At 42.8% G+C, this 72,089-nt stretch overlaps 3 protein-coding genes and 1 long non-coding RNA gene across 5 annotated transcripts; all 4 read left to right on the plus strand.

The window, feature by feature from the left end:
- Positions 1 to 5,363: 5,363 nt before the first annotated feature.
- On the plus strand, positions 5,364 to 9,284 carry LOC115319802. The gene is made up of 2 exons (XM_029979809.4): positions 5,364 to 5,471; positions 8,344 to 9,284. The coding sequence occupies exons 1-2, from the start codon at positions 5,375 to 5,377 to the stop codon at positions 8,898 to 8,900; spliced, it is 654 nt and encodes a 217-aa protein (XP_029835669.2). The 5' UTR covers positions 5,364 to 5,374; the 3' UTR covers positions 8,901 to 9,284.
- An 11,163-nt stretch (positions 9,285 to 20,447) lies between these two features.
- LOC8025762 lies at positions 20,448 to 25,500 on the plus strand. The gene is made up of 3 exons (XM_029979812.4): positions 20,448 to 20,528; positions 21,908 to 22,009; positions 24,667 to 25,500. The coding sequence occupies exons 2-3, from the start codon at positions 21,928 to 21,930 to the stop codon at positions 25,212 to 25,214; spliced, it is 630 nt and encodes a 209-aa protein (XP_029835672.2). The 5' UTR covers positions 20,448 to 20,528; positions 21,908 to 21,927; the 3' UTR covers positions 25,215 to 25,500.
- An 11,800-nt stretch (positions 25,501 to 37,300) lies between these two features.
- On the plus strand, positions 37,301 to 52,093 carry LOC121046468. Of its 2 annotated transcripts, XR_005798179.2 has the most exons (4): positions 37,301 to 37,767; positions 40,943 to 43,788; positions 49,534 to 49,668; positions 51,987 to 52,093. It is a non-coding gene; the product is annotated as an uncharacterized LOC121046468 (long non-coding RNA). The 2 variants fall into 2 exon arrangements; XR_005798178.2 differs by lacking the exon at positions 51,987 to 52,093 and having other exon boundaries at positions 37,302 to 37,767; positions 49,534 to 49,926.
- Positions 52,094 to 54,618: 2,525 nt separating this feature from the next.
- LOC115331892 lies at positions 54,619 to 55,284 on the plus strand. Its single transcript, XM_029994156.2, has one exon. The coding sequence runs from the start codon at positions 54,619 to 54,621 to the stop codon at positions 55,282 to 55,284; it is 666 nt and encodes a 221-aa protein (XP_029850016.2).
- Positions 55,285 to 72,089: the final 16,805 nt, after the last annotated feature.

Raw genomic sequence — 72,089 nt, forward strand, 5'->3', positions numbered from 1 at the left:
AGTTCAGGGTTTCTTGTTTATCTTCTGCATTGCCGGTGCTTCGTCAGGTGAACGCTCAACACCACGTGGGTATTACTATGTTACCGCAACGTCAGGTTGGGTTAGTTATAATTAATATTTTTTGGTTTTGGTTTAAAGTAAACCGCTGAATTCATCGGAATTTCAGATTTATCTAAACAAGTCAAATGCCAAACAATATTGTGACCAAAAACCTTAAACCGGTGAATTCATCGGAATTTCAGATTTATCTAAACAAGTCAAATGCCAAACAATATTGTGACCGAAAAAGAGAAAGAAAAAAAAGGAACATTATGTGGATCTTCTTTATAGACCATAGGCCTAGGCCTCGGTTAATTTCTACGTCTATGCAAGGTAAATAACAGGCCACTCAGAAAAAAAAAAAGTTCCTTTTACACCGGCCCTGCAACCGTCACTACGATCAGGTGGAGCCGATCTAGCCACGCCAAAAGTGCAATGTCAAGGCGCTCTTTGCCTTTGAGCGCTTGGCGCCACCGACAAATTGAATAGCGAAAAGCGATTCAATTTGTTGTGATCCGTGATTAGTCTAGCCGCTGACAGCAAATCACCGACGACAGAGAGCACGCTGACGATGGACGTTTGGCACCACTTGATTAGCTCCATTGCATTGCGTTGTCGGCTACGGTGGGATTTAAAGTAAAACCGAGTATACCCTGCTTTTTTACCTTAGTGTTTTACAAAGGCTGGCTCAAAATTAGCGTCCGTTTATAGCTGGTCACCATTGATTCATTTCAAATTCCGGGTCAGGATAAAAGCCAATTAACCGTGGAACCCGGAGTGGGCTTAGTGACGACAGTGTCCAGGTCTGGCGGATGCTGCTGGTCATTTCATAAAATCATAGTGAGGGCGCAGGCGAGCTGGTGTAAGTTTAACATTTTTTCAAAGCACTTGAAACTGGATGAGGAAATTTTGAAACAATCAAAAGTAGACGATACAAAAAAGAAGTCAGTCAGACGACGTCTCAAGAGACGTCGCCTGATTTCTTTCCCTGTCTTTTCCACTTTTGGTTGTTTCAAGATTTACTCACCTGTCTCAGATGTTTTAATGAAATGGTCATTTCACCATCTTCACATTCTCTCAAACTTGAAGCTACTCATACGGGCATTACCCGAGGGGTGAAAAATATTAAGGCTTAATATGTAAAAAAAAAAAAAAAAAAAAAAAAACATACGAAGACGGGGGAGTAAAATAAAGCTTCTTACTCACAAGGATCTTCGTGAATGCAATACAACAAATTACATCTTACGGGGGACGTGGAATAGAAGCACTTGATGTTGGTACGAATTATAATGACGCGCATTCTTGCCCATTAATGATAATTTTGTAACTCTTTACGAGGCGTCAAAATCAAAACATCGCAAATATTGACATGTTTGTAAGAAAACCTGCACACATTTCGCAAGCACACTTCTTTTTATGGCTAGTTTTAGACGTTTACGAACACAAACCTCTGTTCCCACGTTACCTACAACTTAATTATAAATCTGTAAGCTTGACCCATCAATACTTTTTTTTCAGTTCGTTGAAATTAGTAAGTTTTTGAGTATTGAGGATGGTCGTCCTGGAAGGTCGTCTTTTATACACTCATATCACCGTCCTGACAAGGTGACACAAGCGTAACCAGTATTGTCGCTCTTGAAGAACGATCGGTACGTGGGAGGGAGTATATCATAAATAGGAAAAATATTGTGAATTTAGAGGAAACAATGGAAAACGGGTCATCGTTACGATTCGGCAAATGATTGCTTACTTCGAATAATATCTAGACCTAACATGACAAAAAAAACAAAGAGCAAAAAAACAAAAACAAAAAAAAAAACATAAAAAAGTGAGTAAAATAAATCACAATCTAAAAGTGCAACATTCAGAAGACAGCGAGCAAAAAAAAAGAGCGGACGACGTGTGTTTATCCGGTTGGCATAAAGTGGTTACAGTCTGTGATTTGTACTAAATGAAATAATCACTTCCTGATTTACTTGTGTCGCTCTTAGAAAATTGGGATTCGGCTGACAAGCAACTTAATGAACATATACTGAAGAAATGACTGAACCGTCTACCCGAGGAATACATGTCGACTGAAAGTGAAGACACGCCACCGATTCCGCGAGGCCTATTCCTGGGAAAGACGACGGTCGAACCTGCAAACCAGCTTCGTCTCGATAGGCCGTACAACACTTACTGCCAGGGCCGAGACAAGACCATTACCCTCTTCACTCTTCACCCGGAATAACCCATGCAAATGTCCATTCCGTGGAACCTTGTGTTCGGGACAGAGTGGGACCTTGTTTAGCTTCGGAATGCTTCTTAGATGCGAAGAAAAACTGGTCACACTCTCAGAAAAAAAGGTGTACTATTACACCCCTTGTCCCATATAATACACCCCAAAACTTCAATTCGACGTACAGCGCCCCATAATCGAACAGGCGGCCCCAAAGTTTACGAGGGGCTTGATAGCCGTGTGGTACAACTTATTATGATAGCTGATGTACGTATTATTGACTACAAAAAACATTATCGGAGTTTTCTTGGCCGTACTGCAAAAGCTCAGTGTTTTCTTTCTTTAGTCTTTGATAGGTACTACATAAATTTAATAAGTTATATGGCACCGTTATCAAGCCCCTGGTAAAATTTGGTGCCGTCTGTTCGACTATAGGGCGTTGTATGTCGAAATGAAGTTTTGGGGTGTATTATATGGGACAAAAGGGTGTAAGGTGATACCCTTTTTTTTTTAGAGTGCACAATAAAGTCTGAGAATAGGTAAGTTTCGTAAATTGCGAGTCTTACGTCGAAGTTGTTAAAAGATTTACATATTGGGATGAAGGGCGGCAATGATATAGTCGACGGGATTATGAATGTTCTTGGATATATCTTTTCTGTGCCGATCAGGCGCTTCTTGCGGTAGTAATGACGGGGGACATCAGGAACGGGATAAACATCTAGGCTTTTTGTACTGTGGAAATAAATAGCTTTGCAGGATTTTATGGTTGCGTGTTCTGTCTTTTCTAGAGTCTGGACGGGTAAGGGCCTCAGAGAAACCCCCCTGTTTTTTTCTTTATTTTGACGAAGCATCTTGCAGTGGCATGTTCTGCACGTGTTTGGATGAGCAAAAGAGGGCGACCAGGGGTAGTATAGACTGACAATTTTTAAACTCGCAAAAGCTCTTGTTTAGTGTAAAGAACTACAATTTACAAATGGAGCGAAGAAGACATCTAGACCAAACGAGCAATTTGCACCTAAGCAATATGAAGTGCTGATTGTAGAGATATGAACGTAAAAAAAAATATTTCGCATTTTGGAAGGGTCTATGTATTTCTGGGGGAGTAATACATCCTGATAATGAGATGGGAATATAGTTACATATTTTCTAAAAGGAATCAGGTATGAGAAGTAGCGCCAAGCAAGCGACCAAACCGTCTTCTTAATTCACTTTAAATTATGCGTGCCGGAAGGACAATATTTAATCAAATTCAGTTGATCAGGCCTTTCTCGCCCCCTGGCTTCCCTCTGAATAATACCTATTTTCGGGTTAAACCCAAAGCTAACCGGATAAAACAAAACAGATACAAAAATTAAAACACTTTACTTTAAAGGTCTTTGTTTTATGTTAAATTATTGCAAGCGAATTAATTTTCGTAATTCTTAGAATGCATTATAATATTTTGAGCTCAGGACTACAATGAGACTAAAAGTAGACAAAAAAGTTATAATACCATACAATAAAGCCGAAATGAAGATATTGTAAAGTGATTTCTGATACAATTTGGGAACATCTATAGGATTCATTCTTAAGATTACTTTGAAAGAAAGGGTTAATGATGCCTTATAATTTTCAACCCACTACATTTCCAGTTAAAACCTGAAACCCGTTCAATAAATTATTCGAAACACTGACAGCCAGAGATATCAATGAGAATATTTGATAATCGACTGATGATGCCTGAGCGGCTTAATTCGCAAGAAACTCAACTTACCATGCGGATTGCATCTTTAAGATGTCACTCGATAATATTTGAGAAAGTGGTGGGGAGATCAAGAATGGTTATTTCCATTTTCCATTTTATGTCACTTACGAAAGTTGTCACCACCTGATAACTAAATTCATCAAGCGAAGCAAGAATGTTCATTAAACACCAAATTAAATTTGTTATATTCATTCAACAGTGTGGGTATTAATTTTCGTGCAACCCATAAACGTTATCTAAAAAACTGCAAGCAGGTAAAACTGCTCATTTAAAATTATAGTTGAGTCACCAGAGTAAGCTAGGGGTAATGAAAATTTTGTTGTGACAAGGTGGTGAAGCGAGAATGAACGGATGGGCATCGATTGTAAACGGGTGTCGGGAAGCAGTGTCAAGGAAGGAAACCGTTCTGAAATAAAGATGTAAAGACTTCCGACACGTGGGGCTTTTTATACCTTGCCAAGTTATCATAGAATACACGGCAAACATCCTCCCAAAGCTCACAACGACTACAGAATCGGGCGCACAAAGAACCGCTCTCATAGTGGTAAGAATGATTTCATACGTATATGCTCACATGTCTACGGACAGGATGCTTTATGTGAGAACAAAGTTAGACGCTATTTTTTTACAGTTGTTTCCAAGATCAAAGTATGGGTTTCCGAAGGAAAAGATTTGCTGGTTACCCTTATATATTATTGCTTTTCTAACTTCTAGTCGGCGTACTTATCTTTTTGTTTAGTCTCGATTACCTGGCACTCACTGAACGAATCAAGTTAAGGTTATGTTTGTTGTTTTTCCGAGGGTCTGACCCACCACATCACGGCAACTAATGATTACTCAATGATAACGCCAGATCACTGCAATAAATACACACCCGAACATTTGTAAAATATTTTGAAGTTATGAAAGCATCATATTAGCTGCGTTTTAGCGTAAATGAGTATTTATTTGATCAGAACGATTACCTGCTTCCACAAGCCACACCAGGTGGTGTTGACATTGACTTGCCTAATTATGTGAAATAATTGGGCAGTGTGAATAACGAGCTGTATAAAACAACCAATAAATTGTTTAAATAGCATTTTGGAAATTAGGATATTTCCTAATCTTTCAAGATGTCAAAGCGCCTGTGGGTAAAGTATTTTGCATGCTGCACTCAATTCTTGAGCATACTTGTCAGTCAAATTGTGCGAGTACTAATACACCGACGCTAGTTCAGCAGAACAAAAATATTGAGTGAAAAACTCGGAGCAACAATAGGGAAATCAATATTTGACCAAAGAGTATAAAGTGTTTTGTAGTGTGAGGACCGAAGGATATGTAATAATTGTTGTTTAAATGATATATAATTTTGCAGGGTGCTAGCTTGCACTATGGTTCTCCTTCACGCTCTCGTGGGCGCGCTCTGGGTTTCCATTGTTTCAACACAAGACAACTCGATACCTGGTACAGAAGACAACTCAATACCTGGTGAGTTTGATATACGTTCTTTGTAACCACAGGGTGTGGTATGCAGTTGAACCTGTGCGACAATTTTCACAAAGGAAGACCGATTTATGATTATAAAAGCACAACAAAACATTAGACCACAAAATAATGTGAATTGGGAAAATGCAGAATCCCTTTGAAGCATGCAAGTAGTGAATTTTAATCTTACATGGCATGAGATTCCAGAAAACAAGCTTGGAAAATAAAGCGTATAAAAAAAAGATAAGTTCGAAGTTCATCTTTACAAGACAGTCAAAGCGCATTAAGCTCCTCCCAGAAAATTTAAAGAAAAACGTTACCCAGGGTTAAGATATCGTGCCTTGAGTCCAAACGTTAATCTGGGGTATACCACACAGATAAGTTATTAATAATATTAATAGAAATGAAAAATAAGCTCATTAGGCTACACACATGAACACGTATGATTAGCTTAGATAAAACGCTGTATATAATTCTGCATATACGAGTCTGTTTCTTTTATAAAGCATAAAACAAAAACTTATAAAACCGATTCAAATAATTTAAAGTATCTGCTAAAATTTTATTTTAGTGGCAGGTTGCGCTTTTTGGCCGCTAGATGTGGTCATGTAAAACTAGAATTTCGTGCTTTCTAGGTTTATTTTATGACAAAAATTTGGGAAATTTTCGGAGTTTATCCTTGTTAAATTCACAATTCTTCAAAATTCGGTGCTTAATTATGAAGTGTTTTACATATTTCATACTAAAAATAAATATTTTCCGTGTGTAAACGTGTGCTATATCCAAATGAACGCGATGTATACATTTATGCTTATTCAACTTGATTTCGTGTTTGCGCCATTTCCACTGGAAATAATAATTTGTTCCACAAAAAAGATGGAAACAAGTGTTGGTTCGATAAACTTCAGTACCTTAAAACCATTAAACTCCTGGAGGCAGTCGCTGGGAAGCTCGTTTTCATCCCGTCCCATTCCGTCAAGTTTAATTCAGCCTACCGCACGGCTGTGCTGGGTGTATTGATCAATGATTAATATAAAAGCTTCAACTGCCCCCCTTTCCCCCTTCTATAAAACCCATATGGTCCATAGCTTTCACTGTTCCAGAAGTACAACCCCTCCTTCCTCTAAGACGCACAAATAATATGACCCAAACGAAACCGGAAGGGAGTCTTTTGTCGTGACTCGAAGGTAGAATAATCTGTTATCCTGAATGAACCTTGAGGGGCGAATCGGTGATTCCCCTTGTGTGAATTTTCTTAGGGTTGAAATAAAACTGGAGGGGCATTTCCTCAGTGACATTGATCGTGTGCTATGACCGAAATTGTACAATATCGCCCTGTTTAAATTATTTTTGCTTGCATTTTTACATTGAAATTCAAAGGTTATCGGATAAATACGAATTGAGAAAAAATTTACCGGACGGTGTTTTTCGTAGATTTGCGCTGTTCAATTACATAATAAGATTCCAGCCGTGCCACGGAAACTACGTGTTTGCCCTGATTCGAGAAGGTCTCGCGTTCCCAGTTTTTCTCGATATAAATTTGTTGATTAGCTACTGTAGTATTAAAAAGGTTATGCCTAAGAAAATCGCATATGTACCCAATTTTAGCGTGGCCCTTGCTCGGCAGCAGAATATTGCAAAGGATACCGTAGTTTCTCGCAACAGTAAAGAACGGGAGATACCTCATTTTGAGGCCAAGACTGCTCCAGTCTAGAAGGAAGATAACTCAAAGCAGCAGGACCCTTGATCGTCTCCAATGGAGAAAATCAAGCAGCTTCGAAAACAGATAGCCACGGCAATGATCGTTTTCCTTGTGGTTTCGCTATGTCCGGCTAAGACAATACCTCCTCTAAAAAAAAAAAAAAGAAAGCAGGATCCTGGTGCCTTTAGTGTGTGTAGTTGGTGTATTCAATGATAGCAAACGTACAAAGACAAAGTACACACTGACGACGCACTTTCACTGCTGCCTGATTGCCTCAATAAGAACGTACATCGGCTGTTGTCGAAGCTTATGTGAAGCTATGTATAGCTCTTATAGGCTCTGGTAAAACGATGACCACGGTAGGCATCTTTCAGGTGCGTCATGGTAAAAACACTTTTAAGCCTTAACCACGTATGAAGTGTTTTTTCATGCGTTTCAACCGGGTAGGCCTCTCCCTGCATTGGTGCGCATCGCTGGAGATCACCCAGAACAATGCGGCGAGCGCGAAGCGCCGATGCCTGTCTGGACCAGGGGCCCATGGTCAGGACACTTGGCGAAAAAGTCGGAGAGAAATCTGGCGGCCGTGATTGTCAACGCCGCACATGATCTTGGCGCCGGCGAATCATTTTCGCCGGATTTTTCGACAACTTTTTCGCCTAGTGTACAGATTAGGGCCCTAGATCTCGGCGTCGATGCCTGGCCTGAAGTGGCCAATGGCCAAGCAGATGCTAATGAGAGTCGAGTGGGGTGGAAGTGAGGCCGGCCGCACCCTCTGGAACATCCGAGTCTGTGTCCCTGCAGCAGATACAGGAATGTATACAAGTATTGCACGATTAACAGTTAATTTTCTTGAAAGTAAGATTAAAAGAAGATGAATATAAGCTCTAAGAAAAAAGAAAAACGGCTTGGCGCAGTACTAATACAGTGTAAACAGGTGGTTAATGCCGCTTGTGCGCTGTTTTAGGGATCGCGGATTCGGCGACACTGCTCAGCGCCAGACCGGCGCGGTCTGGCGCTCGTCCGGAGTGGGTTGTCGACCTTTCTCTCTTCAGTAGCGTGCTGACGCGGCGAGACGCGCACGCCGATGAAACGCGCAAAGAACGCCCATGTGGTTGGACTTTTCATCATAACCACAGACATCGGCTGTATCGTCTCGATTTGTCTTCATTGCAGGGAATTGCGACGCCGCAGAGAATGTGGTACTCGAAGACAGGCTCCAAAGGGCCTTGGACCAACTACCTCGAAATTTCGTGGCTACCAACACCGGCCAAATCCAGCTGATACCGAAAATCTTCTTTCTGGGGAACACCATAGTCGAGGGCCTCATGCACTTGAGACCGGACCGGCCGTACAGGACATTTTGTCGGGGCCAGGACCGAGTGACTCTGTTCAGTATCCGATCCACGCGTCCCATCAGAATCGCCATCCCGTGGCGATTGTGTTCCGGACTCAACGGAACCATACACGGTCACGCGGTCCACCTGAGATACAAGGGAGAGATGATCACGAGAAATGCCGGCGGTGGGACGTCCACATCAAGAATCGAAGCTCTCACGCCTGTCTTAACAGAGAATTTTTTTGTCGGAATGAGCGGCGCTGGAGGCGGCGTTGACCTGCTAGTCAGTGTACTGGCTCATATTTTGTACGGACCTGTCAGGCTGTACTGGGTGGAAGTTATGACGGCTAACGTTCTTGATGCTTTGGGTGAAGCCTTGGGGAAGTTGGCTTGAAGCCAGAAATAGCAGAAGACAAACTCAACAAGCGCCGTGACGATGCACTTTTATCGCGGCTCCATCCATCTTGTCGTAGCCTCAGCTGTGGTCAGACTTGAAATGGAGTATGGTGTTAAATGTGGAGATCGTCAGGCCATGTCTACGCCTCTCGTCTATTGGAACGATTGATTATGAATATATAGGAGTTCATTATTTTGTTTTTGTTTCCAAGTCTATTTATTTGACCTGAAATTTTTAATTTCTATTACATGATATTTCCAAGAAATACTTTATTTTCTACAACCTAAATCGGGTTCATGTCTTCGGCGATCGACTGGCAGTTTTATGCAAGTAGGCACTGATTATTTCACATGAAATTATTAAAGTGGCTTGATTTGCGAATTGGAAAGTTTATTTAAACCTTTGTTTTGCGAGCCAAATCACCGAACTTTGTTAGCTTGGTGTTCGCTTTCAAACCGCGTTTTTTTTTTCTTATGTATGCGTGAACTTTGTTTGCGAGAGTATACAGGGTGATTCAAGGAGAGGCCAGGCTTTTTAAATCGACCGCAAAATTCGGTTTCTTAACCTATCGCGCTACGACTTTGCGCAGCGTTGCCCACAGATGGTGCATATATATATATATTTTTGTAAAATTTGCAAAGAGCGAATTTACCTGAGGAAAAAGTAAAGAAAGGAAAAGGCTTAGCTTCTATGGAAACGCAGCGAGGCCACCGGTCTTCAAACCACACGGCGCCGTTTCGCACGGGAGACAAGGGGTGGCGCAACGAACGCCGCCAACCAACGAGCATACAGCGCCGAGAGCCGGCGTCTTTAGCAGACAATCTTTTCGACTCAAAAGCGGCGCGCGTTCCGCAGGCGGCGACAGTCGCAGAAACAAAAACAGGCCCGGTAACAACAAGGAACTGCAGTTCCTTGCCTGGAAAAGACGACGGCTCTCGGCGTCATATGCTCGTTCGTTGGCGGCGGTTGGCGTCCCGACCGCTTGCGCCATCTCTAGTCTCCCGTGCTAAACGGCGCCATATTGTTTGAAGACCGGTGGCTTCGCTGCGTTTCCATAGGAGCTAAGCCTTTTTCTTTCTTTACATTTTCCTCAGGTAAGTTCGCTCTTTGCAAGTATTACAAAAAAAGTGCACCATCTGTGGGCGACGCTGCACAAAGTCGTAGCGCGATAGGTTAAGAAACCGAATTTTGCGTTCGATTTAAAGAGCCTGGCCCTCCTTGAGTCACCCTGTAGTTTTCGAGGAATAATAAAACACATTTTTTTTGGCCGTACAAGATGTAGTGGCCTTTATTTGTCGATCGATTTGTAGAGCAAGATTAATAGTGATGTTGTTAACGTAGACTGTTTACGTCAAATGGCGGTCGGAACTTTTTGTTTACATTTGAATCCAACATACGTGTTTTTTTAATCGGTTTAGCATGTTCTTTATTGTAAACCTTCCGCCGGTTGCGACAAAAGTTTTGTCATCTGGTACAGCAAACTTATAACTTTAGGTTTTAACTTATTTTACCACAGACTCCATAAAGAAATCATCATAGACAAGGAGGATTATATAAATGAAGGAACTTTTTTATGATAGAATATTAGGGAATGTTTATTAGCATGTTTTACTAGTACAGCAGTTAAAAAAATCTAACGACGTGTCTTGTAATGTTAGTTTTTGCTAATAAAAATATGAATTGTTAAGCTAGATCTTGACTTCGGCATCCTAGAAAACATTTTGTGCCTTTTATCTTAGCGATATTTTATTAGGTGGACAAAAACTGCACGATTTCCTCACATGTAATACGTTTTTCTAAACTGTATTGAGACAATGCAGGTATTGAAGGTAAAGAATTTATCCTTGAAAACCTAATTAAAATTGTTCTAAGTGACAGAATTTGGATGAAATTTGAGGTGTCAAAGAGAAACATGGTGCCACCTGGGTAGCAATTTGCTTCCAGCACGTATGGTGATGGGTCATATAAAACTTATTTTTCCATTCCAATCAACTGCTGCAGTGATATTAGTTAACGTATTTCAAGGAGCTAAATTCGAGCTAGTCAAGCTCTTGAATAATACCTTCGCTGGAAACTAAAAAAATAATACGAGCAAACAACAAACTGAGATGCAATGTGCACGAATTTAAAATCTTTAAACAAACATTTATCCTAAAAAAAGAAAAGCTCATCTTGGCCACTCGGCATCAGTGGATTAGCTAGAATCACTGTCCACATTAACGAAAAAAAAAATAAAAAAAATGTCGTACCTTATTATATTTACACTCCTTGCTGCGTGTTCTGATTCGATCTTTGTAGTTCTTATGAACTGCTGCCACAATTTATTGGGCGCTAATAAGGTGATCAGGACTGGCAACGGCCTGCGTTCTTTTAGGTGTCATTTACCACAATCAAATCAAGCGCCCGACTTACGTATACAAGCTAGCGTCTACGTATGTTAATTGAGCATATGCCTGGAAGAAAAAGGCGTCTGCAAGCCAAACTCGGTTACACATTGCAACCTTCGAGTGAAACTCAAGCCACCTGCCAGGGCCTCACCAAAACACATTTTCAAGGTGATTGCGATCCACAGCCCGCATCTTGTATTGCTCTCGAGATCAATTACGTGCCGAGAATGGATGCAACATTCGCACGAAAAACAATAATAAAAAAAAAAAGTTTGTTGCGTGCAGCATCTGTGTCGGCAGATACGCCTCAGGAAAGGATGGGACCCGTGGGCTGTCACGAAGAATACCTCTGTAGGGTGTTGATAAAGACACCAGTGTATGAAGGATATCCTTCGGTGTGTCGTCCGTTATATAGAAAGCTCGAAGTGGCGCGTATTTGTTTCTTGTTGCTCGCGTATCTGGGATAGCAGGGATCAAAGATTAAGCTTGTCTTTGATTGGTCAGGTGAGGAGGATTGCTACTCGGGACTCCAAATCGGGTTTAACAAAAATAATCACTGGGAAAGGAATGAGTTTCCATTCTCAAATGTTATTTTCGTAGTTCTTGTCCAGCTCGCTTGCGCATTCGTATTGATTCCATTATCATCAAATCGGATTTGTTTAAGAGAATCATTTTATTAAAAGCTGCTTTTCTTTGCCGATAGTGTTTATTAAGATTACAGCTCTAGTTTCCGTTGAAGTTATAATTGAAGAGTTGTTTTGTATTATAATTTCGTTCCTGGTTAAAAAAAGAAAGAAACTCTTGCGGTTGCTTTGTTTAGAATTATCCGGAATGAGCCAACTATCTGCGCACTAAAATTGTTTTTGTTGATCAACTTTATTTAATTGTAAGAGACGTTGCATGGAGTCCTCGGTTATAACTAATACAATTCAGCATGTCGTAGATTAACATGACACGTAAAATTTCTAAACACATGAATTTTTTTCTTATGCACAATTTATATGCAAAAAAGTGCTACGAGCTAATCGAACGATTATAATCACGTATGACACTCAAAGAAACCGTTCTCTAGATAATGTTTGTAATTAAAGAGGTTTGATTATTAATTTTCACTACAGGTTTGCCTTTCGTAATTTTCTTTTAGTTCATCACATCTGCGACATTATGTCCTCTGTTGCTGTCCTATGCACAGCATTGGTATCGCTTCCGTATGTGCTGTCATCCACCGTGCCTAGCTATAGAGGTATGTAAAGAACGTTGACGTGACTGATGCTTCTATTTTTGAAGTTTACTCTGTTTAATGCTACTAGCTCTGGTTGAAAAATGGAGCCGACATGAATATGGAACCAAGATATTTACAACTGAGGAAGAGCGCATTTACCAAAAATTAAAAAAAAATATATTTAGCCTTACGCGTTCTAAGACTTCTGCTCGAAGAAATAGGGGGGGTATCGAGTGTCCTTTATAACCAGTAGAAAATTTACGATACAGCGTAGCAGCGGGTGACGCTTGATGTGCGTGAAAGCTAGCTAATCCGAAACAATTCATTGACGCATATTTCGACCAAGAACGTGTATTAAGTAAATCCAAATATTAAGAGAGTCAGCCGATCTTGTCGTGCCTCAGGAAAGTAGAACGAAGTAGCATTGAACTTAATAATAAATCCTGAGCCTGCGAGTATTTAGTGCACCACAGGGGAAACTGAAAAGGTGTTAGTGTTCACAAAATATAAAGAATTATTATTAATATTATTATTATTATTGTAGTATTATTTTAAGGGGGGCGTAACTTATTGAAGAGACTTGAAATATGAACAGTGAGTGACATTAAACAGGCTTCAAATGTGCAATAAAAATGCTTCAAAGATTACTCAATGTGATGCTGACTTCACATGTCTTCATTTAATGTTGTTGTTTGTCTTGCCCATGCTCCATCACAAACTAAATGTTCGTGTATAACGTAGTTGGAGATCGCAAATTCCAGTGGTTGTTAGTTTAGGTTAACTGAAACATATTTTATGATTTTATAAGTCGTCTTCCAGCATATACCATTAAGGTACAAAAACAATATTCCCATAAATGCCACATTCAAACATGTCAGCCCTCCGCATCCGTTATATTTGGCTATGAAACAGTAGCAGAATACCAAGAGACGCCAGTCTAAGTGGTCGGGTTAATATATACATTGTCTAAACTGGGTACCTACATTACTCAGCCCTTGTTTCACTGCCGTCGTCTTGTCTTGGGTGCAATTTGTTTTTCAAAGTACAACACATATCTGTCATTCTGACAGAAATGTGTTGTACCTTGACTCCTCAGCGTTCTAGAACAGCGTGTAAACTAACGCTAATAACACAATTAAGATGGCCCGCAAAAGTCGGTTTCTAAACCTATCGCGCTGCGATTTACTACAAAGTTGCGTCTAAGTGGAAGAAGCATAGAGTGAAAACATAAACGAATTGGTGTAACTTCTTAAAAAAAAAAAACTTGCTTTGGGCTATTGACCGCGGCATTCGCAGACGACGTCATGATCGGCCTCGCCCAGTTGTGTACTAACAAAAGATGGCGCAACCTCAGACAGGAGATTAATGCAACTCCTTGACCGATAATCTCTGTACCAAGAATAGGTAGCCATGAGAGATTTAAATCGTGTTTATTTTAAATTTATTTTCTAAATGAATAAATTATCGCACAACTATAATTTAACATTAAAGAGACGCGCGCCGGCAGAGCATATACGGTCAGCGGCAGAGTGGAATGTCCAAAGATCGTCTGCTGAGCTCGGCTTTGGCGCTAGAGAACCTCTAGCCGGCACGCTCGACGCTTCTGACATCTACAGCCGGCACATTTTATCAGGCGAACCCGGTCATGATGTCGCGAGCGAATGCCGAGCGGCAAGCACAAAACAGGATAACAGGCTTTTATTTTTTATTGCCTTGAAAAAAGTAAGCTCATCCGATGATATTTGCCTCCCCTGGTTCCACTTCCTGGTTACACCTCTGTAGTAAATCGCAGCGCGATACGTCGAGAAACCAATTTTTGTGGGACTTCTAAAGTGTACCTTAGAAGCGTTAGTTTCCAAGCTGTAAAGATATCTTCCTATATATGAAAAAATACGGTTTTATCTGGATGACTTTTTTCAGCAACTGATGGGTGTTGAATTCTAGAAACCTTTAGCACATAACTCGAATAATGTGGATGCATTTTTGGGTTGACACTTTTGTCTTCCTATGCTTGTGGAGAATTGTCTCATTATGGGAGACACATTTGTCTCCCATAATGAGATTTGTTTGATTTGTTTCTCTCTATTATAGTCCCTTAGTCCCTTTTATATTTTAAAGGAATGTGACAATAGGAAACCTAAATTATGTAAAGTATTTAGAAAGTTGATGACTTCATTTTTCTAAACATTGGTAGATACATAAATTCTTTTTATAGGTAGGCCTACAATGAAAGTAACTCAATTTAAGATAGAATCTTGGCAAACGGGACGTAAAACGGAACGGAATTTACACTGACACTAAACTTCGTTTCAAAATAACTTAAAATCTGCGGCCTTCGCGAGCCATCTAGGACGTCGGAGTGGACCAGGTGACAGCATGCCGTCGGTGGGCCCTTCTCCGGTGGAAAGCTGCCACTTTCCGCGCCCCGTGGCTTCAATTGGCCGAGGAAGATTGTAGTTCTCGTTATATATATATATATATATATAGGCTGAAACGGAACATAGAAAAAAGCACGATGAAAAACGAAAGGAAAAAATGTCATAATAATATATCCCAAGATTCGAGTAAATGCTGTCTCGGCACGGCTGAATGATGCCTGTATGTTTTTGGCAACCAGCGTTACTTGTTAATTGCGTAGAAATAGTATCGCGAGTTGTTCCTGCATTGAAGCGGGTAAAGAAGGAGGAAATCGAATGACAACGATTAACACTATCTTTTTTTTTTAGCTGCAATAAGGCGGAAAAGTTTTCTGATGTACGTACAGCTCCGATTGCTTCTCCTCTTTCCTCTGCACCCCCTACATTCGCTCTTGGAGCGCTAGCCTTATATTTTAACGCAACATGAACACAACTATACTAGCTAGCAGGGTATATGTGTAAGGGAAGATAAGAGAGCGAAAGTTTGCCGGTGATCACGGTCGGTGCCATTGATAAAGTAAATACTTAATATTAGATTTGCATCTGATCTATGCACGAAATACATGGATCATGTAGTAACACCTCAGTTACTGAACGTTCCTCACATATCTGCAATATAATATAGTGAACAACCAGCTTTTTTCCTGCTTGTAAGAAAACCAACTTCCTATCTTAGTAACACAAAATGTGCACTCATTTGTATGTTTCATCAGGAGTGATGGAGTTGCCTTAATACTGCTTGCTACAGCTGTATCGTTTTTTTCATTAATTAAGCTTATTATTTTTCTAACGGCCCCCCTCCCCCCCCCCCCATTTTTTTCCAAACAATTAAATATTGGCAGTAGGCTACCGAAACAATATTCTGCTACAGCATCATGTATATTTTCAGTAAAGTAAAAACAAATTTTAAAAAAAACGCATCCGCCAGAAACCGGAACTGAAACTGGACTGGGGAGGAAAACTATGTGTAGAGAAGGAGAGGGTTGCTGAAAGTCACGTGTCAACACCAATCCGTGTTTAATTTATTGTTTCTTCATTTTTACGGCCGTCCGAAGCAGACGGAAACCTCGCCCGTCGCACAGAAAACGCAAAAGTCAAGCACTTGGTGCTTGATTTTTGATTGTTTTTCAAACTCTTGTCAATTCGTGTTCAGAAGGCGAGTGATGTCTTCAACCAGGAGAAACGGCGACGATTCAGCGACGTCTTCGTGCGAATCAGCATGGTTATCGGGCGCGCTGTACGAAATAAATCATAATTGTTTCTATCGGTAAAATATTTTTCTTTCGAAGCTACACAGATTCGCCAGTACCGCGAATAATGGTTCTGAAGTAGAGGTCCCACGCCAGTCGGCATCAGGTAGACCGCTTTGTTCAGCCGTCCAGCCCACGACTCGCGGATAGTAGTTTTCGGAGGCGCTATAGGGGACAGCAGGGCTTGGGTGGCTGGCAGGGAGCCGCGAAGCGGCGTGTACGGGTGGGCAAAGTGGGTTAGCATTTTAAAGTTATAGCTTTACGAGTGATACTTTGCAGAGATTTTGAGTTCGTGGACTGTCGTCGGCCGCTATAGACCGAAACGCCGTTTACAACCGAGCCCAAGGTTGCCCACACCAGGTGTGGGCACTGCCGTGCGCAGAAACCGAATTCGCGTGAATCGAAACGTCTGCGCATGGGTCATGACCATTGACAGAACCACCGCAGCTGCGTGACGTCCGGGCCGCGTGTTGGTCTATAGAAAGACCCTTCTCTCGCTTCCTGGCACGAGGAGAGGGAAGTCGGGACCTTCCGTTGGCCGTGCAGCGCGAAGAGAGCGAGGAGGACAGCCCTGGCGTCCGGCCAAGAACAGCCTGACAAGGGGAGAACCTTCGTTTAGTCCGCTTCAAACAGTTGTTTTCCAACATTCTTCTAGTTATGCGAAATCCCGATTCGGCTGTATCCAGTTGCTATGCGTAATGTTGGAGGATTTTAGAGACTTCCACGGCGTTTACCCACTTAACGGATCACCGAGCACTGGTGGCGGTCGTCCCTGGCATCCACCGCGGTGTCCTAGTGATGCACCCGGCGTCCGCCATTGCGCATCCAAAAAGTGCAACCCGCGACTCCCGCGATACGACGCCATGTTGAGAATGACGCAGATAATATGCAAAGTGCTTCCGGTTCTCGTGCAATTTCTTTCTTTTCAATCAACGTATTTGCGGCTTTTTAGAAGCCACGAAAAATGGGTATCATATTTTTGTTCTATTTTTTTAATATTAGGTGTGTGCCTTTGATGACCAACGAACTTGATTATATTTGCTGTGTGTCTCTAAACCACATAAAACGGCACGTGACCGCGGAGAAAGGAGTGAACGCGACATAAACCGGCGGGTTCTCGATCGACGGTTTTCGAGCGAAAAAAGAAAACGAATTTCAAGAAGCAAATTGCAGTTATGGGTAGTTGGGATCTCATATCTGAGTGTCCTGCTAAATGCTCACTCGAGGTAATTTCAAAGAAAGCAAAACACGATTTTTGTACTTCCTAGCTATATGTCAAGTGTAATTATTGCTGTCAATTGTTATAAACACAAACGCAAATCTTCATAGAAAAATCTTATAGATAAACACAATTGCTTTTTCTGGCGATAGTTCATTTTGCACATTTTGTTTTAAACAGAAACACCAGACCATCCTAATTTTCACGGGAAGGGTGCTTAAGGAAGATCTATGGACCTTTTCATCCTCCGTCACATGGGCGGTGCCATCTTGAAATCAAGTGACGCGGGCGCCATAAGGTGTCATCAACTCGTCGCAGCGCTCTCCTCTTCGAACCTGGCGAAGTCGTTGTATTCGTGCTTCTCAGCACGTTTCATCGGGTTTTTATGCCTTCCATTGTAAATCGACGTCTCACGCTTATGTTTCCCACCTAACTGCATTCCATTATTATGTGCGTAACCTCTGCAGTTAATATATTGACATGTTTTGCCTATTTTCAGCGCCTGCGGCCCGGACACGTGTGAAAAAATTAGGGGCACATGAATCAGTACTGACGCAGATTTAGTATCTAGGCGACTCTAGGACAGCAGAAGGGTTCAAATGCCAAATTACTTATGACAACCTAGGTTTTTTCAGGAATAATCATCGAATGAAGCCTTTATGTGCGCTTCCTGAAAGCATCGTGTTCTTCCTTCATAAGAAATCGGAAACAGTGGCTTTTGTTTATGTATAGGATATATTAGAGTGCCTTCATGTGCGCTTCGCATAGAGTGATGCCAACTGCCTGTTTCCCTTTCCCACACCCTCTTCCACCGCCATTTTGTTTCTCTCATTGTTTCCCCGTGCGCCGGAAAATGGCCTTTGTGTCCATCGGTAATCCCATCCGAGGGAGAAAATGCTAATCCTCCCTCCGTGGGTTCCACAACGCTGCTCTGAACTTCTGAGATAAGGTGCTTGTTTCCGGGAGGGTTATAAGCCCCGCGGTTTATCGCCGAGGAACAAAATGGCTGCTGGTTTGTCGGCGAGTGATATTACAAAGGGTGGCATCACCCTAGCAAAGCGCACATGAAGGCTCCCTAGGATATATAAGGTAGGCGACGAATGGTTTAACTCGTATTTTATCTGATTCTCGGAATAACAGTAACTTGAACATGAGGTGATTTTTTGTTTTGTTTCTAATATTACACCCAAATGCGTTATATTTCCATCGCTTTTATATATATGAACACAAAAACTACACCTTTGCTGGGTTGCACGTCTAGAATCATTTAGGTTCTTTTATTACTTTCTTGGGGTATCGAAAAGTGATAAATAGTAAATTTGATCACAAAAGTCGCAACTTCCCGAGAAAAAAGACTTTCGCAGACAAATTGAACGTGCCTAGTAACAAAAAAAGTACAACGCAAAAGAGAAAAGGAAAAAAAAAAAAGCTCTTTGTAAGGAAGTCACCTGTGTGCAGCTCAGTTTTCCATGCCGGGTAGAGATTTACTTTTAGCGGCTGGTGATGCTGAATCGTACAAAGCGTATCAGTCAAAATAAATACAAATTCGTCTACATTGGTCTATAAAGTAGTGCCCGGCAGTTGCTAGTGGTGACTTCTTCGGCACCATACAATTGGTAGTTTTCATAAAAGATAAATATCAGACTTCACTTGACGAACCTGACACTTATATCCTGAACACGCCGTAGGCGAAGGTGCGTGGAACAAATTATTTCTTTCCTACTTGGGGCTCATTTTGAAATGCAGTCAATAATTTACAAGGGCCAGTATAAGGGCCGATTACCTCCTCGGCCTATAATGGGCTATTGTTTTAGATGAAAACAAAAACAAAATCTGTAAAAACTGCAAAAACGCGTTCTGTAAATTATAAGGCCAGACGTTTAATATGGACAGGAGAGAACGAGACTCAAAGATGACTAATTATCGAAAATTTACTATCTACTCTCTTAATTAGACATATTTAGGCAATTTGCATATTGCAGAAATGAAGGCAATCAATGTTGAAGGCCAGCCGAGTTTTTAAAAATGTTGAATTGAGCACGCAGTTGGAGTTATTTATTGTCAAAATTCGTTCTGGAAAGATGTCGATACCAAAATTAAACGCGCGATGTCCGCCAGAAGGATAACCCCTCGTTTAACCCCGGAAGGACAATTCTCGTTCTACCTAGCTGCTTCATAAACGAAAGCGGAAATAAAAATGTAATATGCATAGTGTAAGGCTGCAAAACAACTAAAAATTTTCTCATAAAAAATAAAATAAAACGTTCTAGACTATACTTGCGAAGCCTCATTGAAGACATTAGACAGGCGGACTCAATTACGAAAGTAGACTCCAACAAAACAAGGGTAATGACGGAGTCTAGCTGATGCATGGGCATCAGCTAACTTCAAGGCAAGGGTAAACAACTACAAAGAAATAGAAAAAGGGACAACACAGTGACGTTTCAAAACATGGCTGCTTCCAACACTCGGAAGGGTCTGAATATCAGCCTCTGTGACTCAATATCATCTCCCTTTGATGCGACCTTCAAGTAAAACTCGCAAAAGCAGGCTCAGATATAGAGTTTTGGGCTAGAAACATTGTAGTACACCAAGCAAGAGTATTGACGCAAACACGAAATCGTCGTTGATTTTATACTTTACTTAGATGCAGCTTTGAAGGTCGTCAAACTTCACTACTCAAGTAGAAGTCACTAATGAGCCATGCCCACTGCACCACCCGTTTGAGGATGTATTGATACTTACAAAAATAAAACAATAAATATCGTCGACTGCTTCTAGGTGCTACCAGCATCGCGCTATGTACGACCTTCATTTCTCAGTGCGCCTGGTTACAATTACGTCGTGAGAACGGATGTTAACTTCCGGCAGTAGAATAACATCAAAACAATTACTTTCCAGCAGTACATGGTATGGCAGATATGCCGCCGCATGGAATAGGATGCGGGGGCTGTAATGTGCGATTAGGCAAAGGGGCCTAAGGATGTTGATAAAAAACTACAACACTATGTCGGATATTATTTCCCTTTGCGGCGTTCACTATAAGATCTCGAGGTGGAGGTTCTTCTGGAAGTTGCTCACGTTGCTGCGATTAGCTACGTTCAAGAGCAACTTGTTCCAGCTTAATCAGGTGAGAATGTTCGTATATTAGTGGCTCAAAATAGTATTTTGTTTCTAAGTGCCGGTACGTAAATAACTTGTTCTAATCAAGGTTACCGAATTTTATCTTATTTTGTGTTTGCTTCCTCTTTTAGATAGGGAGATTCCGAATTATGTTTTTGGGCAAATATGAAGAACGTCTTACGATTGTTGCGGCCAATTTTGTTTGAGAGTCCCAAATAAGTTGTATGTGTTCGTATATATAATACAAAAGTTTAAGTTCATATAATGGCTGTTTCAGCGAAAACTTGGAAGTATTTCTTAAATAAGTGTATTGGCGATAAAATGATAATTTCCTCAGGACCGCATTACTCGTGGTGGAGGACGTCAGAACATTCACGATATGTATTATTTTTTTCGCTAATATTAGAATGACTAATTAACTTTTTAAGGAGTGAAAATAGACATATGAATTCGATTAAAAACTTGCAGAGCGTCATCGAAAGTCACTAAATAAGTAATTTTCAGAAAGAATTTGAGCGCATGAGAAGAGTTGTAGTGTGCTAAAGTTATCACTAATGGAGCAGGTACAAGGCTAGCGGTTGCTGCGATAAGGGGTCCGCAAAATTTTGTTCGTCTCTTCTCAAAGCTCCAGCCTGTAGCTGCTCGACAAGTGGTAACTTTAGCGCACTGATACGCTTTCCATGTGCTCAGATTCTATTAGGATATTACTGATTTAGTGGTTTTCGATGACGCACAGCAAGTTTCTTGTCGAAACCATATGTAAATTGTATATAATAAAAAGTTTGTTGTCTTACTTAATTAGAGAAGTAATTGGTAAATATCGCGCATTTTTAGACGTCCACCGCCACGAATAACGCATACTCGAAACAAATATATTTTACCCAGAATAGACACATTTTAGTAATTTTTGTCAGTCTTCGCTGAAACATCCTATATATTGTTTGTTTGATAAGAAGATGAGAAAAATATACAAGCGCCGGCCACCGCTTTGTAGCTTTGAAGAAGTTCTGTTTCTGTTTCTTCTAACTAGCTTACTTTTACAATAGTTTCTTTGTCCGAACTCTTTATTTTTATACTGGTTAAAAAAACGAGAAAAAAACGAAGCAACCTTTATATATTCCCGATGGATCTTGCATTGGTTCCCCTCTGATGATAAAAACGTTTCACTTTTCAGAAATTAACAGGGAAAACTGAATATTTTTTAAATGTTGGGAAAATATGATTTATTATATCCCTTTCTTATGTGAACTAAAATATACCCTTGCAATTCAACCAGTTTTGAACATCATATATCAGACAGAATGAAACCGTAACCGTGTACTCATGTTTCCAGCTTATAAAAGCATGAACATTACACTAAATTCGAGCTCTTATATTATCTTACAGGTTGAAATATCTCCAGCAACATGTATCGTATTGCTGCCTCATGTGCGGTTCTCTTAGTGCTTCCGTATGTGATCCATGCAAACATCATTGACAGTTCCAGAGGTGCGTACAAACTATTCCATGTCTAGCGTTTTAATTTTTTTTGTGTTTATTGCATTGAACACCAGAATCGTTGCTTGAGAAATGACGAGTATGTAAAACAATTAAAAGAAACGGCTTGTACTTTGAGTAGCACCCTGGAGGAAAACTTCCAAGAACTACGTATAGTCTTCAATTATTTACCGTTTTTGCTTGGAGAAAAGTAAGAGCTCAATGGCATAATAATGAGCGGACTAAATCTTGAAGCCGACCAGCGTACTTAATCAATTTTAGCATCAGAACTGCAGACGCCAAGGATAATTTATGGAACACATATTCTCTAAAAGAGTATTAGAGCAACTTACAGCAGAACCCTGGATGTTAAGGTTCACCTGTTCGGACCACAGCAAGGCAGATCGAAGCGAAATATGTTCGCCTTTAGCAACGTGCGCTGTAGATATTGTAGCGGACTGAAAAGGTTCGATGAACGTAGATTGAAAAGGAAACGTTTAATCCACGAACTTGTGCCAGAAGGAAAACAAAAAGAAGTCAAATTTGGGGGTTTTATGTGCCAAACCTACGACGGGCATCTGGCACGCCCCAGCGGAGGACTGAGGATTAATTTCGACCACCTGGGGATCTTTTGACGTGCAACCGAAAGCTCGGTTACACGGCGCCTTCTCCGCAATAAGCCTCCGTCATATTGCGGGCACCTCGGTCGGGATTCGAACCCGCCACCTGGGGATCCGTAGGCTGGCGCTCTTGCCTCGGAGCCACCGAGGCGGCTAACAAAAAGAAGGAGTGTCGAGAAAGCAGCAGCGAGCCTCGGCGAGAGATGTGGCAGCGCAAGAATGCGTCGTCGTTGGGATAGTCAGAATGAGTCGGCAAGATCGCTCTCGTCTCCCTATCTACGGCAGTTGGTACCTCGAATACTCGATCTAAGGCTCTAATCTGGGACCTTAATCTGAACACTTGGCGATAAAGTCGGCAAGAAATCCAGCGGCAGTGATTGGCTAACGCAGCTCTTGACCCTGGCGTCGGTCAAACATGGCTTCGAGATTTCTCATCGACGACACTTGACGAGAAAGTCGGTCAGAAATCTGGCGACCGTAATTGGGACTCCGCGCTTGACCTTGACGCCGGCGAATAATAGCCGCCGGACTTCTCGCCGAATTGTTTGCCAAATGTCCAGATTAGGGCCCTTAGAATATTCGGTAGTGAATTAGGGCGAAACTTACTCGGCAATGTAATTTTGACCTAGTTATCATTTACATTCGAGGTCAAAGTATAACCCGAATCTTCTAGAGGTAAGGAGAAGTGTTCCAACTCGGTCATGCAGGCGACAATATGTTGCACGCAAATCTAAAATTTTCGAAGTAAATTATGTTTCACTGGTGGATTCAACGTAGTGGATTCAACGTAGAGATTGAGTGAAAGACTGCATGAAGTGCTGAAATACCCCCGATGTCTACAATAACGCCTATATATATATATATATTTTTTTTTTTTAAAGTCTCATATCTAGTTCTGTCAGTTTTTCCTCAATGCCCAGGGTATTCATATGTTCCTACAATGGAGGTGGTCAACGTTCAATCCAGGTCTACATTGTTAAAGCTGTCGTGGCAAAATTACTTGAATACCTTTTTAGTGAAGGAAGTGCGGTTCTTACAAAGACAATTGATATAGAAGTACTGTAATTATATGCATTTACAAAACAAAAAAAAGACATAAATGAATTTGAAGGCACTTTGAACGGTAGGTAATCATTTGATGTTAGATATTGACTGCGATAAATTTTGAAGCACAAAACAGGTCACAATTTTGCTTTTAAAATAATCATTGACGCGTGTTATTTTTGTACAATATTTATTTAAATATATAACTAGCTTTATTTAGATTTTGCAGCTGAAGAAATAAAACCGAAAAAAAAACATGATCGCGAAATAGTAGAGTGTGTCAAATCATAAAAGCTGCCAGACTAAATTGTTTTATTTAAAACGTGCCTTGGAGTATTAGTTTCAAGTAACGCAGATTCCTGTAACGCAGGTAAATGTGACGCAGGAGTGTCATAGAAAATTAACGAGTATTAAAAAGTACTGCAGAATGCGTGGAAGTGTTCGGTTTTGATCCCGAGTGCTTGCGGTTGTGAATCCAGACGTGAACGAACTGCGCTGGCAGCACAAGTGGGAAAAGCGAGCTCGAAATGTCTTCTCAAGGCAACGAGCGCACCCGAACATATGACGAGCGAGTGAGCGGTAGGCAAGCAGTAAAAAACAAGTGTTTAAAAAAAAGTTAGACCGAAATAGCATGGTCAAAACTGGGGCATGCGACCATAAGTGACGTAAAGTTTGCGCCCCACTCACGGTCGGTCACGCGCTAATTTTGGCAGAGCTTTTCTTCTTTTTTACACACGTTACGCACGATGGTGTTCGCGGTTCCGAGGCACAGAATGCGAACCACGTTCATCTCTTCAACATCGTTGTAGGGTAACGAACAATATATACTGTGTCACCGCTGCCCTTGTCACGACAGTGCAGGAACGAACAAATTGTTTCTACTTCTTTTATCTTGAATTTTTAAAGTTTTTACTTTCGATATTTACTTAATCTGCTAAACTCAGAAATACCTCTAACACCTCTGAACCATAGAAAGCAGACTTCATTCTTATATTTGATTTGCAGGTGGATGCGACACCTTGGACCGAGACTTGGAGTTCAAGCTAAACCAGCTTTTAAGTCGTCTTCCGAGAACTTACACCGATACTCACTTTGGCGGTACCAAAATTGGGAACGATCTGCTTATCCTGGGCAACGCTACCATCACCCACCTGAATCGACTCGAACCGTCCAACAAATACCAAGTCTTCTGTACAAAGAACGAGAAGCGAATTATTGCAAACCTTCGTTCCGATTTCCTTGAGATTTCCTATCCCTGGAGGTTTTGCTCTGGAGACAAAGGTCTTATTTCCACGGAGAGCCCCCTGGTGGGCCTAGAAGTTGTATTTCTTGTCAGGGAGGCGGACCAAGGTAAAACATTGATGGTATCGAGGGTTACGCCTTTAATACTGGAAGGGATCTTAGTGCATTTCATTGGTGCAGGCATGATACCGGCCACAATCTTTAGTATGGCTGGTCATTTATTCCCGGGACCTTTCAGGTACTACTGGGCGATGGTCATGCCAGAGTTCGTAAAGAGAGCTCCTATGGATACCCTCGCTCAGATGCAGTAGGTTCTCATTGTAAGCCACCGAGAGCAGGAATATATATACTGCTGCATATTCAAAGTAAGAATAGTGCAAGTCTGAAAAAGTGTGCGAGCTCTCGCGAGGCAGTAATTTCTATGTTGTATTCAAGGCCGTTCTTCTCATCAGGGGGTGTTTTTTTGTACTTTTTTGCGTGTGCATAATGGCGTCATATATTAGAAGTTTTATACCCGGCTATGCAGCACGTGTCAAAGTATGTCTATTAAAACACATGTTTTTTTGTCGAAATAAAATAACTTTTTTTCGCTAAACATTTTTTGTGGCACTGAGTTAATATACAATACAAAATGCCTGGTACAGGACGACGAGGAATATGTGGATTTTTTAGAGGGCATTAATATGAGAAATACTTCACAAAAGTTAACACAACCTTTCTCCATTAGTGAAGCAAGATACTTTGTCTGAGTAAAAGAAAGACCTGTCTAATTGGTACCACGGTCATCAAATAGACAAAATGTAGTAACTGAGAGCTTAAAGGGGCACTGACACCCCTGTTGAAAAACTAACAATGAACACCATTGACATGAGACATTTAGTCTTGAGCTAAAAGAAGACGAGGGGGTTGGGGAATCGCGAGCGGCGAGCGAACGAGCAGTCGGATAGACCGTTTAACGCAAGCCGGTTGTGCTGTTATTCTTTCTCGACCTCAATGTCCTCAACGAGTACCTAGCGAAAGAGCGCCTCAAAGCGCAACAACTATTTGGTGCCGAAACCCGGGACTTGGACTTGAGGAATCAACCTGAAAATGGATCGGCTCAAGACCAAGCGTAAAGTCCGACGCAGTCAGAATACGAAGATAATCAACGAGATAACGACCATGCTCCAGTCCGTCGCCCGTTGATGCCTCTTCTCTCGAGAACCTGAGAGACAGACTGGTAACCAGCAACGAGGAACTCCCTAAAGTCAACGAGGAGATCGAACCACACATCAGCGATATTGACCTGGAGACAGACTACATCACTGTCGCAGAATATGGAGACGAAGTGTCTAGGACCCTCAGCCAGACTTGTACACGTTACTGAAAAATAGTAAGGAATTCCATTTACAATTACTCAAGCCTAAATTGTAATTTATTACAATTACAATTACCCTCCCATGAAAGTAACTGACCGTTACCCCAAAAAGTAATCCGTTACTTTCGTGGCGTTACTTTTAACATCATTGTCCTCAAGTAAAAAACAAAGGGAAGAGGGTTATTCAAGTTCTTATTGTTGCAACCTGTCCCATTTAATGACCTTGAGTATTTTGAGCAACAGCTGGCTCTCGAAAGTCTCGTCAGACATTTTGCGCTATTTCTTACTCAATATGTCGACTGCTACGCTGAACACCATTTGAGCTGAGGCACTGGATGGGAGTGCCATATTGTTCCTCACGAATGCTTCATGCTCGGTATTGAGCTTTTTCAGCGAAGCAAGGGAAATACTATTTACCTCGAATGTAGAGCAAAGCTTCGTTGTTGCAGCCGTTGCCTGCTATTCGAAAGATTTAGTAGATCCTTCCGATACCTCCGATACCCGCGATGACGGTACCCGATAACGATATGATGCATGGGCAAAGACGGCGGGGAAGTATCGGATATCGTTATCGGAGTCATCGGACCGATCTACTAAAATTCTCCATTGTCTAAATCGCGAAGCTGTGGAACTCATCAATAGCAAAACATAGTTGTAACAGTAAGGTGATAATTGAAAAAATAAATAAGGTTTGGCTCGATATTCTTCTTCCTTTGGTTCTGAACAGTTCGAGCCTCACTTGAGACGTTGGTGAATAACAAAAAAAGTTTCCAGTATATAAATTAAAGTAATAAAAGAAAAAAGGACACTCCTAAATACACTTAATTAGAACGTCGGTTAAAACAAGGAAATGTAAATGCACGTTTGCCGTGTGTACAGAGCGCGACGCTGCTAGCGCGAACAAGCGATCGCTGGTTTTTTCAGTTTTTTTCTTTGAAAGCAAAGGATTTCATCCAAGCTGTTATTCGTACGGAAAGAGCTCATTTAGTTCTATAACGTAAGCGCTAAAAGTTCGTGCTCGCTAATACTATTTAGAAGTAAAATGCGGAAATGCGCCAATGTCCTGTTCGTGCTAACAGTGTCGCGATGTGTACCTTTCCTGGTGCCGTTCAAAAACGCACGGAGCACGAACCGACTTCAGTTTACTCCGGTGTTCTCCAGATAGACGTCCGCTGATGCCAGAGACAGCGAAGGGCAGAGTACTAAGTAAGCCGCAGTATGGCCCCACTCATGAATTTCCCTCTTTCCTCAAGCCCAGAATATCAAGTTTACGTCAGCCACCCTACCAAAAAAAAAAACGGTTTAAAAATAAACCGGAATGAATCCGGAATTTTAATCCGTCATATGGGCCCCTAAGCAAACCGGATTTCTAGAAACCGTAAATGAACCGGAAATACCCAGTCCGGAAACCCAACCGTAATTGGTCGAAGCGGAAGCTGAACCGTATCTGGCCAATCCGTAGAGCTTCACCGGAGTGGGTCTAACCGTATATTAAACCGTATCAGGCAACACCTGAATATAATAGAAGTAGTTTAATAGAGTGACACACCAACTGTTTCACCTTCCGATGTATGGCAGCTGATGCTACAAGCCATCCCTTACAAAAATGTCATATCTAGACTTATAATGAAAATACAGATATGGATATATAAGGAATGGGGCAGATATGACCACATATGCATAATCAGGCCGTATATGGCTAGATATAGCCATATCTGCCCAATTCCTTATATACCATAAATAGACTGCTTTATATGATCCCGTGTTTGGGCCTGGCAAATAGGGTACCCACCTCATATAACGCAATTTTCATGTGATGCTCCTTCTAGCATCACATTAAAATTATTGCCATGGGGCAGGTACCATACTTTCAGGTCCAGTCATGGGATCATATGCATTTCTATGAATATCCACAAAATATAATTGTACTTCTATCCCACACTGCCAAACGTGTGTTTACGTAGATACATCGGCAGAATAGGCCACTGACCAATCTTTAGTGGCCTAGTTCGAAATTTGTAATTCCGACAAATATGTATGCTACAAAAATCAAATGCAGGCGATCGCTAGTTAGCAAACATTGCAACATATCATTCGAGGTCTGAAAGTCACAGCCCTTTGGCGGGATTGGTTGTCGAGGGAGCAGACAGATATGGTTTGCAAAAAACGTTTTATACATAAAAGCGCCAAAATTCCAAACAAGCACTTCCGCCGTTCAAGAAAAAATAATAGTAATATCACACAAACAACCATTAAAATAAACTAAATATGTAATAGCACACAGACTCCTATTAAAATAAAACAAAAGGAAGGCGACAATTAAGCTGTAAACTATACGAAAGTTCCAAAGTCGTTGATCCTTACTCACAGGGTAAAGTTCTGATTGAGCACTCCGGTCGAGCACAGCAGTTTTGACATGGGCTTGCTTGCTAGCCTCGTCGTTGAAGTCCTTCCTTGCACCGTGCGATGTTTAAAGTCCCCCGTCGCTCCTCGCTGGCCTTGTTTTTCCGTTCAGTCCCGAAACCATTTCTTGTGACCAACACGTCGCACACACACACACGCACAGACACCATTGTTCGCCGGAACCAATACAAGATGAAAAGTTCATTACTGCTCCTTGAACACGACGAGGTCACCACCGCTTCCCGGACTGGAAAATGACGAGGGCATCACATTTTTAACTAAAACTTAATAAAAGAAAAAAATAAATAAATAATGAACACATAAGTAACAGAAACCCGGACTAAATCATAAGAAAAAAATGAAATAACGAACACACAAATAAAAAAAGAGTAAAAACACAAAGGACTTGCACAGAAAGCCACATTTGTTCAATTAAAAATGACGTTTAAGCCTGATAAAAAATATTCCTGCTGCGCTAACGATAACCACTATGGTGTGTAAACTATGCGACTTTGAGCAATGCAGGAATATTTGTGATCATAATCAAATGTCATTGCGAACTCAAAACGTGTGGCTGCCTGCCTAGGGTCCTTCATATTATTATTTTTCTGAATCCCGTGTTCAGTATTGTGGCTGCCCAGGACCAGGCGGAACTTGGTGGTGCTTTTTCCATTCCGACTTTATTTTGGACAGCTTTGTACCCATAGGGAGAAGCACTAGCTTCTCTACATAATCCCACCCCTTCTCCTTGGAGGTACCCTCCGTGTATGCTGCAATTGGAAGAAAACAAACAATAATCAGCAGATATACACATTATTAGCTACATTGTTTTGTAATAATTTTTCTAAATAGGCCCCTGGCCTAGGGCAACACAAGACCTTTTTTGGGCGATGTAAAGTTTTGACCCAAACAATTTGTTCCGCATTTTGCAGAACATACCCTGTAAAACCTTAAAGTGCACCATTACGATTTCGGCATACTTTACATCACCATTGTGCTTCCTATGTGCATGACATTTAAAAGCCAAATCCGCAAACACTTCACAATAATTGATGCGTATTAAGCAGTGTGCTTTATGTGGGGCCTTTAAGTGCAAAGCATCCAAAGTGCGCGTCCGTCTGCATTTGCACAGTATACAGAAGAGGGGAGAATGCGGGCGGACTGCTGTTTTCACTCCTTGCAGCATATAGCTCAAGGATTCTCTAATGTGCTTATACAGGGCATTTCACCGCACAGAACGTACAAACACAAGCTTGGAGATCGCACACGCAGTCTCAAAAAACGATTACATCGCGTTTTTTTTTGTTTGCACCATAAAACGTTTTTGTAATCATAATCATAACATCAATGGGAGTATAAACGATTGCATGAAAGTTCCCAATTGGGTCTGTTTTATACCGCACAGCCACTGTCTATACACAAATCAACTAGCTCTACACATACCGCTCAGCACACCACTGGTAGGCTGAATCAGATAAGTGACACACTTGCCGAGCTTGAAGTACAGTCGTGATCTATACAAAGGTGAACAAGCAATCGTCGACTGCTCAGTACTGGGAGCATCATCCAGCAGCTGACTTGCTCTCCTTTTCAAATGCCTTGCGAACCAAGTGTGGTAAGTCGTCGGATAAGGAGAGAAGGTCACCACACACGGAACTGAGCCGTTGATACTCGCCTGCTTACCTTCATATGGATCAAGTCTCTGTCTGGCCAAAGTAGCCAGTGTGTGTGCAGCACAAACGGCTGTATTGAAATCTCAAAAGGATGAAAGTTCAGAACAGGCTTGGTAAGGTTTCACATTGCAAGTATGCCCATGCAAATTTCACTTTCTAGAACATAAAAATGCATTTCAAATTGTCACCCAAGACAAGCTGCTCTTACACAGCTGTATATATAAGGCAGCTTACCCATCAACAACTTTTGCACACTGCCATGGACTGAACCTCGGCTTGGTCGATGCTAGCTTCTGTTCGGCGAGGGCTGCACTGAGTAGAAAGGTGAAAAATGTGCCGTGGATTATGTGAAACAAACAAAAGCAATCCTAGCATGCACAATTCGCTAGAGGCACTGACAAATAAAAATCAGAGGTTAGGTCAATTATGTTAACGCAATATACTTCAAACGCGTACCATGAGTGCTGGCAAAATATTTGCTGCCTTCAATCTAGATAAGCTTGTAAATGTACATGCCAAATAACAAATAACTTAAAAGCTGAAATATATTTCGATGGAACTACAAAAACCGAAGACTAGCTCTGCAAATATAATGCTGTCTAGTACCCCCTAGATGTGTAGAATCGGACTACAGCGTCCCCCTTACAAAGACTGAAGCAAAACAAGTATAGAGTCTGCAGTGTCACTACAACAGAAACGATGGTATTGTGATCTCGTGGAGATAAAAGTTTGGAACAAGTGTGACAGGCTTTGGCATGACAAATATGCCAATGGCATTATTCATTTTTGTATATTCTACGGTGACAGTGCAGGGAAACAATCACACAACAGATACTCAGAAAGACAAGCACACGCGCTAAACTTATAGCTCTTGTGTATTCGACTACTTCATTCTTCTCTTCAACGTCTGGATAGACTTTCCAGAACGTGATAAGCAGAAGAAAAAGCACAAAATACAAGGAAAAAAGCGAAAGACAAGACAAAAGAAGAAAGAAAACCCTTACACATCATCATTCTCTCTACCGCTATTGTTTAGATAAAAATTGAAGCTCTTTGGTCGACAACGCTATAGAAGGACTACTTACACACTTGCATACCTGCCAAGTTCGGAGAAATCAAATCCGGGAGAATGGGGAGGGGGGGGGGGGAGGGGGGAACATTATTATTTTTTTTTTTTAGTTTGACAAGAAACCCCGTAAAGAAGCACTCTGCGCGAATCACACTGTCTTCGCAGTTGTTTTGGAGTAAACTGCCAGTGGTGCCCTGCCCTTCTACGGCACGAGCATAGTTCTGATGCTTTCGTGAAGCGATGTGTATCTGGATGTCACGCTTGCCGCCATGCGAAACGCTCACACATCACAGGCGCACATGGTACAGAATCCATACTTGTCAGCTTTTCGCGAAGCGACAAAGCACGGAAACTCAGTCGCGTATGATCTCAGAAATACTTGTAAGTACTTCTTCTTGGCTTTTGAAAGTGTCATCGATCGTTCCAACAGATCAGTGGTTCCAACTAAACTCGGGGAAACACGAAGAGTAGTTCGGCGTTCCGCACCTCACTCGACGACCTGACAAAGCCAACTGAAGCCTAGCGCACCCATGGTCATATAAGCAGTGTTCCAAAATGCGCTCTAACTTCAGGAGTAGAGGTTTCGTACCTTGGCGCCTTGGCGTTTGAATAGAGAGTTTTCGCAGACCGCGTTGCCCCCTCCGCTAACGTTTCAACTGCGCCTGCACGCCGATAGCCTTGACTGTGGAGTTCCCGTTATCGTAGCGGGTTGCGGAGGGCCTTGCGGGACGGCGAAAACGATCTACGAAAACTCCCTAATATCTACCCTCGTTTTACGCTACTGCTCTGAGTTGTCACGTGATAACCCGCCGGAGTAACCTAAACCTCGCAATGACACACGCGTCATGATTATAGCAATAAAACGTCATAAAAAAACTACGGTGAATATTTTCCTGTCAATCGTACAACCGTACGAAATTGTCAAACTCCGGGAGTCTCCCGGGTAATCCGGGAGAGTTGGCAGGTATGCACTTGTCCTTCAGATGCTCTATTCTTTGCGCTTTCATTATTTCTCTTGTCAATTGGTCTCAAATCATATATATTATGGAACAATTTTCAAAATGTGCTATGCAACCACAATCTTGACAGCAGACTCCCAAATGCTCAGCGATGACTCGGTGGTTATTATAAAAATGTTCCCTTAAACGATCACTCAAACACCTGCCAGTCTGGCCTACATACGTCTCACCACACTACTTATGTAGATTAGACTGGCAGGTGTTTAAATGATCGTTTAAAGGAGCATTTTTATAACACCCACCGAGTCGCCGTTGGACATTTGGGAACCCACTGTCCGGAGTGTGGTTGTGTAGCACATATTGAAAATTGTTCCGTAATAGTTAAGAGTCGAGACCCATTGCCAAGAGAAATAATGGAAGCGCAAAGAATAGAGCATCTGAAGAACAAGTGTGTAAGTAGTCCTTCTATTGTGTTGCCGACCAAAAAGCTCCGATTTCTATCTTAAGGATAGTAGTGAGGGAGAGAGATGACTTGTAAGATCTTCCTATTTTTGTTTTTCCTCCGTTTCTTTTTTTTTCTGTTTTTTGCTTCTTTCCTTGTATTTTGTGCTATTCTCCTTATCACACTCTGAAAAGTCAATCTAGACGTTGAAGAGAAGAACGAAGTAGTCGAATACACGAGAGTTGTAAGTTCAGCGCGTGTGCTTGTCTTCCTGAGTATCTGGTGTGCGAATGTTTTTCTGCGCTGTCACCATAGAATATGGTTCATCAACTCGCCCAAGCATCCATTCTATCATTTCTGCAACATTAAAATGACTCTGAAAGTGCGAGCACCTACAGGGTGTATTCACGCAAGTCTTGCAAGTGTTGAGTTGTAGGTACAGTCGGCACGGAATGAAACGCGAACAGTGGGTGCATGGTTTTCGCTAGATGCTGCACCACCTGAACCAGATGGGAGCTGCAAGAAGATGGCTCCTCCTTCGACGTCTTAGACTCTTGCTCAGTGCATCCAAACCTTCGGTGTTGCATCTCTAGGTGACTCAGCGTGGGTCGAAAACCATGCGCTCCTTGTTCGCGTTTCATTCCGTGCCGACTCTACAGTGCCCTGGTTGTGTCCATGGGCGATATATGACCAAATACCACAAGGACTAACACTGCAAACTTCTCCGAAAACCAATGGGCGCGGCGACGAGCAGTAAAAGTGGTGGTGTTCGCCACTCTCGCCGTTTGTTTGTGTTTGTGTGTTGCTACTAACAAGCGCACCAATGGGAAGGCTTCAGCCATTATTGGGAGCACTAAATAAACAAATACAAAATACAGATACAACACAGCAATACTGGATGCAATTGGTGACGCACTTCTGTTGGGGTTCTGTGGATATTTTTACAGCGTGTAGTTGGTGGGCCATTTCAAAGTTGCGATGAGTTGCTCGCTGTAGGTGAGCAATTTAGCCAGTGCAGTATGACTGCTAGCCTGGAATCAACAACCTGCACCACGCAGTAGTGATACGCATGCCAGTACGATGCTTTCTAGATCGAAATGGACAGGGGTTCGGACTGAACCCAGGATCCCAGGGTTCTGCAGCGCAAGCTTTCGTTCCACGTGCTCCAAATGGTGTGCACTTGCCCAGTCGGCCACCGACCCGCAACGCAAGGCAACGCAATGCACTTCTGTTGTAAACTCAGCATTCCGCTTACGAATGAAATGCGCAGTTTCCCTAAAGGCTTTCATTCCACGTGAGTGGCAACAGAATTGCTAAAGGCCAGCCCATAAATGCAGTCTGTGTCAAAAACAATCCTAGCAGCAATAAGTTGCTATTATATTGCTAACCTTACCATGAACAGCCTTGGCAGTCTTTCATGAAGCCAGGACTTCAGCAGGGGAGACTGTCATTTTGTGTCGTCTCAGGTCACTCACATCAGGATGGCGAAAGTGAATGCCAACATCTAATTGAGAAAGGCTGCAGTAAGTACAAGAGATGAAAACACAGATTAGAATATATGATAAAAAATATCATGGACCAACTTGAAAAAGTGCACGAAAAGACAAGGACAAAAATACAGAAACACGTACGACACAGACTGGTGTACATTCGCAACTCGATTGATATTACACAAAAGAAAATAAGAGGATGAGAGAAATCAGAAAGGCTTTACTCGGAGAATGCGAGCTTCAGGAACCGGGATGTGAGGCAAAGATGTCAGGTAGATTGTTTTACAGACACTCTAGAACTAGCAACAGCATTTCCATGTAGTAAAGTGGTGAGTTCAGTCTGATTGAACAACTTGAAAAATAGTACCCAAAAAACAAGGAATAAAGGCTAGGAATACATACACTACATACGAGTGCAGACTCCCAACACACATACATTAGATAAAAAAAAAAGAATGCGTTAGGAGCTTTAACAAAAGTTCGAACAGGTCCAAGTGGGCCGTGCTAATTCACCCATATGCATAATACTGTAAAAACAATTTCCTCGGCAGCTCAGGTAACCGACGGATGTGCGGACACCATTGGTTGCCCAATACTACGAATAAGAAAGGCCTAAAATAATTATCTTCTTTGTTTTTATAGTATCTGCTAATTATTGACGTTTTTCCTAAGGATGACATACACGAGTAGTATAAACAGTGCATAGGTATGTGACAATCCATCGTAGATTTTAGAGAGAGATTGAGCTCTCAATATGTACTAGCCATCTATCTGTTACCTTCACTAACACAAAAAATTACGTTTTCGTTTTTTTTTTTTTTTAGTCGGCTTTTGCTAACAGGTAAATCAGCGCGTTCCACTTGAGCCTGTGCTCGAGCCCTTCCGCATTTATATTTCTCCCTTCTCTGATTTATGCGAGTTCAGTTTGCGCTTGCATGAGGTCTATGTGTTACTTTCCCTGTCTCCAACTATTTTTCAAGATGTTCCATTAGTACCAGCTCACCACCATACTACAATCATGCAACTAAAAACAATTACAACTTGCACCATTCGCTAAGGGCAATACCAAACGAAAAAACAGGGATTTGGTGAGGTATGTCTAACACTATATACTTATACTGAAAAAAATATAGATACCAAAAAATGGCGAGACACTACCTTAATTCAGGACATGCTTGTAAATTTCCCTAGAAGCTTGTAATTAATACTTGATAGCCTCTAAAAAACAGCAGTAGGAAAAGAATAAATGCTTCACCATTTAAAGCAGCCCGAGTGTTTCTGGAGCTGTGAAATTCGTTGCACGTACGTTGGATCATGCAAAACACGTGTACAGCAAATGATATTTAGAGCTCGACATTTCGCGAGGAATAAGTGCCGGCGTCAAAAATTATTTCCCGGGCACAAATTTTTGCGATCGCAAGTGGTGTGCTATGCTTTAATAACCATGGGGTGAATTCATTGCGGCACCAATTTTTGGCAATTCTTTTCTGACTACGAATCGCGAAAATGAAATCGTTTGGAGACGACTGGGCGGTGGAAGCTACGGGCTTGCTCGATCAATCAATCGCTGCTTTTTGTCGGGTCCAGCTCTCCGCATGCAATGGCGTCGGCGATGGAGGGGCACCGCACCGCGCGCTTCCAGACATTCTAGTTTACCAGTAAACAACACGGCAGAGGGAGGCCTTTGGGGAGGCAATCCTCCCCCATCCGCTTTGACCCCCACCCCCGCACCCTTCGTCTCCCAAAGAGTTCCGCCGCTACTGATGAACCTTGAGCGAGTACAGTCTCTGCATCGGGGAAAAAAGAAGAAAAACAGCCTCGCATAACACCATTCGCGCACAATTAATAATACTGGTAAAAGCAAGCGATCTACAGACAATAACAAGCTTTCTGAACACAGGAAATAAGCTAGCCCTAACGAACAAAGAAACAAACTTACTTCGGTTCCCGTGCCATGATCTTGGCTGTTGAGCCGATTTGACGAAGTTCCACTTCTCACAGTCGCTTCCGTCTTTTTCGGACACGTTTTGAAACTAAGGCAAACTCCACGCATCACGACTAATCGGGAAATTTAACCGTTATCCGGTCGTGAACGCAGGCATTCAAACGCACACGGCCGATACGGCCGGCAAACAGTGTTACCAACTCAAAAATTGAAAACCCGCAGTCGGAATCCCGAAAACCGCTAAAAAACCGCTAAATACAAAACACAGCTCAAAACGACTTTTTGTACATTGTTTTTTTCTCTAATTCTTGACAAAGGTATAATAACAGTAGAGATATTATCAATGCCATCTCAAAGGAAGCTTTCCTTTTGTTTTGACTAGAAATCCGCGTTCACAACCGCTTTGCGAACGCGGATCCGCTTCCAGTGTGAATGAGCTGGTAGAGTCGTCTGCTACCAGAGGAGAAAGGTGCAGCGGCCGAAACATGCTTCTTGGTTGCGGCGTGCATGACCAAATCCACGTTCTTCGCAGATAGTTCCGTATTGAAATAGCGGCACCTGGCTCGTCTACCATCACCAGGAACCTCCAGTAGCCAGTCTTTAAACTTGGGGTCTTATAGCCAGTCTTTTCTAAAGTTTTGAGCTTACTTCACCGCGCCCATTTCACGAAACAGTGACAAAAACGTCGAAGAAAAATTGGAACACTCGTGCTGTTCAAACGTGCGCGCACAAAACGAGGAGGCATGTTCCGATATTCGACGTCTTGATGTTTTTATGACGTCACAGGCGTTACTCTCACAAACCAGAACATTACTGAGAGTCAGCAAAGACGACTCTCTTATTCTTATTATTATGGATATGAAAGGTGCATAACAGTAAATCGATATAAAACTTCTATATCTCTAAAAAACCGCCAAGATTACATAAAACCGGCTAAAAATCCCGCCGCCCGCCAAACAATAATTCATCCCGCTAAACAGAACCAAAAACCGCTAAATTTAGCGGGAAAACCGCTAAATTGGCAACACTGCCGGCAAACCGTGCGAAACGCGAGCGCCTATCCAGAGATCTGCCCGTGCCTAGATCTGGGGACAACGCCAGCGTAGGGAAAACCGCCCGTAGGGAATCCGTTCGGGTGGTGGTGATGATGATGATAGCGTCACGTATGACTCGCACGCTGGCGCCGCCCTGGCCTCGCTGTTTTCAACGGTTCTCAGTTTGAACTTCGGATGTGGTTGCTCTGTTGCTTTTGTGAATGCTAGCGGCATAACGCCGACCCAGATAAGTACAAGTGCATGATTTGTGACAGGTGCTTCAAGAAAATCTACAACTTAAAGAGGCACCTAAAGGAGGTTGACGGCATTGACGGGACGCTGACACGAGCTGGATCACACTGTCCGCTGCCGCCTTGCATGCGATCTGTGTCCAACGGCTTTTGCGTTCCATTGGGGACTTGCTGCGCTACTTTGAAGCGAAACACGGGTTCGTCGCGAGGCGTGAGGAGTTAAAGTTCAATTTGTTGAAAGGTAAGTGCACTCGCTTACTTTTGTACAAAAGAAAAATCGATCACAATGTCTACCACTGTTACAAAACACGGTGTGGGCCTATAGCAGAAAAGATATAATTCAAGCTCTTGTTTAAAGACTAAAAAATCTGAAAAGAGACGACAATTCATTACCACAAATTTGCATCCGCACCAATGGTGACTATTGCGATTGCACAGAGGGATAAAATACACTCGTTCCTCTATTAGCACGAGCTGGCACATGAAATCCCAGCATATGTTGTCGTATAGGAAATTAATCAAAAGTATTGTTGGGCTAGTTTGATCATCTCGAAAACATTGCAAAATAAGAGGATAAGAACAGAAACGCAACGAGCGCTACCATCTAGTATCGGCTGACTGTTAAATGCGTGTTTAGAGAGGTACGAGAAGAAAGTTGGTCTGTTAATTTTCTTTCTTTCCTTTTTTTTTTCTTCTAGGGGGTTCGTTCATCTTTCTGGAGCATCAAAATGCTACATTGCCTTTCTTTGAATCTCAAAATGTTGCACTCTTTTCGATAGTAGCACTTGTCCTGTCCCTCTCTCGTCTTTTGTGCAAATTGTTTTCGAGATGCCTTAAACTTGCTGTGCGGTACGAGTTTATTCTTTCGTTCCCTTCTGAAAAGTGCTTTCAAAGTGGTAGTTTGTGACGTCGTATACAGAGCTCTTTTGTTCTGCAGGTGCACGGTCCTCAAAAAGTTTGCACACCAACTGCACTAATCAAGGCTATGCACGCTCAGCGTGCTCCCGGAGAGTTGGCAATCAGTTCATTGCATGACATTTCAGCGACACACAATGTTTCATCGACAGCTCAGATTAGCTTTTTTCTGTAATAAGCTGCATGAAACAGTCGCCGCGACAGTCTCGTGCAGTGTCGGTAAGGTGGGTTAACATTTTTGTAATGAGCCGCTGCAAAGCGGCGTGAACGCAGGCAGGCAGGTGGGTGGGTGGGTTAATGCGTACCCCAGTGATACACGCAAGCTGAAATGTCCCTACAGCGTGCAATTCGCATAACAAGCATCAATGAAACGATTGTGTCTACGAAACGCGTGTCCATGAAAAGTTGTCCACGAAACATACTTTTATGAAGCGAGTTTCAATAAAATGAAAGGGACCCCTTATGGAGTGGCATGCGCTGTGCAGAGCCGTATATTGAGAGAGTTTGGCCAGTGGGTGTGGCAACGAAGGCGCCGAAAAGGAGAAAATTAAATGAAAGGAAGAGAGCGCCAAAGGAGCGAGAGAGAAAGAAGGGAGCAGAGAGGAGACCGCCATTTTTCCGCAACGCTGTCGGAGACTGCTCAGAGAAGAGCACTGCTGAGGCTATGCGTCGTCTGCTACGGGCCAACTTCTTCTTCGCCTGAATAAACGTTTGTGGCCTTACGGTGAGAAAACTTCATTTATTAGCTTTTTAACCCACTGAGGAATAACAGTATATCATTTTCTTGCCAGAGCCAGCGATATAAAAGGAAATAATCGTGATATAGATGCCGATCCCATGCATTCCGCTGGGAGAATGAACGAAAATGGCGGCCCTCCCCGCTCAGCTGGGAGCAGCCGGAAGTTCACATGCATGCGCTCATGCCTCTCGCTCTGCGCCGTGTGCTGATTGGCTCACTTGGGAGGAGGGCGTTACGGCGGCGAGATCATAGACTGACCAAACTCTCCCCATAAACGGCTCTGACGCAGTGTAGCCGAAAACCTATATTTGACGTCGTAATTGGTGAATGGGAAACATGGATATCTTGCATTTGCCAATAATTTTTCACCAAATAATTGTCATATTTGAATTCATGGGGTAAAACCAGGCAAGAATTCACCTCCAACTATATTTTTAGGAACCACTTCAGCTTTCTTTAAGCCATGTTACTTTACAAACACGACTTTCACATCAGGACATCAACAGGATCGCCTCCTAAAGCACACCTGTGTATGGGAATAGCCATACTTCCAGCATATATACCTACCTTATAACGTCCTGGAGGAGGATTTTACCACATGCAATTGATTTAGCACTGAATTGTTTGTGCGGTAACATACTTCCTCGTTACGTTACGGTATGGTAGGTCAAGAAAGAGTTGAATGAACGTCTGAGCCCTTTCTAATACAAAATCTAATGTATTTTTATTCCTTCAGCTAGTCCATGTTCTCGTGCACCGACGCTAAAGCTTGTGGATAGGACATAAGCTTCAGCACAAACCTGGCACACCTGATTGTAGCGGCTTTGGCTGTTGCCACAGATATGTATGATGGGAGTATGGCTACCTGGGGAGTGGAGCAGAGGGGTCATAGTGTTACCCTAATATCCCGAGAGATAGCCCACCTAAAATCAATAAAAAATTGGCTCAAAATAAGGAGTGTGCTCACTTGCAGTGTGAAGCAATAATGGCTCTATTTGCCAGTCGGCAACGGTTCATTATGTCCCGCCATAGCTAACTCGACACTATAACTAGACACATTATGTCCCGCCATAGCTAACTAAAAGAACAAAAGCAAATGAAGCCAAAAACTGGGGTGGCTTACCTTTCGGGGCCGGGGCATCTCAGAATTTTACGGTAAGCATATATATCGCGTCTACAGTTAACATGGTACCAACATACTGGGGTTTTTCAGCTGCTCTTGTGACTGCCACTATGATGGGACTTGACTTTTTTCTAGGGGTGTATGAATACTTTAATATTTGAATACAAATTGAATAGTAAGCTCTAGGATAATTCGATTCGCGAATAAAATTTGTAGTGTTTGGTTAACCGAAGATTTAATATGTTCTGTGAAAGATGCGCGGTCGACACGGAGCCAATGAAACTTGTGCTCCCTCTCCGTTGTAGTGCGCACTTGCATTGAACTTATGAATGTGCAAAACATTTTTTGTTTTGTTTTCCCGTCACTTGCATAGCAGGTGCACTTGCAAACACCACACATGTGGAGTGCAGTGAACTTGTTCTTGCAGACCGTAGTGTTTTGGAGTGCACCTACTATGTGGGCATTAAGAGCACGAAAAAACCATGGACCGCATGCTACAGCTAAAAGTCTGATCGGGATGTACATTTAGTGAAACAAACATGAAGATGTTTTAAAGCAGGGGAATATATGATGTGACTGACATACCACTCTTAATTCAGGCCATTTCATTTTAAGCTTTCTTTCTTCTCTGCCTGCCAGAATTCAGTGACTGGAGGGAGGCTGAGGAAGGCAGAGAGCACGTTCACTTCGTTCTTCACGACGGGCCCAAGGGACGAGATGAGGGTGTCCTGAAAATGTATTGCTACTGCCACCGCTCTGGATCATTTCAGAGCAAGAGGTAAACGACAACTGAGAGCCCAGGGCACTTGTAAGACTAATGTGCAATGCTTAGCCACAATTCAAGCAACAGAGAAAGATGGCAAGGTGACAGTAGAGTACCAGGCAGAACACTACGGCCACCTGAAGGAACTGAAGCACCAGCGCCTCTTTACGACTGAGAAGGAGGCTTTAGCTGATAAACTAAAGCAAGGCATCCCCGCCCGTAAAGTTCTGGTAGACGCACATTCTTCCCCTGGCAGTGAGGTGGGCAGGCTACATTTGCTCTCAATGAAAGACATTGGCAACATCTCCGTCGAGCATGAAATACTGACGAAAGAGCTACGGCACAAGAATCAGTGGAGGAACTGAACAAAGTCAGATTCCCCAGTCCTGTACTGACATGGAAGAAGGAAAACAAAGAGAGCTTTGAGCTTGCCCTGATGACTGTCCCTCAGAAAGAACTCCTCACAAAGCTTGGCTTGGCCCCAAGTTCCTGTGCATCGACTCTACTCATAATACAAATGGCCACAATCTGCAAATGAAGACTCATGACAGTTGCAGAAGATCAGTCAGGCATGCCATGCACATATTTGATCTCAATGTAACTAGGCACCAAGACTATGAAACGCTCCTTAAGGCCATAAAGGTAATGCATGGGAGGAAGTGATGGGCTGTGCCCAACATTGGATGCTCTGCTCCTGGCATGTAAGCCACAACTGGGCTCTGAAGTTGCAGTCGGTCCAAGATATAAGCAAACCCGTGACCGTCTTTGCGACGAGTTGTGGGCGCTGAGAAATTGCAAAGATGAGGGTCAATTCCAACGAGCTTTGACGGGCTTCCTCTGTCAGAAACTACTGTAAGTGGAGAGGCTGACCCAAAACTAATTCAACAAGTACAGGAGTTTGTTCAGTACTTTGGGCACTACCATGGTGGCAGAGCAGAACAGTGGGCGCTCTGCTTCAGAAAGGGCATTCCTTTTAATACTACCAATTACTTGGAGGCAACGTACAAGGACCTGAAGTCACACTACCTGCATGGAACTCACAATCAGAGGCTCGACAAGCTGTTGATGACCCTCTTCGAACTGACCCAGTACCGCCTCTACAAGCGTCTCGAGTCGCTCGTAAAAGGAAAAACTGATTAGCATGATGCAGCCCTTTTTCGGAGGCACCAGGAGAGGATGAAAATTCCAGCATCAGATGTAGAGCAGCTGCAAAATGGCAATGGCTGGCTTGTAAAGTCTCAGTCCCAGGCAGAGAGAAGCTACCATGTTGTGAAGGGCGACCCCTGCCAGAGTTGCATGCTCCGTTGCAAGGACTGTGACATCTTTATCGACAGTTACAAGTGCACTTGCAATGACAGCCTGATTTCAACATCAATGTGCAAGCATATTCATGCTGTAGCTTACCTGGGGCTTCATGTGACGACAGTGAAGGAGGTTGACATTAAGCCAGGTGTAAAAATGCCAGTAACATCATGTGAAGCAACAGGCTTTACGTAAGATGATGAGCCACAGTCCCTCTTGGATGACATTCGGCAGGGTATTAAGGTAGGGATGAAGAAGACTCAACCAAATTCAGAGGACAACATATGTTTGGCAATGAGTGGACTGAACAAGTCCCTCTCCAGGAAGAAATTGACAAGCTCTTCAAGCTCCCTGGTGTTGAAATACCGTACCAAGGCCCAAGTACTTGACTCTGCTCCCGATGAGACTTCTCCAAAACCTAGGGTTGTCCCCCACAACAAAAAGATGAAAGAACAACCACGGTGCTTTCCCACCAAAAAGAAACGCCCTGGTTCTGGTCCCATGCATGGCAAACCTCCCACCAGCTTGGAGCAGCAGCACATCATGGAGAGCCTTGTAGCCAGGTGAGTTCCTACAGAAGGAGCAGCATCCGCTCAGCCCCCTGTGGATGTTTCGAGCATGTCTGTTCGCCCTCAAGGAGCATGGCTACTTTGCAAATCAGTAGTTTTGACAATTGGACTACAAAAAAGGGGCAGTGTCCCTCTTGCAAAAAGGAATGGCGTGTTAGACAGCTTGGATTTCTTTCCACTTTGGAGAATGTCAAAAGATGCTCGAGCTAAAGGCAAGAGGGGCATCTCTTGCCATCCTCCAACAGGCTACGTTAGGCGAGACATTATATGCTGACCTTAATCATAACGCTTTTTTAACAACCAGGTATTGGCAATTTTATTTTAGTTGATGCAGAACGGTTGTCTCTAAATTAACGGGTAACCATAGCGCCTCGAATTGCTCGTTTATGAGCGTGCCCCTCGCTGAAACTGGCGCTTTTTTTAAATATTACTGTACGAGAATATGCAGCTTTTTCCACTTTGGATAATGTCAAGAGGTGCTCGAGCTCGCCATTCTCCAACAGGTGGCTTATGTTATCAGCTGGTCTTAATTGGAAAAGTGTTTTAATGGCCAGAGCTTGCCAATTTAATTTCAATTATACAGATTATTTCTAAGTTAATGTGTAACCATTTTACCTCAAGTTGCCTGTTACATGCTTATTTCTTATTTTGCATACTGCTGCACAAGAATGTAAAAGTTGCAGTTCCCACGACATACCAAATTATTTTAGTATATGACTTATATGCTTTAGGATATAATGGTTTTTTTGCTAATAAGTGCCTATAATCACTGTTTCATTGTTTTGTGAGCCAAAAGGGAGTGACCACTGGCGACCACAAGCATGAGGATCTGCTACAGGAAGCATAATCATGTAAGTCATCCCTGTGTGCATGGGATAGTTTGTAACGGGCTAGGTGAGATTCAATTGCCAGCTTTTTAAAAAGCGATAACTCAGAGGAGAGTAAAAGTACAAGCAAGCTGGTGAATTGCAGACGAAAACCTGAAACACCGGAAGGAAAAAGGATACTAAAAAGAGGATGACACACACACGCCGTCTCAAACACAGCTGAAGGTTTATTCTAAAACCACACCCTTTTATAGCGGTATACTGCAGTCAACGCCAAGAACCCTTGCACCAAGTCACACACCCAGACAGTCAGCAAGGGCGAACAAAAGAAGAAATGCACTCGACGCTTCCACACATACCAAGGTCAACCAACTGACAACAAAAAAATTGCATTGGTCAAAAAGTTTGTACTTGCTTGTGAATCACCATCAACAAGACACTTACACAATTTCCAGCAGAACCAATACTAAGAGTTTCTTTTACCACACGTTTGAACTGATCTCGCTTGGCTTATCACTGTGGTGGCCATCCAATTCGGATGACAACTGTTGCAAACTTGTAAATGTACTAGTTTCTGAATTTGGGGACAGCAGGAGAACACACCTTTTATGCTCCATGATGCACTCATTAACATAACATCCACTTTAAACTATGTATGAAAACCCAGATGCCAAAGGAATATTATAAACACTACCTTCTTGACATTCAGTGGCAGGATTCCTATGCGTTTCCCTGCAACCTGTTCTACCTCTTGTAAAAGGAGTCGACCTACTTTATCTGAAGTCTTCAGAGGCACGTTATCATGGTCACTCTCGTCGTTCTGAGGCCGTCTTGTCTTCACAGGCAATGTGAGACTCACTCTGAAGACAAATTCGGGGTCTTCAGCATCGCTGCGTGTCCGAACTGCTGCAAGAAACGGCTCTTTTTCTGGGGACCATCACCGCCATTAGCATTCCTCATGCGTGTCGCCATTTTTAAATCCATGTTGCCAGGCCAACAACTGCTGTCAGGCTAAACACATTGCAAAAGCTCAAATACTTTTTTTTTCTGGCGCCTTTTTAGGATGAAAACAAACCGAAACCAATTTTTGACCGTAACTTGTCTTTGACGAATGTGACTCGTCACTGGTGATATTTGTACAAAGTAATAACATGCACAACTCGGACCAATGTAATTTAGCACACAGGTGGAATATAATTGAGACATTGCCTGTCCGTTTTTTCTATCTCTTCTAGTTTTTTTTTTCTTTTTTTGACCATAGTTTCAGGTGTCAACCGTCAGCTTGCCTGCACGTGATCCATTTCTTTTTTTTAAAAATAAGATTGGCCATTTTTAGCTATATTATTGAACAGAGCTCACCTTAGTGAACAAAAAAAAAAAAGAAAACAACTTTTTTTTTTTTGTAGTTTACGCATGAAAACCAAATTACATTTTAGGCCACTGTCTATTTTGGCAAAGGGAGGCAGAAAATACATAAGCCAAGTTTACTTCCTTCCCATTCCCTCAGTTTTTCAGTCGTAATAAACGCCACGGTGGCCCAAAAGGCTGTTTGATGATATTGCACAGAAAGGAGTAGGCATTCACCCATAAAAAGTGTGGTTTCTTTAAGTGTGGGGGGCTCAAACTTTTATATAATTAATGCACCATCTAGATCACTTCTGTAGTAAATCATACCACGATAGGTCAAGATAGCAATTTATGTTGTTCCTTCAAAGGGTTATGCCGCATTCATACTCCTGCAAGAGTTTTACAAATCAAGAGACTTGTATGACTGAATCATGCCGGTTGTGAACTAGCTTGTTAAAGGCGCCATATAAATGACGACATGAGCCATCGATTTTAGTGGCACCAACTTTTTGTCGAAGCGCCCATTAGAATTGTCAAAGGTAACGTTATCAACGCAGTTTGTCTGTGCAACGCCATCAATGCAGTTTGTCTGTATCACTGCCGTTCAAGGTCCGGTAGCTAGCCCAAATAGTCTAGCATCACATACGAGGTTCGTCGGCACAAAATGCCACAACAAATGAAGTTCAGGCACCTTGTGCAGCCTAACCAACAAACGTACACCCCATACTGCAACGGCAAAAACACAGAGCTCGGCCGCTTCTGTCCACATACCTTCTGCGCATGCGCAGGTTTCCTGCCGTGTTGGTAAACAGAACACGCCGCACGTCGGTGTATACACCTTGCCAATTTGTAATTTATGTGATGAAGATTTCTACAGAACTGAAACATGTCGGCTGTTGCTGAATTGTGCCAAAAACATTAAGGGTGATTTCAAATAAGATCAACCAAGGGGTGGCTGGTCGACATTTCAGTTCAATTGATATTTTTATGTCATTGCCTAATATCCGGTATTTGCAACTCCAACGCCCCATACGTGGTGCGGTGGTAGTTCCAAGATGGCGGAAGAGACGAAGATAGATTCTTCAGGATTTCACATGCACCTGCTTGTTCACGCTTGTCAGTGCGCTAAAAATGATTCATTTGTCTACAAATGCGAAGCAGTTAGGGCAGGATTTAATTACAGGTGACGGAGATATTGATGCGTGGTAGAAAAACGAGCATACTGATATTTAAAGGTTGCAGAAACCCCAGCTTGCGAAGCTTTGTGGTTTGCGAGCGCGTTTTAGGCACCAACCACGTCACTGTTTGTGGCAACATATTTTTGAGGGTGATGAAGATAATGGTGGCCATTAGTGCTCTAAAAAGTGAGCCGTGCACGGTGACCATCAAGCTCCGGAAGAGCAGCGTTCACAGTATTGATCTCTTCGTGTCACAGGCTCGCAACTCGCTGCTCACCTTCTAGGTTTTAGTGCATTGCAACACGTGGATCAAACGGCTGTATGGTTATCGATAGGAAGTTTGTCACCGCAGGCTACCGTGCGGTGTAGCATTGCAACCGGAAGCTCGCATTGCGTCTTTCAAGAACAATTTTCAGCTCACGCCTGGAGCGTTGCCGTGCTCACGGTAGCCTGCAGTAACGCTATGCTGAAACTGCCTATTAACATAATTGGCGTGTTTAGGGGTTTTATTTATTGCTCTTTAAAAAATATATATTTTAATATATCATACATTTTTTGTTGTGTGTTGCAACGTTGCTGTCCCTCGGCAAAACTGCCCGTCCTAAGCTCTTGTCAACGTTACTAGATTACCTCACTTGTGGAACGCTCGTAGAAGGGGGTACCTCCCCTCACTCGCTTCAGTCCGCCTCCTGTCGTTCGAAGCGCCATCTAGATTTTCGTTTACGAACTGTGTGCTCCATAGAGGGCTGTGGAACTCCATCTAGACGCTGAGCTTCAAAACACATGTATTCCATAAAATACACTGCAGTTACCATAGCAGCCGTGTGGCGTGTTGATCGACGAGAGGCGAGTCGTGGTGAGTGAGGGGAGGTACGGCTCGTTCATACTGCGTCTATGAGCAGTTCCTTAACTGAGCTAATCTAATATCATTGGCTCTTGTCACAAACGGCTGGCTAACAGAGACACACTTAAAATTCTTTGAGCATTTCTTTATTTCCTTTGTAATTACTTGAAACCAAGTATGCATATCCTGTCTTTCAAGAGAGGCTTGAAACAAATTGTCATGTTCCTTGTAACGGACTTGAAACGCAAACCCATTCCTGATGTGTATTGCTTGACATACTGTTGCGTGACCAGATTTTTCCTACTTAGGGCAAAGAATAGACTTTTTGTAGACTGTATGCTGAAGCTCTGCACTAGTAGCGGGAGCGTTTGCAATCAGCTTGAGCATAGATTGAGCTGGCGGCCATGCACAAGACTAGAAATCCGCAGCGGATGCGATGTACGAAAAGTCCCTAACGAAATTAGACATTGCGGTTTTTTGTGCAATGTTGTTGCAAAGTGGAACACAAGAATTCCTATTTTAACATGCTCACTTTTTTCGTTACAAGTGCTTCACACACGAAGGCCGACAGTCCCTGCCACCGTTCTTCCCGCCGCCGCCGCTGCTCCCGCTCCTCTGGTTCTCTGTTCATACGCAAGAGGGCGAGTGGCGGGCTGGCATTGCAAATAAATGAACCCACATTTATGTTTCTTCAGAAATTAATAATATCAATTCATGACAATACACTTTTTCTTCCAAAAAATGCTAAACAGGCCTGCTCGATCGATTGCCTGCGAAATATGGGAGCCTGTACCTTAAAGGAACACACAAGTGGATTTTTAGATTGTCTATTTATTGTTGTAACTCAATCTATAGGCTCTAAGCATCCTAAAAAACCTGAAATCACATTCAAGAGCGGCCGATTTCCCTATTAAAAGTACAATCAAAACTTTTTCCGCGCCTCTCTTTCTGCATTGTGGCACAGAACACTAGGGGGTGCCACGAGACGGGAAGGCAGCAGGGGAGGGCACGTGACAGTAAATCACGAGTGACGGTTTCCCGGCGGACTGACTTTTCGAAGGCGCGCATATTCGAAAAATTTAGTTCGGCGGGAAGCCGTCACTTGTGACTGGCTGTCGCATGCCCTCCCCTGCTGCCTTCCAGTCTGGTGACACCCCCTGGTGTTCTGCGCCACGGCACAGAAAAAGGGGCGTTGCACAATCTTTGATTGGACTTTCGATAGGGAAATCAGCCATCCTTGAATTCATTTCGGGTTTTTTAGGATGCTTAGAGCCCATAGATTAGGTTACGACAATAAATAGACGGTATCAGAATCCACTTGAGTGTCCCTTTAACAAAATAATTTGTAATGGTTACACCAACCATGTCAAAATAATTTTCTTTGTTTCTGATTGATTGTTTCTAAACAGTACTAGTCTTCTCTTAATGTTATTGTTTTAGTTATTTAATTTCAAAGATGCCTGCTCCAATAGTGCGCGTGAATGCGACCGTCTACCTTTATGTGATCTAAGATTTCTTGCGCGCCCAGATTCTTTTTCTGATGAAAAATAAACATGTTTATTTACTTTGGACATTAGGCAATGACATATAAAAATATCAATTGACTTGCAAATGTTGACCAGCCATCCTTCGGCCAATCTTACCAAAATCACCCTTAAATTGCCCGAAACTGCACCAAAATACCTCCATAACTTTTTTTTTTTTTTTTACAATTTTTTTTTATATAATAAGTTTTTGCTGCGACATGTTTTACTTTAAATTTCGTAGCTCCAAATTATTATTATTTATTTATTTATTTATTTATTTTGTTTCTACGTTGCCTTAAAATGTGGACTTTTGTGCTCCTAAGCTGCTCCAAAATGTACATGTTCTGCTCCTGAACTGCTCCAAAAAATTTGTACAGAATTTGTTTTAACTGTCTTACCCAGTCATGGGAGGTACCTATACTCTCTTTTACTTTAAAGGCACACTGACAACCTCCCCCCCCCCCCCCCCCCCCCATTTTTTTTTTTTTTTTACAATTTTTTGTTAGGCGTTTGAATACTATTTAATTAATATTGTGCTACAGAGTCACATATTTTTATTAATAAAGCCAAAAAACGCAACTGCTCGCATTACATGGAGAAGTCGAGAGGAGAAAGTGAGTGGCGGAAGTCACGTGGCTGCACCTGACCGTGCAATTTTTTTTCTTTCTTCCACGCCCAGCAGACGAAATGCATTACGGGATTTGTTTGCCGTGCGATTCCTTTGCAGTTGTGTTTGATCCGCTCGCTGTTCTGTACTTCAAGATGAGTTGTTTTGTACATTTAAGTGTTGGCAATTAGTAGTGAGTGCCCGTGGTGTAGCTTCCGCTGGTGGATTCTGTCACCTTTTGCTACAGCAATTATTGATTATGTGCAGGTGCCTGGACCTCGAGACCGGTGACCTTGGAGATGTCAACAAGGCTACAGGGTGATTTGTTCACCGCAGGGCTATGCAATTTAGTGGCATGGAACTAGTGTCTCACCTCGGAGATCTCCATGGCGAGTGAACAGTGTAAGGCTGGTGGGGCAAGAAGTTTATTGGAAGGTTTTCTCATGCCATGGGGATGAACATTCATGACAGGTTCATCTCCCAAACCAGCTACGCAATAGACGCAAGCCTGCTAAGTCACTGGGACATGGATGCATTACAGTCATTAGTGTGTGGCACAGAGGACTTCTAGGGACAAGGCAGGAGACGAACATGCAATATTTATATTCTGCCCATATTCAGTGAACAACCCCCCCCCCCCCTCCCCCCGAGGTCACGTGACTCCCCCGGAGCATATTAAAGAATGAGGGGAGGAGGAGGGGTCTGCCCTCCCCTCAGTACCCTCCTCCTCCTCAAGAGCTGCGCTCCGATTTGGCGTTACAGGGAGTTGTAAATGGCTTTCACTTTTTAAAGCGCAGCTCTTAGGCGCCCGTTCCCGGCTCGAGCGGCGTCGGCGTAACCGCGAGTAACCCTCGTGAGGGTTACGAGGGTTACTCTCACGAGGGTTGCCTTCACGAGGGCTACGAGGGTTACTAACCTTCGTAACCCTCACGAGGGTTACTAACCTTTGTAACCCTCACGAGGGTTAGTTACCCTCAAAAGGGTAACTAACCCTCGTGAGGGTCATGATAGTTACTCTCACAAGGGTCACGAGAGTTGCCCTCAGAAGGGTTCCTAGGGTTACCTCGCGAGGGTCACGATGGTTATCCAGGTCACGTGACCCCCCCGGGGTCACGTGACCCCGGGGGTATCGGCAGGTCACGTGACCCCCCCCCCCGCCCCGGGGTCACGTGACCTGCCGATACCCCGTTGATGTCATCGCCACTGATGACGTCATCAGTGACTTTACTGATGACGTCACCGGCATCCCCATTGTCATCATCAGCGATGACGTCATCAGTGACGTCACTGATGACACCATCGCTGATGATGACGATGCGGATGCCGGTGACCTCATCAGTAACGTCACTGATGACGTCATCAGTGGCGATGACGTCAACGGGGGGTCACGTAACCTCGGGGGGGGTATCCGCAGGTCACGTGACCCCGGGGGGCTACGTGACCTGGATAACCATCGTGAACCTTGTGAGGGCAACTCTCGTGACCCTCGTGAGGGTAACAAAGGTAACTCATGAAGGTAATAGTGAAGGTCACTGATGACGTCATCAGCATTGTCGCGTGACCTCCCCCGACGTCATGTGACACCCCAAGGTCACGTGACCCCCCGCCACCCGAGGTCACTTGACCCCCCCCCCCCTTCCCCCCAGTACCCTTCCTTCCTCCTCCTCAAGAGCTGCGCTCTAATTCGGCGTTACAGGGAGTTGTAAACAGCTTTAATTTTTCTTGTAAAATTAAAAAGCGTAGTTCTCTTTGTACAAAAAATAAGGCCAAGAAACTTGCCAGGGTCTACGGCGGGCAGCGACCCAGACGACCAAGTCCACTAGCGGGTTGTGCTTGGCATTCGTATTGATAGATGGCGTCTGGAGCAGCGTTCGAAAGTGCAGCCGACCAGTGAAAGAAAGCAGATGACACGTAGACAATATCCGTTGACAGCAAAAGCACCGTCGTTATGCAGACGCATTTTTTTTCCTTTTACTTTAAGTTTTGCTTTTATTATCGGCATTAATTTTTTAACCGAAGGTACATTTAAAAAAGGTTTTTAATTTTAATAAACCATGGTGGTCGCGAGCCGTCGCTATGAGGAGGTAGCGCCATCTGTCAACACGAACACCAAACACCCCCTACTGGACCCCTGTCGTCTGTGCCACTGCCTGCCGTAGACCCTAGCAAATTTCTTGGCTATGCTTTGTAATTTTCCAAGAAAAAACTGACCTGTGGAATACACCTTTGACGAAAAGTTTAGATTGCTACGTGCAGGCGTCGATTTTTACAGTCCATTTTAGATCGAGCCTGGCGACTTGGATTACCCTATATTTGTAAGAGGTTCATAAAATTGTTCACTGCAAACACATATCAGCAATCTTAATAATTAGTGAGTCATGTTTTATTTTCACTTCATTTGGGTATGTTTACGATAAATATTGAGCGAATAAAGTACAATTAAAAAATTGGGTTTGTAGAACAAGTAATAAATAATGGACGCCAGCAATTAACTCCGTAACTGTGACGTCATGAGTCCAAACAAACCATTGCTAGGGTTGATGTTGCGGACAAATACATGTGGCTAGGTTTTGCTACGGAAACCCGACTGTTCAAAAATCAGGAGTAGGATTTAAACTTCTAGAATTCACAGATACAGAAAGCTTGAATGTCTTATATGTTTAGACAGAAGTGTGCCAATAATTGCTTGTTTCTGAAATATTTACAACTGCAACTTCCAGTCCTCAAGATGCCTGCAGCGGACTACGAACACAAGAAGTATGCCGTCTGCCACAAGCTGGCACCATCGTTGGAATCGTGTGAATAAAGACTATATTCTGAAGTTGTATTTGTTTGAAATATAATGACCTTCAGACACTTATAAGAATTCATAGTGGGGTGCAATGCAAAATATAGTTCATTGAAAGTCCAGTCGTCGATCGAGGTGATTGTCTGCTAAAAGGTTGCATTGCACCTGTGAGAAAAGCACTTTAGGCGATCGGTTGAGATCCCAAATTTTTTTTGCGGACTCGCCCTATGTGAGAGTGCTTCATACCTGGTTGTAACCATCGCGTGAAGAGAGGTTCTTGCAATTTCTTCAGATTCCCGCAAGACCCCAAAGCGTGAGAGAACTGGATAAAAAAAACAAGGTGAGTACATGTAGCACTGGCGGTTAGTTGCCTTGATGTAAAAAAAGGGCCAAACAACCAAGAGCACGTAAAACCCATATTCTGTTCGGTCATATTGTTTGAAAATCTGGCGGTATATTTATATCTTATTACTATAATATTGATAAAGTAGTTGCATGCAAGTAGTAGTGAGAGTAAAATCCAGATCAAACTTTTGGTAGTCTTAAAGGCCCGTTCACACTCTTGCGGCCCCAAGAGAGACCAGACCGGTTTTTAAGCCTCTTGCGATCTCTTGGGACCAGCTCCGCTGTAGCGCATCCGATCCTAAGAGATCGCAAGAGGCTCAAAAGCCGGTCTAGCCTTACTCGGCCACAAGACTGTGAATGGCGCTTAAGGCCCGTTCACTCTTGCAACCGAGTACGACTGAGAAAGACGAGACTTGTTAAAGCCTCTCAAAATTTCTTGGGACGAGAGAACACGCTGGCGCCATCTATGCAGTGACCCTGGAACTGCATTTAACAAGAGCGAAGGTTTTGCAGTATTTCCGAGGTCAAATGTGCGTAATACCTGCGGTGCCGTCCACAGCTGCGGTGGCGCTGTGGACGGCACTGCGCGTGCGCAGACGCTTGAAGTCGCGCGAATTCAGTTTCTGCGCACGTGCAGTGCCCACACCTGGTGTGGGCAAATGCGGGCTTGTTTGTAAACAGCGTGTCGGTCTATCAGAAAGGCTTGTTTATAACGTTGACAAAACTTTTCGAGCCAAGAAAGAAAGGATAATGCGCGACAAATAGAAAATATGCCGGACTGTCAAGTTTACACTGCTACCCAATAGATGGCGCGAGTGTGTCCTCTCGTGAGAGGTTTCAAGAAACCCAGTTTTAAGAGGTCGCAAAAGTGAGAATGCGCCTTAATATTTTTATGGTAAAACGGCGTTCAGAAGTATGCCTGTGTCCATACGCTATCCGGTTATTTTGTTTATTCATCTTTAATGATTTCTTTTCATTGCGCTCTTCATATGTTCTCCTGTTTGGACTAGCTTTTTAATTTAGTATTTAGTACAAGCCTCAATAATAATAATAAAAACGACTTACCTCGAAGGCGTAAGATTTGTTTCTCACGGTGGCCTGCATTACGCCGGTAATGCACCTCGGGTCGTCGTCGTAACTGATTTGCATGAGGTAGGTGATTTTACGGCATTTTCGCCCCTCCGAACAAAGCTATATTCTTCACAAGGAAAAAAAAAAGGCACATTGCGGAGGTTTTTACGGTCATGATGATGCACTTGTTTTTGTTACTGGTTTACAGAAGCAATTCAATAAAGACGCCCGCTGCAACAGAGTTAGGGCAGCAAATGTATTGTGTCGTCTGCTATCAAAGCAAAGCGGAGTGTCGTACTTTAGAAATGGTTTTCCTCGTTGCAATATCGACACAGAGACGACAAGAACATCATAATTAGATATCAAGAAGTTAGATTGCTTACAAAAAATTATTGACTTACTTGTAAGCAAAAATCTAGCCTCATGTGGAGCCTCCATGCATTAGCCCATAGCAACGCCCTTAGCAACGATTTGTTTGAAGAGTATTTGTTTGAACCCAGACGACATGTTGTGACAGTTTCCCCGCAGACGCTGGAGGCCTTTCAAACGAAACAAAAAAAAAAAAAAAAAAACTGTCGTTTTCACAGACTTTTAGCTCGCTGAGGTGTCGTCCAACGTGGAGCTGTTGCACTGGAGCTTTCTGATCGCCTTGGAAATTGATTAAAAGTATTGCTACGTCTCACGCGTCAATCAGGTTGAAAACACGGTAGGCACCGGGAATAACGTGTCGGAACGCTTAAACGTCTGTCTCCCGTCGTACCTAAGTAACTGAAAAAGAACAGTGATCATGTTCAACTCGTCTGCGTCCTAATAGGCGCCCAACTCGTGGCGAACTCCTCAACTGGTTGACAGACTTTCTATGTGAGCGAACTCAGCGCGTTGTGTTCCGTGGTTCAGTGTCTGATACAGTTGGGGTCTTGTCCGGTGTTCCTCAGGGCAGTGTGCTTGGACCCACACTTTTCAACGTCTACATCAATGACATTGTTACATCCCTGTACTGCAAGCCCCTGCTTTATGCAGATGATGTCACTCTTCTGCACCCGATCTCTAGCCTTGCTCACCAACAGCAGCTCCAACATGACCTTGATGCAGTGTCTGTTTGGTCCTCTGAGAACAGGCTCCCTCTAAATGTTGCCAAGTGCTCGGCTATGGTGATATCCTGCGCCCGGCAACCCCTGGCCCCTCCTAGTCTTTGCCTTGATGGTGTTGCCCTCAGGTGGACATCAAGCGCAAAGCTGTTGGGTGTCACCCTGGACGCCCAGCTACGTTTCTCCGCTCACGTTGGAGAGGTACTTTCGAGGGCGCGTCGGCAGCTCGGATTTTGTCTCCGTGTAACCAAGGGGGCTGGACCCGAGACCTTAAGACATCTCTTCACTGCACTTGTGCTTCCTCAACTTGAGTATTGCTGCCCCATATGGAGCCCCCACCAGGAACACCTTGTAGCGGCGCTGGAGAGCGTCCAGCGTCGGGCCGCCTACGCCACCTTGGTTAGGCGGCGCGACACACGCATAGCACGTTACCGGGAAATGCGAACGGCCGATTTACTGCAAGCTGTTGGGTGGAACCCACTTGCCTTACGGCGAGAGGTGGCCTCCCTACGACTGCTGACCAACCTTTTGATTCTGAACTCAAGCCAGTCTGGCGTTGTGATCCCTTTAAGGAAAAATCGGACCGGTTCATTGCAGCCTATCTTAGCCAGAACTGAGAGGCATCGCCAGTCTTTTGTTGTGAGGACTGTGACGCACTGGCGATCATTGCCACCTAGCTTCACCCTGTGCCCACCCACGGCACGAAGTGAAGGACTTCTGCCATAGAGTAACTAGCCATCTCCGTCATTCGCTCACATAGCCTTTGTGCAAGTATCTAATTGTTGTTGTCTTGGTTTTTTTTTTTAACTTGTATTTGTCAAAAGTATTTTGTTGCTTTTGCTTTCCCCTCTCCCCCCCCCCCCCCCCCCCTTTAGTTTGGGTGTTGGCAGACCAACTGGTATGGGCCTTCGGCCTTTCTGCTGTACTCCCGACTCTCCTGAGCCAAATAAATGAAATGAAATGAAATGAAACTCGGTCAGAGTCTCAGCGCACCTCCCGCACTTGGTAGCTACGACCAACGTGATAAGCGAAGCACTTTCACGTAGCCGTATCGAGGTAACAGAGATCTTCGCTATCTTCAGTTTCAATTGAACGTTTCGAATAACCATGTTCCTAGCACACGACGCAGATGCTATCTCGAGCTCCGAGGCCTGTACGCGCGGAATGCCCAACCATTCGGCTTCTTGAGACTGTAGTTCCATACCACGGTGTAGATGTTATTTTACAACGCCTACACACATGTAGATGTTACATGCTCACTGCATTCGCGGTACACGGATCTACTTACCCATCTCTGAGGGCTGTAGGTGCGACGACGAAGATAACAGCGGGGAAAGGCGTCATCAAAACTTAGAACGCAAGGAAAAAATCGACGGAGAACCGTTACAACATGGCGCCGGAATGTTTGTAAACATACTCTCGTTACCGTGCCACCGTGCTCTGGTTCCCCGGTTTCGAAACAAAATTGCGTTTAGCATATTTAAAATTATTTTCGCAACGTAGATAGCTTGATCAATTGAGTATATATATTCCCATTTTTTCTTTAAGTTAAATTGAGAGCTTAATGACTTCGCAATGAAGCACACTCTTATACTCTCGCAGATCAGCATAGGTTTGCTTCACCGAAAGACACCGCTGTATTGCAGGGAAAGGTGCTCGCTGGCATTGGCACAGGTGAAAATGTCCTGTTCAAATTCCCCTTCCGACAATACAGTACATATGCACTGTTAAGATATTGGTTGTTGGGGGTGGCTTGTCTGTGGCCAGGAAGGCACACAGAGTCAGTTAAAAATGATTATTATGGAATAAAAATACTGGAAAGCAGCCTCAGACACAAGGATGAAGTAAAGGCACTAACACAACAAAACAATGGATGACCTTCAAGTGTAGTTTATTTTATGAAAAGGAAGCATTTTAGTCTTATTACATTAACACATACAGCCATGCCAACCAGGCAGCTGGCAATCAGAGGGAGAGCCTTACAATGAGGCAGTGCTAAACTCCAATTTATGAATAAAGATTTTTTTTTTTTTCACTTTGTTTTGTAAGAGAGGTTGTTTTCCATCATGATTAGTTTCGCTCTTACCAACTATCCCAATCTACCACCCTACTTAAGCTCATTATGGGGGGCTAGTTACACTTGAAAAATCTGCAATGGCAAGAGGAATGCTAGTGAGTTCATTTCATTGCCAGAAAATTGATGGCGTTGTCTCACATGGTAAGAACAATGCACGCTCATGAATGGACTGTGTGAGACCATCAAAGTGCAGGCAGTGACTCTACTTGATATTCTGGGGACTGAACACAACTGCCTCAGGCTACTCTTAGAGAGAACCATAGCGGTGGTCAAGGAACCGGTACAGCAACACAAGCCCAGTTTACCTATGATATGTAGGTCTTCCATTCCCTTTGTAACAATATACAGGACACCAGATTGTGGGTTTTTACTTGAATTTCAGCATCGAAATACACGTGAAAATATATTCCTGGTCTCACAACATTCAAGGGAATAATGTATCTCGTTACATTTTCAACTGGGCTTGCCATGTCATCGTCCCAACTACCGAAATAGTTATCTTCTCCAAATGCTTCATCAGCTTGCACAAGCAGCTGACACCAGTTGAGAACAAGCTAAAAGATTGTGAGGAGATACTTTGTAAAATGGCAAGACGGCGGCTTCTGTGATACTACAAAGCCAGTTTCCTTTAGACAATATAACATAAGATTATCATATCAACCAAGTATGCCTCCACGGCGTAGCCCTCGAGCTCGGTCGGGGATGCCAAGCTTCTTTGCTTTGCACTGCGCGCTCGCACAAAGCTCCACCGCTTCACCCGACATGCTTGCATGAAGCTTCACACTTTACACGACAGCACTATGGCAAAGCATCTTAATTTTTGCGGGAGGTGGGGGGGAGGAGGCTCAATATTTTGCAGACCTATTTTCAGACTTCGAAAATATTCAAAATTACCGAATAGTCCTATTCGATTCAAAGTATGAATCGATTACGGCATTATTCGCTTCAATATTTAAAAGTTATGAATATTTGCACAACCGTTGTCTTCAGCATTATTTACAATTTACAAGGAAGCTGCTATCATGTCTACCTTTCACGGGATCTTCTGAATCTTTTGTTCAAATCGTGATTATAAACTTTTGGACTTCGACCCAACGGAAACTATCCATCTGCACACTCCGCAAGGACAATTCACTGAGGCGGTCATTGGCCATCATTGATCGAAGTTTGTGTTATGTCAATCTGGGCCTACAAAGCGATTGTTCACCCCTGCAGTTTGTAAACATAAAAAAATAAAAATCTAGAATGGGTACATGAACACCTAGAAATGAGCCTTGAAGCTTTTCTCAGACTACAGTTTTGGAATGTTTCTTACAGAAGCCTTCCTTTTCGGAAAATAAAAGGAACTGTTCTAGTTCATCGGGGAAATCGCCCGACAGACCAGATTTATCCATTGCCTGGAATCACCACTGTTTCAACGAAAGTGTGCCGCAGTCGGCAATAAAAAGTAAACTGTAGGCAGACTTTGCTGTAAGCAGTGAAACGAGTTTTAAGTGAATGCGGAAGGTTGTCAATCATGCCAATATTGGTATCACAGTGCAAGTTCAGTGAGGCATCTTGAGGGTGAAGGTTGCCATTTGTGCCGATCGGTTTGCTTTCTTATGATTGTTGCTTTGTACGTAGTTCCCGATGTTTCCTTCGCTGCCTGTTTCATTTCACTGAATCTTTTCCTTAGACCGGATACATAATCACTCAATGATTTCGTCAGGTTTACAGCTTCATTCAATGTGAGCGTCTGATTATGTAGCGTTCTGATGGCATTGAAGCATTGCAACACTCTATCCCTGAATTAAGCTACGACTGTTGCAGTCATACCCATAGTCTTCAACCATAACCCATGTCTCTGCTAGTTCTTCCTAACCTTCAGACCCTCAAGGCAACCCTAATTTCTTGAGCGAACAGAGCTTCATAGCATCCGCTCGGGCTGACCACCACGAGTCTTGGAGTCGCATGGGCATGAATACCATATCACTGTTTCAAATCAAGCCTGCAGAATATTCCGGCGAAGGGTAGACGCAGAAAAAAAATTTATGTACGCTGTACGCAACGGTTAACACAGACCACTGTGCGCGTTCTGTGTCGAGTGCTCTCGTGCCAACGCCAGCTGCCATTGATTCAGCAATGGCCAGCGGTTGTGATCAACCTGGCCGTGTTCCGAAATTTACCCAATCTCACTCTAGAGTAACAGTTTCATACCTTGGTGTTCGAAAACCTTTTTGCGTCTGGCGTTGCTCAGCTTGAAATGTCACGTGTAATGACCCGCAGGAGTAGCTGGGATCCAGTCAAGTAAGGTTTGGAACACGCCCCCTGTCAGGGGGGGATACCCTCACAGAGGGCCCTATTCATTTGAGCAGTTAAATATGGGTAATCTGGCCCTGCCCCTGGGCGACAAGAGCAACATGGTGAAATGCTGGCCTGTTACATGGAGGCCCCAATTGTATTGCCGGATAATGCATTATCCGACACCTTGACTCAACCTTTACAAACAAGTGTTCTCGAATCTTCTGGTGACAAGGAATCCTAGCAACCTTCAAAAGGTGCTATGGAACCCACCTTTCCCTTGCGCCCCTTCCACACTCCTTGATACTGCAGCATTCATGCTGCACCAGGCATTTACCGCTTTGCACCATCGTGCTCACAAAAGTTTCAGTGCTTTGCTCCGCCACGCATGCATCACGCTTCACCGCTATACACCGGTGCGTTGCGGCAGTGTATAGCAGTGAAGAAATACTTTGAAAATATTTGAAGTTGCCGAATACTCCTCACCAATTCAAAGTGCGAGTAGAATACGGCGTCATTCGCTTCAATATTCTGAATTTTAGAATATTTGTACAACCCTAAATAATGTCGTAAAGTAACGCTCAGGCACCTCTACAAATCCGGAGATCATTGCAAAAAAGTGGGAGATGGGCACTTGATATGCTATCAATGTTATCTATATTTCCACTGTCCATATTTTTTTAGATGTTACAACATTTAGGGGTGGGCGCTTAGTGTACAATCGCCGGATGCTGGGTATTTCATGGTATACATAGCATTTGAGTAGAAATATGCAGTTCCTCACTTTCCCATAAAAAAATGAAATATATATATTTGGGTGCTTGCGGAATTCAAAAGACCAGCCTATGAAACCTGGTTTGGGAACCCTGGGTGTATAATGTTCACCTGTCTGTAAAAAGCTTCTCAAAGCAATTTTTAAGAAAATAAAACTGAACCATCTAGAATGGCCCAAGCTGAAAAAGGCTTCCAAATATTCCGTTTGTAGCATTCATAATTAGGCACTGAACTTTTTGCTTGATGCTTTGATTGATTTTGTTTCTTTTTATGGGAAAAAATGCACATCAACAATGGAAATCAGTGACATGGTTTGCAAGCCACCCAACCAATGGTGTGTGAGCCCCCCTATGGCTGAAAAAGACGAAGAGAACACAGACACAGCGCTCACTTACGACTGAAAATTTTATTTCTGCATGGTACAGTAAGTAAACATAAAAAGAAGCAGACAGATACCATTTCAAAATGACCAACCAACTAGCCCAACTACACAATTTGTTGCAGTTCTTCTATGGCCCTGAATTCGTTCCTTACCACGAGAAAAGTGATGATTTTTCAAGCATCTCTGCAGATCCCTTCATTTTTAAAGCTATTTGGCACATACCATAAAATCCCGAGGTATGTACTTCCCAATCAGCAACATTCACTTGTATCCCACCACAGCTAACTAGCCGCATTTGTGTCGAGGCCATCACTGATCCCAACACTACTATTACTAGAAGTAGTCTATCTTTCGGTGTTTAAAAAGTAAAGCAAATTAAGCCAAAAATAGGGGTGGAGTACCTTTTGAGATCTTAGAGTAGAGTATTATGACACATCAAAATGCAGGCACTGAGATGCTCTTTAGAAATAAACAAACTTTGAAATAACGGATTAGAAAGGTTCTTGTAGGAAAGCTCTTCATTCTAGCTCATAATGGCTGGGATTGCACATAGGGGAAAAGAGACACTAACTGCCGAATTCACAAACCTTTATTCCAATTGAGGCACCCCTCCACTTCCTCAAGGAAGGCACGAGGGACGGCACTGGCCAATCGCGAGGACGGCTAAGCAGCCTAGGCCGCCTATTTGTCGTCGCGACTGGCCCCCCCCCCCCCCCCCCCCAGCACCGGCCCTCACACCTTCCTTGAGGAAGTGGAGGGGCGCCTCAATTGAAATGAGGTTTGTGAATTCGGCGGTAACTTAGCTACTGCTAGGGTCCGGCAAATTGGAGACATACACCTCCCCACTGGCCACAGGCTCCACATCTTAAACACCTGTGGACTTCGAAAGGTTAGAATGGGGCACAGCACCCACCAAAGATAGAATTACCATAAAGTTTTGCGAGAGCCTTGCCGAGCGCAAATGCAAGACGCTGGATGCCGCGGACACGGCACACGTGGTACTGGTCGGTAGCCAGCTTGTCGAGGTTGACCATGTTGCCTCGGTTGAGAAGAGGTACTGAAACATCAGCGAATGAATTAATTCATAGCATAAAACAAAGCTGGGTTGTGACCACTCCTTGGAACCACACAGGACACAGATGTCTAACTTGGAAGCAGCCAATGAACATTATAGGTTTAGGTAGGGGTCAGTATTTTAGATCTAATTGTGCAGCTATATTTTTTCGTGTGTGGGTGTGTACGTGCAGGGAGTGGGGGTTGTTAACTCATTGCAAATGTTTTATGGGGCTGGTTGCTTATTATTGGGGTCCACTTTCGTTTAGTCAGGGGAGGATCTAACTGTAAACACAGACATCAAGGTGCAGTACTCGGGCTCGCCTTCTGAGTTAAATTTCTGTTCTCCTTGGAGACCGGTCCTCGTGTGCCAAGTTCACTGTGATTTTAAGAAGTGATTTGAATAGTTTCTTATCAAAAATGTTTCAGAACTTCCCAATGCATAGAGGCAGTTTCAAACTCTGTCAGAGTTTAAAACTGCCTTCTATACATAGAAAGGGTAAAAGCACAGGCGAGCTGGTGAAGAACTTCCATCGTAAACCGGAGACACGGAAAAATAAAAAAACGGACAAAACAACAACAAGTCTCAAACACAGCTTCTAGTTTATTTGAACACCTCCGCTCTTATATATACACAACAACCCTCCTCTCCAAAGGTCGACACACCTCCTCTCCACTCCATCAACGACATCTCAAACTGAACCAATGACACATGCTACCTCCCTTCCTTTCATACCAACCAAAAACTGACCCCTTCTATACATGTTACTTTCACAAATGGTATACTCTTTTTTTAATCTATCTTGTTATATTCCTGACATAATTACCTATTTTTTTGGATTTTCGAACTTTCAAGGAACTTACTGACCTAAAAACATGCTTTTTTGACCTGTCTACAACTGTATCCATCGCTGAGTGCTTATAAAAGAACAGGTGTAATAGAATACATTTCACTGAAAAAGAAAAAAGATAAATTTTATGGCGTATATTAACTGATAAAAACCAAACATTGGATTTCGAAACAAAAACCAATAAATGTATGCTGAATTAAAAAAAAAAAAATAATAAAAACCGAAAACGCTGATCTTGTTCAGTGTTTTCGGAGTTAACTTTTTTTGCTCGAATTCGGGGTATTTCTTTTTCGATGTTTAATTTTTTCCAAAGATTCTGTGTTTTTGTGTAAATTGGTTGAAGTCATAACCAATTTACACAAAAAAGACCGAATCTGCACAAAAAATTACCACCCCCCAAAAAAAAACAAGTACCCTCAAATTCGAGAAAAAAAATACTCAGAAAACACAGAACCCAAATTATCGGTAGGTTGTGACTTTCCAGGTTTAACCTAAAAATACTGAGAAACATCAGCCGATGACGAAAATGCAAAATCGGTTATAACAGAAAAACACCGTTTTTGGGGATGATTTGGCGCTAGGCGATTACTATTTTGGTTGAAACCCCTAATTCTAGGCATTTGCTGAGCCTGTTTTGCTACCAAGAATTAAGCAAACTGGGGTCTCCAATCAGTGGGATCGCTGACCTTGGAGCACAAGGGCCCGAGAGGTGGGTTAGACGGTTACTACCAACAGTCACAACGCCCTTGTTGGTTCATGTCAGAGGACGGCAGATAAAAAAGCAACTTGTCCCAAACCAATTTTTTTTTTCACCGATCATCGCTGTTTTTAGCGTCTACATCATACAACAAGTCGAAAGCAGGGTTGTGCAGTATCGCAATACAAATGTATTGCAATAGTATTTCAGAAATACATTTAGTGTCTGTAGTTCTGTATTGCAACACTTTTTTTTTCACCACTATCTGTACTTCTGTATCGAAATGCATTTGGGATGTTTCTCAGTACCGCAATACAATCAAGATGGGATGTATTTCGTTACATTTCTTGAGAAATAACCCCCACCTCTGGATAAAGAAGATGACAACTTTTTTTGTTTTGCTAGAGAAGGCCAGAGGGCGTTATGAGGGGTATGCTGTGCATTTGCTATCATGCGAACCTAGGTTTGTTCGGAACTATTTGCGTCGGATCTTAGCAACCCCCTTCTTTCTTCTGCAAAACTGAAGAATGTTTTCCACCGTGCTTCTGCCACCCCCCCCCCCCCTCCCCAAAAAAAATCTTGACTTTTTTTTTTTTTTTTTTTTTAAGGGGACGCTGGGGCATTGTTACTATGCTGACCAACGTTCATTCCAATTCCCAGAAATATTTGTCTATGCGACCTCTTTCTATTCTGCGAAGATAAGAAATGTGCTGTGAGCGGCGCATTTCTTAGTGAAGAAATGTGGTTCCCAGCTGTGAAAGTAATGTTTCTTTGATTTAATATAAACCAACTGTTGAGCAGCTATTTTTGTTTTTTTTTCCAACATGACGTTGCGTTTGAATGGGCAATGGCTCACAGGTGGGCTATTTGAGAAGCTCCTGCTCCTCAAGTGTAACCGAGTTTGGCACTTGCATGTCTTTCTTTTGTATCGCTTCAGTGTAAAACAACAGACAAAGCAAGAATGATTTTCATTGTACCTCCTGACTAATTTGTTGCCTATGATATGACAGTTGGCACCTCAAGCAAATTGGAAAAATGTATTTCAGTATCTGTATTTCTGCCATCTCTAAGAGGTATTCCTGCATTTGTATTTCCAAATACATTTTGCTCCTTGTTAAAATGTATTTCCGATGCATATCACAATACATTTTTACAGATATATATAAGTATCACTATTTTAGCTATTTTGATGCATCCCAGCATTTGTATTCCCAAGTACATTAAGTGCTTTGGCCCAACTCTGGTCAAAAGACACCAATGTTTGAAAAATAAATAAACAATGAAAAACATCCGCCGATTTTTCTCATAAATAAACACCGGAGGATATACGGCCTAGTTATAGGTTATTTATATTTACTAAGTAATATTCATTTTGGGTGCATTTGTGGTATAAAAGTACAATCAAAACTCAATGTAGCTCCCTAATGTTTTCAATTAATCAATAAACTGGAAACTAAAAATAAAGCCTTTTTTTTTGCTTTAGATGAGTGGAGACTGTTGTGAAGAGGCCACCGAGGCTTTGTTACCTTGCAGACCAGGATCTGATCAGAACATTCTGTCTTTGTACATGAGGACCCTCAGGGTATAATTAATTGATTACGCAAAATCTTAACGGCTTATGATAAGCGCAGCTTGCCATGAGTTATCTGCCATTTTGTGGTTTATGACGAGTGCACCTCATCACATACTGTTTTGTTCCTTTTGCAAGGTTTGCAACAAGGTCAGTGAATAAAAACAGTGTGAATTATGTTTATGATAGAATAATAAATATAAGAAACTGTTTCATATAAGGTCTGCTTAAAAAATGTAAAGCATTATAAGGTTAATCAACAGGAGATGCTATTTTCTATTTTAAAAGAATAACTAATGTTTTCCATGAAACTTCATCTAGATTCTGAACATCTAAGGCACTGCAAGCACAAGCTTTACAGGTGTGTTCTGCACTTTCGTGCCATATCGATGGAGGGGAGCAGAGTTTATGCTTTCAAATACTATCAATAGATAAGAGAACAGCGATTCCTCCATCGTGACGTCACAAGATCATTACTGAAAAGGCAACCTCACCATATCAGAGCATGGAGACACCTCAAGATAATTTAGGAGGACCAAAAACTGATGTGGAGATGAAGTTAACATTGACAATTGTGCAAGCTGGTTGACCATAGTAAAAGAAGCAATGCGTAAAGCATGGACAAAGATTAGAAGACAAACAAACCACAGAACACCATTTTTATCGGCAACTGTCGAGAGCGTATTTACAGGCGCTAACATAATGCTCCACGGCCCTCCGCCCAAATCGACAGGTGCTAACTGATTGGACATCATTTGAAAAGCTCATCCACAAATGCAAGTGAGTGTAGCAATTGTTCTTTTGGTCTGTGTTGCTTGCATACTATATGTAAAAAGTAATATATATGGCTGGAGTGATCTTTCTTGGTATCATGAATACCTGGTTGTCAATAACACAGAATATGACATTTAGAATATCTCAAAGTATGCATAATGTGATACCAGTAGTGGAGCTAGCTGTAGAATTCTCTGGAAAGAGTAACACCTGCACAAGGCAAGCTTGAAGGTTCTGTCAAACTACATTAGTGATGGGTGTTACCTTGTGGAATCGAAAAGTGCAGCTTCGTTTTTGCAAAGCATCAGCAACCTGCGTCAGGACACAGATGGCCGAAAGCAGTGTTTGGTGCTTCTGTTGGGAGATGGAGCAACGTGCTGCAATTAGAAAAACCCGTGATGGCGAGTCCGACGAGGCTGAAGATAATCTTGCTGTAACACAGCTTTCTTTTAATATTGCCACGCACGTCGCTGAGCGAGTGTGTACGTGGCCAAATGGTTACTGCACTTGATTGTAGCGCAGAAGATTTGGGTTTGATTCCAGGCAGCGGAATGTTCTTTTATTTATTCTTTCTACTTGGCGTTCTCGCAAATTCGAGAAATTTCTTTTCTGATCAAGCTACGAATGTTCTACGCACCGAAATGTCTAGGCCGAATGTTCCAGAGGCCCATGCGACTACAAAAGGGACTCCGCATGGTGAGCGAAGTCAGTCTCTTCCTAGCACTCAATCCTGCTGCTTCGACGCCTGCGACGCTAGCCTTTCTCTATATTGTTTTGGGCACAAGTTTGCCCCCTTAAACGTTCGGTTTTGTCAGTTATTCGCCGCCTCACCATTTGTTATTTGTGACAATATAGCCATGCACGCAGACATGAAAGCCACAACAGAAAAACGCAATTGGGGTCGAGACACCCTGCCATAGACCCGTTGCTCCACAGTGCGGTCTACTTTCCGTGATGTGCTGTGCCATCTCTCAACATGAGAACGAAACACAACCCTCGACCGATAACTGAAAATCTTGCATATATTCTTCCGATTTTTCGCACAAACAAATCAGTGCCTTTAACTTTCACATGGTAACATCCACCACTGCAACACACCTGTGACAAAATATGAAGCTCACTGCACCCAGACTATTATTTTTTGCTTCATTTTACAGCAAACCCCGCTACTGTGGCAACCTACATTTTGGGATCTGTTTTGTTTCATTGACAGACATCTCATCGACAACTTTTAATCAAACGACATATTGACATACATTTCGTCGACACTGACATGCCATCGACAATCGTTCCGCTAATTGTACGGTGTTCTGATGTTTTGTTGTGCATGTCACTGGGGCACGCATTAACTTACCCGGCCCGCCCGTCTACGTCATTTCGCAGCGACCGTCTGTGACGGCTCACTACAGAAATATTAACATACCTGGCCCACCCACTGATCTCCACTACGGGGGGCTGAATGGTGCATTGAGCAAACAAGTATGAAGCCACCAGAGGTGAGCGGCTTGTCCCAGAAGTGAGCGCTTGGCAGGCTTTGTAACCCTTCCGAGTGCTGGTTCGAAAAGCATCGAGGGCGCTGGATTTTCGCTTGTTCCCTCAAGAGAGCCTGCTTGTTGTGCATTAAGAGCGGATGCAGACCCGAGAAGCATCATGGGAAGCCATTCAATGTAAACATTTTGAGATTCTAGTTGATAAAGTTGTGAATATGTCTCAAGTTCAAATGCCTCATTCTCGGAATTTAATCCAGAACGGGAGTATTAAAACCCAATCAAAGACACAAAAAAGCATGGTCCAAAATATCGACTGAATGCACTAGGAAGACCAGCGCACGCCCGACTTTCGGGACAAGAATCAAACTTCCGGTGGCTTCACTTGCGCCAGGCTCGGACAGCAGCTAAGCGCCATCCAGCCCCCTATAGTAGAGATCAGTGGGGCCACCCACTCAAGCTGCTTAGCGGCAACATTCTGCGGGGAGTCACTACAGAAAAAAAGCTTATCTGAGCTGTCGATGTAACAAACTGTCGATGAAATGAACTGTCAATGAAACGTCGTTCAATGAACTGACTGCCCCCCATATTTCAGTATCAGGATTTCTCCTTCAAATAAAACGTATTTAAAGATACCTTGTCACCTATTTTTTTGGTCACACATATTTGAGTTGTTTTGCAATGCTCTTTTTATAAATGTATTTTAGTATCAGACTCAGTACTTTAGCTGTCACTGCTGTGTATTCCAGTATTCGTCATTTCAAATGCTTTTTAGGTTATATCTGCCCAACCTTGTTACTCAATGAACAGCATTCCAGAGGCATCATGAGCCTGGCTACCAATAACACGGAAGATAGCATCTCGTCACAAGGGGCATGTCACATGTAACTCAAAAGGTCAGTGCACCAGGGGTGAAAGTTCCATGTACTTACGTCGACATTCACGATGGTAACGCCGAGGGCAACACCTTCCGTACTAGTAGGCGGTTCAGGGACAGCCTCTCATCCTCCCTGGCCTGCCCGAAAGGCCCACCTCGTGGCACCAGCTTGAATACGAGCACGTGGCTCGTCAGGCCTTTCAGGGTGGACATAAGCTCCTGAAAAGTGGAAAGGACATTGACTTATGCATAGGACAAAGCAAAACTACCGTAAAATTCCGTAAGGATGCCCACCCAAAATGAAGAGATAAATTGGGAAAAACATGGGGTGAGCTATCCTTGGGAATACGACAGCAAAATTTATTAAAAAAAACGCGATAAGCCACTGGGCTATCCGCTACAAACCACATAAAACGGGAACTGATACCGCGGATCGCGGACACGGCACATTTGCATTTATGATGCGATAAACACACAAGACTTTGCTAAGACATCCAGTGTCACGGTAAAAGGGGTTGAGGACGCAGCAGATTCGCTTTGCCGTGTTTTCACGATTTTAATGCGCAGGCTGATTTAGCTTTCAGATATTGGCCGGTTCTACCGCGCAGGTAAAATAATGAAGATTGAACACATACCTTATAGAACGGGTTTTATGAAACGAACGCCAACAAAGTTGTCACAGTGCGACGATGTTTCTTCGCTGTCCACAGAGGTGATCGCTTGCGCATGTACGTGCGAGTGCGCGTCGTCGGCTTTGGGAGGGTCGTTTTCCAAGCACCACTTCGCGAGCTCGTCGGGTCGCTGGGATTGCGAGGCCACGCAGTGCTGCTCCGTCCGTTATCTTTTCCCGCCAGCGGGACTTTGGTTTAAATAAGCCTCCAAGTGGATTTGCCATGATTCCCGTTGAAACAGTTCAAACCTGTGGTTCAAACAGTTCAAACAAGCCGCCCCAGCAACCTGAGAACCGTCGAAAACAGCGAGGCCAGTGTGGCGCCAGTGGGCAAGTCATTCGTGAAGCTATCATGATATAGGATGGTCGAGAAATAAACCAGTTAGCTGGGTTTGAGACGTCCCTTTTTGTGTCCGATCTTTCTACTAAAATGTTTCCAATTTCTTCGACCACAGTCTCAGGTGTTATATGACATAATTATCATCATCATCACCACCACCCGAACGGATTCCCTACGGGCGGTTTTCCCTACGCTGGCGTTGTCCCCAGATCTAGGCACGGGCAGATGTCTGGATAGTCTGGATAGGCGCTCGCGTGCGAAACATAGGCTGTTGATTCGATGAGATTGTTTTCGTATCTTCAAAACGTTTCAAATAAAAGGATAAGCAAACCGCATTATAAAACTTATAAAAGAAACAGCAATAACAAATTATTGCAGACGTCATTATTGCCATAATATTATGAATAAGTCGTGAACACGTAGCAAAATATTAAATATGAAACTAAGTGTACAACGGCTCGAAACGAATTCAGCAGACATGTATTCTTCCAGAAAACGCACTGGGACAACCTTGCGACTTTAGCCGAGTGTGCTAACGCGCTATCTTGCAGAGCGTGCGGACGTTGGTTCGAATCCCGGAAGCACTCTTTTCTTATGTTTTTGTTTTTTGTATTAGTTTTTATTATTTTAAATATTTTTTTACCTTTTGTATTAGTTTTTATTACTTTAAATATTTTTTTTCTCGCCAACTTGTGTTAGTTTTTATTATTTCTAATATTTTTTTCTCGCCATTTTGCATTAGTTTTTCTTATTTAAAATATTTTTTCTCACCTTCTTGTATTAGCTTTTATATTTTTAAATATATTTTTCTCACCTTTCTGTATTAGATTTTATTATTTTAAATATTTTCTATGTTTTTGCAGTCGTCGGCACCGTTCTTAATGGGTAATAATCACGGAGAAGGTGAAAACAAAAAGTGCGAGCCTAAGTTTGAATCGTTGCAAAGCACAAACCGTGGCCCTCTTGTTTTGCCGGGATAATTCATAACCGTAGGCAAACAGTACAAGTCCTTTCAAAGACGAAAGAAATGTAATAATAATGAGCATATTGCGAGCAAAATGGGAAAATGTGTAAGTGGTAAAACTGCCACAGTAATGCAGCTGAAGTTTGTCTGAAAGCGGCCACCTTCACCCACTGTCGAATCATAAATACTGTCGTTTTAAGGCAGTAATATAGCTGAGCTCATAGCGCGCTACGAATTAAGCACATCTCTTAATATTCTGACTTCCGGAAAGTAGTATTTAATTTGTTCTCGTAGATCAGTGCTATCCCCCGCGTGCCGCCAGGTTTTATTTACACAGGTTGCGCTCCGCAGTTTTACTTTTTTTATTAGGCCTAGACACGTTTTTATTCCTGAGATTCAAGTGCAGCACGGATAATTAAACTAGCTTTCAGAAATGGCATCGTTCAACGTTGTAACAATTATTTTTCGTAGCGTCAAGGGGTCACATTCACAAACCCGGCAGTGTGAACATCCACAATGCAGTGGTGTTTCTCGCTTTTTTGCGTTAAAAAAAAAAAAGTTTTTATATTCGCGTTCCTCTGGAACGGTATGTCGTATAACATAATTTATCAAAGCGACAGATATCGTTTGGCTATGGGAACATTCGAAATATTTCTGTTAGATAATCGTAACTACCACAGAAAGCAGTTGATTCCTGTCTGAAATAGCATATTTTCGCACTCAATTTCGTAGCGTCATAAGCAATAAACACATCTCTTACTTTTCTAGTCTCTGGAAAGTAATGTTTATTATTGTTTTTGTAACTCAAAGCGCGTGCTCAATCATGCCACTTTTTTTTTTCTTCATTTTTAGGCTCCGTTATACCGTGTTTATTTTTTATCAGGGCCAAACACCTGCGTATACCACCGGACCTTAAGTATAGTACATCAAATTAAACTAGCTTCCTGAAAAAAGTAATGTTCGGCGTTGTAAAATTTATTTTTCGTGGCGTAGGCGGTCATATTCTCAAATCCTCTGCAGCTAATTTTCTTCACCGTATTGTTTTTTCTTGCGTTTTCGCGATAAAACACGTCAGCCTTGCCATGCTGGGATAAAATACCCTAGCGTCGGCAGTCATTTAGGAAGGATTGATCAACGCAAACATTTCCACTCGCTATCCATGAATTGCCACAGTTTGTCAGAATCTCAATGACTTGACTTCATAATGAAAAAGGCGAAAAAAAAAAAAAAAAACGATGCCGCTCATTAAACGGATCTTCCATGACGGGGCTCGCCAGCTTGAACACCAAAGCGCCGATGCCGGCCAGTCACTGAACTTCCATGTAAATACTGGCCATCAAAGGATATATTAGCTTTCACTTCACAAAATAATTTTAATTTTTGTGATTGTCTTCTGTTCAGATAAATTCTGGATCACGGTTAATATGAAACATACACTTAACGCCAATGTCAAACCTGTCACATTGTTTTTTCTTTCTGTGTTGTCTCAAAATCGTCACTATAGCGACGTTTTAGACTAAATGAATACCAGGTTTTCTTTTCCGCCAGCTCTGCATGACAGTCCATTTACCTCGTTTCTTCATACTGGCTACTGCATGTCAGGAACATTGGTGGTTTTGATATAGCCAAATTGGATGGACATCTGAGAATTCTAACTTATTAGTTATTACACTGAAGGCGACACGTACTGACACATGTAGCGATGTAGGAGTGTGATAGATTTAGAAACAGACTTTTTTTAATTTAAGCACGACTACTGATTCCAACCAAGTATCCTTAATCCTAAAGTTAGATTGAACGGAAATTGTATTACCAGATGCACCACTCGCTGAAAGTAACTCTGTCAAATTGCCACAATATTTCAAGATCCGTCCTCCAAACCATACCTGAGAAATTTTTTTTTTCGGCTGCTATTGGTTAAAACCAGTTACTGGTAAATACTTTGCGGTTATGCTTACGGTTACGTTTTTTTGTTGTTTTTTTTTTTTTTAATTTCAAATAACAATTTTCTTCCTGTTAAGGTTACTGAAAATTTTCGTTCCTAAATGGTTTTCGGTTTCGGTTACGGTTTAAATCCCTGCTTTGCGTACCTATATTGATAAAAGCCCCTGAAATTGCCTGCATGTGCACCATAATATAATGTTCAGCATGCAGGCATAAACAAGGAGACCGCAGGAAAGCTGTCAAAGATACTGAAATGACACTTTCCGATTGTGTGCACATCTAGCTGGGGCATCGAATCAGTTCTTGTTTTTGTTTGTTTTATGTGGAGAAAATTATATAAAAAAGGTTATTTGACAGTTATCAAGCAATTATTTAAAAATAATGAAAAAATAACAAAACGTAGTTTAAGCATAATAATGAACAAGTATTGCAGAGTGCATAAAAATGTTAGAAGGAATCAGATGGCGATGACTTGCACAAAAATCGCCGTGATGTCGCCTTTTTGGCGCCGCATATCAGCTGGCTGTCTTCTGCGGTCTGAGCTTTGATCGACGCAGCAGCCCGTACGTACGGTATCGGGATGAATTGTTTGCAACTTGATATTTCAACCATACGCTTGAAAGTCTTCGGCATCAGGCGGCTGATCCGATTTTCTTTGGAACAAGATATGGCAAAGTATGGTTTGTGCAAAGCGGATATTTTCAGTCTAGACTTTGTCCAATTTGTTTTTTAACCGAATTTGACAAGGAATGGTTTGTTCGAACCGCATATTTGTGTCTGGAATTCCTTCA

This window comes from Ixodes scapularis, unplaced genomic scaffold (genome assembly GCF_016920785.2).
Source record: "Ixodes scapularis isolate PalLabHiFi unplaced genomic scaffold, ASM1692078v2 PGA_scaffold10__122_contigs__length_95168666, whole genome shotgun sequence".
Classification (NCBI taxonomy): Eukaryota; Metazoa; Arthropoda; class Arachnida; order Ixodida; family Ixodidae; genus Ixodes; species Ixodes scapularis.

What these genes read in the sequence shown, in the direction of transcription:
- LOC115319802 (XM_029979809.4), top strand. Translation starts at nt 5,375, where the DNA reads ATGGTTCTCCTTCACGCTCTCGTGGGCGCGCTCTGGGTTTCCATTGTT. An exon ending in AGAAGACAACTCAATACCTG is followed by an intron (nt 5,472 to 8,343) that starts GTGAGTTTGATA and finishes TCTTCATTGCAG; the next exon opens with GGAATTGCGACGCCGCAGAG.
- LOC8025762 (XM_029979812.4), top strand. Translation starts at nt 21,928, where the DNA reads ATGTATCGTATTGCTGCCTCATGTGCGGTTCTCTTAGTGCTTCCGTAT. An exon ending in CATCATTGACAGTTCCAGAG is followed by an intron (nt 22,010 to 24,666) that starts GTGCGTACAAAC and finishes TTTGATTTGCAG; the next exon opens with GTGGATGCGACACCTTGGAC.
- LOC115331892 (XM_029994156.2), top strand. Translation starts at nt 54,619, where the DNA reads ATGGTGATATCCTGCGCCCGGCAACCCCTGGCCCCTCCTAGTCTTTGC.